The sequence below is a fragment of the Miscanthus floridulus genome, chromosome 7, assembly GCF_019320115.1.
Source record: "Miscanthus floridulus cultivar M001 chromosome 7, ASM1932011v1, whole genome shotgun sequence".
Classification (NCBI taxonomy): Eukaryota; Viridiplantae; Streptophyta; class Magnoliopsida; order Poales; family Poaceae; genus Miscanthus; species Miscanthus floridulus.
Window position 1 is genome coordinate 115,069,724 of NC_089586.1, and position 70,422 is coordinate 115,140,145.

General features: G+C 45.9%; 6 protein-coding genes, 1 non-coding gene and 1 pseudogene across 7 annotated transcripts in view; 5 read left to right on the forward strand and 3 right to left on the reverse strand.

The window, feature by feature from the left end:
* The first annotated feature begins 8,455 nt into the window (after positions 1 to 8,455).
* On the forward strand, positions 8,456 to 17,334 carry LOC136467655 (ABC transporter G family member 39-like). Its single transcript, XM_066466422.1, has 21 exons — positions 8,456 to 8,887; positions 9,002 to 9,122; positions 9,235 to 9,323; positions 9,453 to 9,537; positions 9,661 to 9,820; positions 9,907 to 9,983; positions 10,079 to 10,129; positions 10,203 to 10,293; positions 10,388 to 10,689; positions 10,771 to 11,052; positions 11,132 to 11,609; positions 11,680 to 11,783; positions 11,895 to 12,057; positions 12,143 to 12,262; positions 12,346 to 12,455; positions 12,536 to 12,625; positions 12,914 to 13,111; positions 13,218 to 13,508; positions 13,747 to 13,830; positions 13,933 to 14,066; positions 14,166 to 17,334. Exons 1-21 carry the CDS (start codon positions 8,589 to 8,591, stop codon positions 14,356 to 14,358), a joined length of 3,522 nt encoding a protein of 1,173 aa, XP_066322519.1. The 5' UTR covers positions 8,456 to 8,588; the 3' UTR covers positions 14,359 to 17,334.
* Positions 17,335 to 17,476: 142 nt separating this feature from the next.
* On the reverse strand, positions 17,477 to 18,574 carry LOC136467653 (dof zinc finger protein 4-like). The gene has a single exon (XM_066466421.1). The coding sequence runs from the start codon at positions 18,417 to 18,419 to the stop codon at positions 17,538 to 17,540; it is 882 nt and encodes a 293-aa protein (XP_066322518.1). The 5' UTR covers positions 18,420 to 18,574; the 3' UTR covers positions 17,477 to 17,537.
* An 11,370-nt stretch (positions 18,575 to 29,944) lies between these two features.
* Positions 29,945 to 30,072, forward strand: LOC136468312 (U11 spliceosomal RNA). The gene has a single exon (XR_010761819.1). It is a non-coding gene; the product is annotated as a U11 spliceosomal RNA (small nuclear RNA).
* A 212-nt stretch (positions 30,073 to 30,284) lies between these two features.
* On the reverse strand, positions 30,285 to 33,359 carry LOC136464359 (uncharacterized). The gene is made up of 6 exons (XM_066463318.1): positions 32,862 to 33,359; positions 32,685 to 32,785; positions 31,711 to 31,808; positions 31,056 to 31,255; positions 30,898 to 30,950; positions 30,285 to 30,589 (listed from the first exon to the last, which is right to left on the reverse strand). Exons 1-6 carry the CDS (start codon positions 33,232 to 33,234, stop codon positions 30,527 to 30,529), a joined length of 888 nt encoding a protein of 295 aa, XP_066319415.1. The 5' UTR covers positions 33,235 to 33,359; the 3' UTR covers positions 30,285 to 30,526.
* Positions 33,360 to 36,657: 3,298 nt separating this feature from the next.
* LOC136466108 (uncharacterized) lies at positions 36,658 to 38,349 on the forward strand (annotated as a pseudogene).
* An 11,178-nt stretch (positions 38,350 to 49,527) lies between these two features.
* Positions 49,528 to 53,482, forward strand: LOC136464360 (rhamnogalacturonan I rhamnosyltransferase 1-like). The gene is made up of 8 exons (XM_066463319.1): positions 49,528 to 50,393; positions 51,179 to 51,246; positions 51,348 to 51,436; positions 51,551 to 51,716; positions 51,817 to 52,079; positions 52,204 to 52,408; positions 52,527 to 52,684; positions 52,863 to 53,482. Exons 1-8 carry the CDS (start codon positions 50,099 to 50,101, stop codon positions 53,104 to 53,106), a joined length of 1,488 nt encoding a protein of 495 aa, XP_066319416.1. The 5' UTR covers positions 49,528 to 50,098; the 3' UTR covers positions 53,107 to 53,482.
* Positions 53,483 to 69,122: 15,640 nt separating this feature from the next.
* On the forward strand, positions 69,123 to 70,211 carry LOC136464362 (protein TIC 20-v, chloroplastic-like). Its single transcript, XM_066463321.1, has one exon. The coding sequence runs from the start codon at positions 69,291 to 69,293 to the stop codon at positions 69,939 to 69,941; it is 651 nt and encodes a 216-aa protein (XP_066319418.1). The 5' UTR covers positions 69,123 to 69,290; the 3' UTR covers positions 69,942 to 70,211.
* Positions 70,212 to 70,354: 143 nt separating this feature from the next.
* Positions 70,355 to 70,422, reverse strand: part of LOC136464361 (transcription factor BIM2-like) — a 2,932-nt gene continuing 2,864 nt past the window's right edge. Inside the window, exon 11 of the mRNA XM_066463320.1 lies at positions 70,355 to 70,422. This exon is cut by the window's right edge and continues 64 nt beyond it. The gene's annotated coding sequence lies outside the window, so the exon portion shown is untranslated.

The following is a 70,422-nucleotide window of genomic DNA, read 5'->3' on the forward strand; positions in this document are numbered from 1 at the left end:
GAGGTCCCGCCATGGTGGCGGTGGAAGAACTAGCGATTACGCCCTTACCCAGCCTCAATCGCCTCGGCTGAAAGGTGGAGGTGGTAGAGGAGATCATGGTGAAGCGAGGAGCAAGATGGCCGGTGCATTTTTGCAGTGGCGAGCGTGCAAGGCAACGGCGACGCTCGGTCAGAACTGGAGGAGCTGCGGCGGCTCGGCGCTACGCGCGGTGGAGGCGAAAGAGTGCAAATGGAGCAAGCGAATGCGTCGGGCAGGCGCTGGCCTTCTTCTAGAGCTCGGACACACGACGTGGAGGTGTTGGCAGAGCATGCATGCCACACGGCGAGCAGCTCCTGCGCCGGTCGGCCACGGCGAACTCTGATCGTTTTCTGAAATTTCCGATTCAGAGATCAACGACGACGACTGACAGGCGAACTTAACCGTGATGGATCTCTTAAACCGGGATGATTTAGTGAAAGTAATGTATACAAAAGTTGCAGAGCTATGGTAGGGCTACAACTTTGATTTAGAAATCTATAGCTAATTCACCCTGTATCCTGAGTTGTATCAAGTCAAAGGTGGCTCAATCAAACTGAAACGTAGTTAGGACTTAGAATATTTTTCAGTGTTGAATCCACCATCAACAATGACTTGTGGGCCATGTTTGAGGCTGTTCCACACATTTTCATGAGTTGATCATAAAACAACTTTTGTTCCATGATAAATTAGCTACAACTTTGGTAAAGAGTGCACAGCCATGCAAAGTCTCTAAGTTGGTCTTTTGAATTAGTCAAACAGTGACACTCTAAGGGTCAATTCAAGTCAAACCTTCACTTGAGGGCATTTTTGTCATTTTGATCTACATGAACAATGTTCCAACAATTACCCTAAGTGTAGTTAAGGTGTATTAGACCATAATCAACCACTTTACACAAATGCTATACCCATTTCAAATGATCACATGTGATGAAGCAACAAAACAAGCAATTCACCCAAATGTTGCAATTCAATGTTTCACATGTTTCATGACTTTGTTGTTATTTTATACTTGTCATATTACTACCATGTTGCCATGTTTCAAGGTATGAGAAACTCATGTTGCATTCACATGTTGCACTACTACCATTCATAAGAAATCAAGTATGAAACAAACAGAATTTGCGAATGTTGCATATGTATGTTTCAGTGATAATGGCATGGTGACATGGATGATGCATATGTTCATGAAATGAAATGCACTTTTTGTAGAAGCCAAACACCTAGGGTGTTACAGTCTCTTCTTCTTCCTCTCTCTCTCCAATTTTCTTCTTTCCTCCACCTCTTCTTCTCCATCACCCTCTCCATATTTCCATTGATGCACCAGCTGTAGGGGGGCTGGAGCCTCCCCAGCCCCCCTGTAGATCCGCCCCTGGCCCTAAGTGGTCTAGAGTTATAGCAGAAAGCTAGATCTCCCTAGTCTCTAGGTTCACGCTAAACTATTACTCATGAGCTAAACAACCGACGTAGGGGCAGCGATGCGGCCTAAATTATGCCCTTGCGTCGCCGCTGCTGACTGTGAGATCCTAGTCCACAGGCTGGGAAGAGCTCTCTCAGTGTTGCTACATTGGAAGCGCTTGACCCAACATTGAAGAGCTCCTCATAGGTCCTCTTTGCCGATGTGCTTGGCGTTAAAGCCCCTTGGTCATTCTCACACGCTGCACGATTAGGACTTCACTCATTTGGACGCTAGCACATTGGAAAGGCTCTATGCTGCTAGACGCTTGCTCCGCAATGGGAGCACCGACTGGTTAGTGGCTATCGGTTGCTTGGGAGGTTGTCGTATGAGCGGAGAATCCGTCTTGCAAAGCACTCGCTCGATGGATCTCTTGAGCCGTCGGGCAGCGGAGGAATCGTTGTCCTCTGTCGGGTAGTGTCATCCCTCGGCAACATAGGCAGGTGTGCAAAACTAGTGTCAACTAAGGATGGGGCCTACTCAAAGCTCGGTGGAGAGGGCTCTGGCGAAGTATCCTAGGCCTGGGCATGCCCTAGCTTAGGCGACAGTGGAGACGAGTCTGCTGCCCACCAAACGGGGCATCGGGGGCTACTCGTGGCTATAGTCTTCATCGGGGGAGCATCTGCATGGCAGCCAAGGCTTTCTTGACCAACCGAAGTGATGCGCTGGACTGATACATGTTGCCTCTCTAGAAGAGCGCAGGTGCACTACTGCGGGAGTTGGTGGCAGAGGCCCACTTGCAGGAACTCGAGCGGTCTAGGTGATAGCAAGTGAGGTGACGAGCTCCTCTAGCATCGGGTCATCCATGATGCCTCGCGTTGTAGGAAGAGCCCCAAGCCTCTCTCGATATGGTGTGCGGGCAGAAGGAATCGGCAATGGTGGCAACACTCTTTTGAGCATGACCAATCTTTCCAAGCACGGTGCACCCCTCTCTCTTTCCACCACCACGTGCCACTAAGTCCAGCCCCCATCTCATCTTTCCCCATTTCAATTTCTTAGCTTTGCCCTCAAATCGACGTGCCCCTACTACATAAGATGCATGAGGCACCCATCATATAGGGGACGAACTCTGTGGTGGCATTCTCCTACCTCTCGTCATTCTTTTCCTACATCAACTTCTTAGCATCCTTTTCTTATTTCAGTTTGATATAGGTGCATCAATATCTAGCTTCATAGGGCCTGTTTGGATCCTCTTCTCTAAATTTTTGAGCTCTAAACTTCAGAGCTAAAGTCTTCAAACATATGGTGTAAAGTTAGTTCTAAACTTTAGCCCACCTCATATATGTTGTTATGGTGTCCTATATTATCTATCGTCCCTCACAAAGCCCACCTCATATGGTGTCCTATATTATCTATTGTCCCTCGCATGCTTTGCATTTGTGCTGTTATGCTATGGAAAATACCACCTTTGTGTAATTGTAATCTTGTGGTTTTAGCTTGGGATAGGGAAATCTAGGGATCCCTTTCGTTAAGACTTGAAAAATCCTGAGATCTTCTCATGCTTTTGTAGTATATTAGTCCTAACAAAGACGTACTTGCCTGCTACTAGACTTGCATTATTACTACTTGATCATCAGCTATCTCTGTCTTGATTTGAAGATTATTTTCTCATACTCCTTGTCTTATTTTTTCTTGAGGAAATTAAAATCTCTACACAAGCTGCCATATAAAACACGTACGTATACTCCACGCACCTGCCCGTTGGAGTGTCAAAATCACGAGGAGTAAAATAAGACAAAAATGAAATGAAATGTGCAGACACTAGTCAAAGCACTACGAACAAACAAAGACAAAAAGAAGAAAATGTGCAGCGACACCACCGTCCGTGCGACTACTAAAATAACAGGAAAGAAACAAAAATGCAGGCGCCGGCTTGACACCCAACACCTGAGCTTGAGGGAACTCCAGTTGTAAGCAACTCCTTAAACAAACTCCGGAAGCACCCATCAGCAACTTGCAGAAGACAAAACAGAACCCCATCTAGACTGAAGGCTGCAGTCTTTGATCGAGGCATGGAGTTTTCTCTAGAATTTTTTTGGGCCCCCGATTATACGTCTATGATGACATGTATACCGGAGCATCATAGAATGATTTCTTCTCTAAAATAGGCAAGAGAGAAGAGATATGCGTATCTTTGTATTAATTAAGACAGGAAAGCACTCGCCAAATCGGAGAAGCTGAGAAAGATGACAACGAAAGGCCAAATGTACACACTAGCTCCCTCTAGCTGTAGTGACCAGTGCTTCTAACTTGGTCGCTCACGGCCACTTGAATCTAAAGCTAAGCATCAGACATCTCTGAAAAGGCTGAGATGATAAATGTCGATATTGGCTAAGTCACTATAGGGCGCTATAGTTAGATACATCATCTGTCACTAAATCAATAACGTCACTAAATCATAGAATAAATTTAGGAAAAAAGGGTCCCGTGGGAAACTGATAATTTGAATCCGATGAACATGTTCAAAAAATAATAATCTAGACTACCGCGTTATAAAAATATATAATTACACACGCCGCTGGGAGGCAAACTACAGCCATGCACACGCCGGCGCGCATCCTTTTTTTTACGGAACGTGCGCATCCTTTTACACGCGGAAAGTTATTTTGCACTGTCAAACATCCATATCTACACACACATTTAATCATCATTCGTTATGCTAGATAACTTTTTTTTCATTCGAATACGCAAAATATTTGTATATCATTGTAATTAAGAAGAAGAGTTTAACCATACAAACGACATGCTTCTAATAAACGCCCTAGATGATCTTACAGTTGTGACTGGACCTTCCTACCAAACTGTTTCAAACTTCGATATTACATATATAAATGGTATACAACCAAACTAAGAGCAGCACAGCAACCTACGGAGTTGGACGTCTCTGCTGCTGGTTGCGTGACCATACTCCGTCATTCGAGAAGAGCGCTCTTCTACCAGCCCTGTTGTTGGTCGCTGGGAACAGCTCGTCCAAAGTTGCCACGTGGTTCGGCGTCAAGTTCCCTGCGAATATGGCGTCGTATGTTCCCTTGACGCGGATGAAACTGGAGCTGCAGGCGGCACGATGCCCATCTTCTGCATGAGGAGTACCTCACCCCACTTGGAAATTAGTATGTAGCGGTTGAGCGGCGGTCTGCTTGCTCCTAATTGGCAGTGGTTGTCTTGTGTTTGCCTCCTTCTACCTTGATGGTCTGACAATTAATGGTGATTGTCGCTTGAGTTACACTTCCTCAGTGAACCCTCACACAGCGTGGGCGTCATGTCGCTGCCGGTGGGCGTGCCCGCAGCCCGCCGTGCACTCGTCTGCGACCCCGAGTTGTCCCGTGGTACGCTACACAACTTACCTCCAACAGAACGCTATTTTGTGCATTTATATATTGTCACATTAAGTTCATAACATGCCGCGTTCACGAAAATATATATATTCGACACTGGCACATGCTCATTGCCTCCAAGGCACCAGTGACACAAAACTGGCAAACAACTACTCCTAGTTTGTTTGAGCGTTGAAGCTGACGTTCAACTTGATGTAAAACGTATGGACTTTGGAACATAGAAAGAGGAGAAGGAGGAATTCTAATCCTAGTCCGTTGATGTGTGGACGCTTATCAAACTCTAGAACATATTTGGACTATATATACGGGACATGCTGCACTGTAACTATCGATATCCAGAAAGCAATAAAGAATAGTTCCACGATTATTTTCTTATGTTCACTTCTGTCTGCATTGCTATTAAGAGCGAGAGTCGATCCGACGTCAACAATATGTTTTATATCACGTTATCAGCACGACCGCACTGTATCGACATCGCCAGAGTTGACTAAGCCTGCAACCGTACATCTACGGAGGCTCCTTCAATCGTACATCTATGGAGGCCGGTCTATCAAAGTCACTTCGACGACGCCGAGAACATCGACGTTGTTGACGAACCGATCTGCATCGACTCATTGTCACGCCGGCAGGTCACCACGGTCTAGCCGAACTGTCCTACGCGACAGCCTTCACTTCTCGAACTCAAGAACCCAAGTACAGAAGGGAATTTTCTTTAGTAGATTAGATTGAATGTGTTCTAATCTACTAGATAAGGAAAACTCGTAGCCTCAGTACTAGCCTTGAAGGCCAGATCCGACCATAGTTAGATCTGGAAAGAAGAAGAAAATCCACCGGCATCGAATAACAACGGATTAATAGGGTACATATCGCCAGCACGAAGTCTGATGACCACAAGTCAGCACACAAGCTGATTAGTCAAAATCAAATAAACCCCAATCTGAACAGCAGGAAGACTAACTCATATCTAGATCTGCGAGAAATAGCATCCCTACTTACCACTCTTCACCGCTTCACCGCGAAGTGCTTGCACGCGAGTCGCATACCGCTCGGCCGCCTTGCTGCGTCGCCACCTGCCCTGCCGCTTGCACGCGCGCCGCCATAGACCGCCACTAGACGATGACGCCCGCATGCGTCTCACCTCCCGGCTATTGCTCGTCAGCACGTGAGGCCGCACGCAAGATCCTGCTCGTCCGCACGCGAGTATTAGCAATTGCACGAACAATCGTGGCTCACCACTCACTTGCGCTGCCAGAAGATGCGCAGCCGGAAAATTTTGAAAAATTGACACCCTTGACTACGATGACACTCAAATGGATGATAAATGAGTCCATCCGTGTTTATAAATATAGGTCCAGTGTCAAATCTACGAACAACTAATATTTCGAGTCCTATTTTTACAGACCGCGCAGCCCTGGCCGAACGGAGTGAGAAAGGAAAAGAACAGGAGAAAGATAAGGATTCTACGGTAGAGTTCACAGCCTGGACGGATAGCGTTTAAGCCGTCTGCAAGGATCTTCTAAGCCGAGTAGTACTGCTAGTGCTCTCTCTCCTGTAACTAGAGGTAACTATTAAATCTTTTCTGTAGAAAAGCGTCCTATTCGTTTAGCTTATAAGCCATATTTTTCAGTCAATGAATAGTATTTTTTCTCATAATAAATCAGCTAATAGTACTTTCAGCCATGGCTTATCAGCCAAGCTAACAGGGCTATCATGTAGACATGTCTGACCTCGTGAAGAGAGAGATCACTGAGCTGGCCCCGAATGGCAGCAACCATCTTTCTTAGTCCTTGGATGCTGAGATTGTCTTGGATGGAAAGAATCTTTTGCATGCTATCAAACCCACCAATGACAAGAACGCAACCAGCGCTGAAAGGGCACAATCTCTACACTTTCTCAGGCATCACATAAGCTCATCACTGAAGAATGAGTATATGACTGAACGTGATCCTCAAGTCTTGTGGAATGCGTTGCATGAACGCTTTGAAAAGATGGAGACTATACTTCTTCCTCGGGTGAAACGCGAATGGCAGAATCTTCGCTACCAAGACTACAAGACTGTTGAGGATTACAATGCCAAGCTCTATGGGATTGTCACACGCATGAAGCTATGTGGCATTGATCTGACTGAATCAGACCTAACATGTTGTTGACGTCGGATCGACTCTCGCTCTCAATAGTAACGCAAACACAGAAGTGAACACAAGAAAACAATTGTGGGACTATTCTTTATTGCTTTCTGGATATCGATAATTACAATGAAGGATCTCCCATGTATATATAGTCCGAATATGTCATAGAGTTTGGTAAGCACCCACACGACAAACAGACTAGGATTAGGATTCCTCATTTTTCTCTTTCTATATTTCAAAGTCCGTATGTTTTACAACACTCCCCCTTAGGCGATTACCACGATATTATGCCTCGTTAAAAACTCCATCCGAAAATCCAGTGAGAAAAAATGGTTCATGGAGAAAAGCGTATGTATATACGTATATATTGTCTCGTTAAAACCTTTATGAGAAACTTTAGGAAAACTCATAATAGGGAAAAGAGTACAATAATAATCTTCAAGATTTTATTGAACATTCTTTTAGAATGGTCACTGTATCTCCTAGATATAACAATCAGGATTATTTAATTAAGGAGTCTTCCCCTGATTCTTGAAATACGAGAATAAGGGATAACTCCTTAATTAAATAATCTTGATTGTTATATCTAGGAGACACAGTGACCATTCTAAAAGAATGTTCAATAAAATCTTGAAGATTATTATTGTACTTTTTTTATTATGAGTTTTCGTGAAGTTTCTCATAAAGGTTTTAACGAGGCAATATATGTGCGATTAACAAGAACGGTATATACGTACTCTTTTCTCCATGAACTGTTTTCCCACTAGATTTTTGGATGGAGTTTTTAACGAGGCATAATATCCTGGTAATCGTCCATGAGGGAGTGTTGTAAAACATACGGACTTTAGAATATAGAAAGAGGAGAAGGAAGAATCATAATCCTAGTCCGTTTATCGTGTAGGCGCTTACCAAACTCTAGGACATATTCGGACTATATATACGTGGGAGATCCTCCGTTGTAATTCTCGATATCTAGAAAGCAATAAAGAATAGCCTCATAATTTTTTTTTTGTGTGTTTACTTCTGTGTTTGCGTTACTATTGAGAGCGAGAGTCGATCCGACGTCAACAACGTGTTTTATAACGCAACTAAAGCTAAGCTGCTACGCGTCGGAAACAACAAACTTTAGTACTAGTAGCACATCAAAACAGGGAACCTAGATGGCTAGATAGGCGACGCAGCAAACGAGATTAGCAAGGTCGGTCGTATATTTGGAACTCTGTGGTTGCAAATGGAATTATCAAGACAATTATGGGAAGATGAAGGCTGCCAGTTGGTTCGGTGAATCACGAATTAGGCATTTCCTTTCTGTACCACAACCGTTTGGAATTACCCAGTTCAAAGTCATTTCACCTCCTGTGATGAATTACGACTGACATGCTTATATGTGTATGTGCACGCGGTAAACCTCAATTTCTCCATTTGTCCATAGGGCGTGACCGCCAGTTTCAACAAGCTCTGCCTAGCTAGCATCTTGATGGATTCCAGTAGAAATTAGCTAGCTTCTTCATCACAACAAGGGGCTGCTAGTGCAGATGGTAAAGAAATCAAAGGCTTCGTTAGGAGATCCAAGATCCACAAGATCGATCTTTTACATCATTTCTGAAAGAAAGAAAGAAAAAATCATCTGAGTGACTTACTGTTTCTAATGAAATGATCATGCAGGAGAATCTTCACAGCCACGGGGAGCAAAAGCAAACCCCGAGCGAAGGCGGCGGCCACGGAGGAACGGACAACGAGGCGGCGCTGCTTTGGGCGGCGGTCGAGAGGTCCCCGACGTACAGCCGCATGAGGAAGGGCATACTCGCCGGCGACGATGGCCATGTGCAGCAGGTCGATGTCCAGCGCCTCGGGAGGCAGGAGAAGAAGAACCTCGTCGACCTGCTGCTATGCACCGCTGATGATGAGGATAATAGCAGGTTTCTCCTCAGGATCCGGGAGCGGATGGAGCGGTGAGCACTCGCTCGTCTCGCTCGCTGAAAGTCGTGCTTCAGATTTCTTTAAGTTGTTAGCTGCTTATTGTGATCTCGTTTCATAGAGTTTTTTTTTTAATACTCGTTTCATAGAGTTGGGATGGACAACCCGACGATTGAAGTTCGTTTTGAGAGCTTGAGCGTAGAAGCCGAGGCACCTGTGGGTAGCCAGAGTGTTCTGACATTCCTCAACTTCTTCTCCAACAGAATCATGGTATGGAAACATTACCCAGTGGCCAGTGTCATTCATGCTTCACGGTTAGTGGTAGAAGACAAAGGTTCAGTTACTGTCTTGCAGCTCTGATTCTTGTCGTCTGTTTCGTCAGGCTGTGCTGAACGCTATGCATATCATTCCTACTAAAACAAGGCCCATCTCTATCCTTGGTGACATTAGTGGGATAATTAGGCCCTGCAGGTAAGTTTATATGATAAATAACTTACTTCCATCTGCACGAGATTGCAAATTTTTTTTATCTTCGTGAAAAATGGAACATAGTTGACCATGTCTGGAGTGGAGTCTAATAGCAGGAGTGTATTTCTGCAGAATGACTTTGTTGCTTGGATCTCCTGGATCTGGTAAAACTAGCCTACTCCTAGCTTTGGCAGGGAGACTTGAGTCAACTCTGAAGGTACCACAATCTTCATGACAACAGTTTACCAAAAGAACAGAAAAAGAAAATAATATGTTGCAAGAGGGCCTTTCAGAAAAGAAAAAAAAGAATCTAATCTAATACGGATGAATTTGCCTTCAGGTCACTGGTACTGTAACTTACAATGGGCATGGCATGAATGAGTTTGTCCCTCAGAAGACATCAGCTTACATTGGGCAGGACGATGTTCATATCGGCGAACTGACAGTCAGGGAAATATTGGCCTTCTCTGCAAGGTGTCAAGGAGTTGGAACACGATATGGTATGCAGTAGGAGTACTGAACGAAAAAGAATACTTGTTTACCTTTAAGTAATGGTTAGACCCTACAACTAAAATTACTTGCACAGACATGATTGCAGAACTCTCAAGAAGGGAAAAAGAAGCCAATCTTATACCAGATCCTAATATTGATGTTTACATGAAGGTAAAGTACTGCTTCACTTTCAAAAAGAGTACTCCATTGTTCTAATAGAAGGGCAAAATGGCAATCGATCCTGTACTTCTCTTCTGCCTAAACAGGCTATCTCTGTGGAAGGTCAGGAGCGTGCGATCACAGATTATACCCTAAAAGTGAGTAGTAAAATATATAACTGGAAAAACCATATACAATGTAGCACTGATCATACTTGCAAGTTCAATGCAGATTCTGGGCCTAGAAACCTGTGCAGACACAATGGTGGGAGATACCATGATTAGAGGTATCTCAGGAGGACAAAAGAAGCGTCTCACAATCGGTATGTGGCTTCTCTGCTCTCAAATAGAGAATCATGATACTGAGAGTTACATTGCCACCTTAGCTTAAAAGTTAAAATGAATGGGTTTGTGCAGGAGAGATGCTTGTTGGTCCAGCTAAAGCATTCTTAATGGATGAGATTTCAAATGGTCTCGACAGCTCTACAGCATACCAGATTATAAATACCATTAGGAACTCTATCAAAATCCTTGGTGGCACCGCACTCATTGTGCTGCTTCAACCACCACCTGAGACTTATGAACTCTTCGATGACATTGTTCTTTTATCAGAGGGCCAAATTTTGTATCAGGGTCCACGAGAAAACATTCTTGAGTTCTTCGAAGCTGTAGGCTTCAAATGTCCAGAGAGGAAAGGTGTGGCAGACTTCTTACAAGAAGTGAGTGATCCACCAGAATTTCTTCTTTTGATGTTAGGGTTTAGGGTTCCTCTGATTTTACTAACCTTTATGTTTCAACAGGTCACATCTAGGAAAGATCAGCACCAGTACTGGTGCCAAGGAGAGAAACCACACCAGTACATCTCGGTCAACAATTTTGTAGAGGCATTCAAAGCATTCCATGTTGGGCGTAAGCTGGCGGAAGAGCTTAGTGTGCCCTTTGATCGATCCAGAAGCCATCCAGCTGCGCTCGCAACATCAGAGTACGGCATCAGAAAGATGGAGCTTCTGAAGGCATGCTTCTCTAGGGAGTGGTTGCTGATGAAAAGGAACTTGCTCGTTTACATTCTCAGAGTAGTCAAAGTATGTGTCTTGGTTCTTCACATCATAACTCAGTTTATTATTAGATAGTAAATTTTGATGACTTAAATGTTTCTACCAGGTCATAATCATTGGAACCATTTCAATGACGGTCTTCCTGCGCACAGAAATGCACAGAAGGACTGTCGAAGACGGAGTTATCTTCTTGGGTGCAATATTTCTTAGCATTGTCACTCACTTGTTTAATGGATTTTCTGAGCTTAGCATGAGCATTTCCAGGTTGCCTGTTTTCTATAAGCAAAGGGACATGCTCTTATATCCAGCATGGGCATATGCTTTTCCTACATGGCTAGTCAAGATCCCAACATCGTTCATTGAATATGCCGTATGGATAGGCATGACTTACTATGCCATTGGCTTTGATCCAAATGTTGAAAGGTTCTTCCGCCAATACCTACTGCTGGTACTGATAAGTCAGATGGCATCTGGTCTCTTCCGACTAACTGCGGCACTGGGAAGGGAGATGATTGTTGCAAATACATTTGGGGCATTCGCTCAGCTTTTTATGCTGATTCTTGGAGGCTTCTTGATAGATCGTGGTATGTTTTTTTTCATTCAACAAGTTCGAGGCAGCACCAAGAACACAGTGTTGAATTCTCTTTTCTGCAGACAACATAAAAAACTGGTGGATTTGGGGCTACTGGTCCTCCCCTCTTATGTATGCACAAAATGCCATGGCAGTGAACGAGTTTCTTGGCCATAGCTGGAAGAAGGTAATGCAGCATCTTTTTTTTTTACTGTCGTAATGCAGCATCTTCTCGAGCAGTACAAGCTTTGATCAGCCAACAGCTAGGATACTCAGAAAAATGTCATTTTTTGTGCAGGTTGTTAATATCACTGCAAGCAACAACACACTTGGCATACAAGTTCTGGAAGCACGTGGCATATTTGTTCATCTGAACTGGTACTGGATTGGTGTCTGCGCATTGCTTGGGTACATCGTGCTCTTCAACATCCTCTTTGTTATTTTCCTCGACTGGCTTGACCGTGAGTACCTTGACAACTCAAAAGTCCATTGATACAACACCATTCAAACTTCATAGGTCTAGCACTTACATCTTCGTAACTCCAGCACTTGAAAAAGGCCGCACTGCTGTTTCTGAAGAGGAACAAGAGAAGCATGCAGATAATCATGGAAAAGGCATTCGGTCGCTCTCTGCTGGAAAGGAATTCCAGATTTCACCGATTAGTGGTCAGTCTTTAAGTACAGTGTGGTAAAACATTTGCCGAATAAAAAGCGCTGTTGTTGCTCTTTACGATACGTTACAAATGCAGGATGCAGAGAAATGACTGCACCTGGCAATAAAAAGAGAGGAATGGTACTGCCATTTATCCCCTTGTCGATTACGTTTCTCAATGTTAGATACTCTGTGGATATTCCTCAGGTATGCCTAAATCATAAGCGTTACCCTATTCTAACACACATTGCAAGCAATATACTTAATCTCATGTGAAAAATTAACAGGAAATGAAAGAAAAAGGTAAAATTGAAGGTCTGATAGTGCTACTGAAGGGTGTCAGTGGAGCTGGCAAGACTACTTTGTTGGATGTGTTGGCAGTGTTGGAATATAATTGAATTGACCACCTCTCCCTATCAGCTTAAGTTTTTGGGTTGAATTGGTCGGTACATGCAACTTAATATGGTATCAGAGTCAGAGGTCTTGAGTTAAAATCCTGGTTAGCGCAATTAAATAAAATAATTGTTGCTCGCTCCTATTCCACGTCTGAGGCCTAAGGGAGCCTCCACGTGAGGGGGAGTGTTGGAATATAAGTGAATTTCCCACCTCTCCTCGTCAACTTAAGTTTTTTTTGGTTGAATTGGTCGGTGCATGCAACTTAATAGGCAGGAAAGAAAACTAATGGTTACATTGAAGGAGAGATTTGCATTTCTGGATATCCAAAGAAGCAAGAGACCTTTGCACGGATCTCCGGATACTGTGAGCAAAATGATATCCACTCACCACATGTTACCGTCCATGAATCCCTCATGTACTCAGCATGGCTCCGGTTACCCCTAGAATTTGACCCGAAAACAAGAGAAGTTAGTTGAATGACTTCCTTTTTTCTAATTCGCAACTCCGGAAAATGTATATTTTGTATCGCATCTGATCACCAGAGCCCTGAAATGCTTTTCTTTATGGATGTAGATGTTTGTGGATGAGATCATAGAACTCGTCGAGTTGACACCTTTGAGAGGAGCGCTGGTGGGACTACCAGGAGTGAATGGTTTGTCAACCGAACAGCGGAAGAGACTCACGATTGCTGTAGAGCTTGTTGCCAACCCATCCATTGCATTCATGGACGAACCAACATCAGGATTAGATGCAAGGGCAGCTGCAATAATGATGAGGACCGTTGGGAATATGGTTGACACTGGAAGAACAGTAGTATGCACAATCCACCAGCCCAGCATTGACATCTTTGAGTCTTTTGATGAGGTAAGTTGCTGCAATAAGAATGAAAGTATATAAATTTTACTGCATTTTTCAAACTAAATGAAACAGCACAACAAGGCTCCCAGTTCTACTTGCCATCACGGGAAAAACTATGTCAATTATAGTACCCAAATAAGAGAGAGTTGATGACATAGCAGGGGAAAATAAAACCAGAGAAACACTAAGCCACAGCCCCACACTATATACAGAACACTAACTTGTACTCTCTGAACTTTGACAGCTAATTCTGTTGAAACAAGGAGGGGAAGAGATATATGTTGGCCCCTTAGGACGGCATTCATGCCATCTAATCACATACTTTGAGGTGAGCCTCAGTGCTAACCTATTGAACAAGATTGTATAGCTCAGTTCAACACATGCTATGGTTGTTAACCTTTGCTGACAGTTATGACTTATCCAAATGAAGGGAATACAAGGAGTGAATAAAATAAAAGATGGTTACAATCCTGCCACATGGATGCTAGAAGTGACCACTCCAGCTCAAGAAGATAACCTTGGAATTAACTTTGCCGAACTATACAAGAATTCTGACCTATACTTGTATGGCGAATTCTTGTATCCACATTCACTCATGTTTTTTTATAAGTCATTCTCTCTTATGCTAAACTTCAAAATACTGATTACATCACATTATTGCAGGAGGAACAAAGCTTTGGTCAGTGAACTAAGCAAACCTCCACCTGAATCGAAGGACTTTACTTCCCAATATACTTCCCAATTTCAATCGAAGGACTTTACTTCCCAATATGACTTGTTCTTCACAATATTCCTTCGATTGAAATGGAAGGACTGCGATACAGGTGAAATCGAAGGACTTTACTTCCCAATATGACTTGTTCTTCACAATATGGAGAATCTAGAGAGATGCTGAAAGAAGGTGAAATGGTAAAAGATTATGTCAACAGGCTTTTTGGATACAGGCATGATCACTTGCCTTGTGCACCTGGTGCAGTAATTGGATTCACTATCCTTTTTGCTTCCAGCTTTGCCTTCTCCATCAAGGTCTTCAATTTCCAAAGAAGATAATAAGAGAAGTCGTTTCAAAGAAGTCAGCTTTTCTTCAACTTTGCTACTGATGCCAATAGATGTAATTTCTCTGAAAGAAATGGTGAACAACTGAAAATGCATGCATGAACCCCGTGACAAAGGTGTTTGAATGGAACATCTCCATTGGCCTTGTGCATTTTGTAAACCTAATTTTGTTTTAACATACTTAGATTATGTGAGCATAACTTGTCTAAGAACTAGCTGAAAAACAAGCGTTGAGTAGAAAAAGACATGCTAAAACTGACAAGAAGAATGCCTATTCTGATTCTTTGGAGACACCAGTGATTTGGATCCTACAGGGCAGCCTGTTCCATCTTCCATAGTTCTGATCCTAATGCTGAGACTTGCCGCCAATCTTAGTTCCTATATGAGGCACAAAAGTAGAAGGATCGGTAATCGGCATACAGATTCATAATCTTGGCACTTGATTCGTGCTTGTAAAAACTTTGGTTTTCAACCGCAGATCTGTAGGAACTTGTTCATCTTCTTTTTGGACAGAATTATCATTTGTATCTTGTGGCATAACTGCAGTATCTTTGTTCTTCAATTCACTTCCAAAAACTGAACATTTTGGTATCTCCCATCCAACCAACACACTGGTATTGAAGCCGATGAATACAGACTACAGAGTCGCCAACTATTGCTGCCAAGGAGGGACAGAGCGAGCAGGTTTTCCAGGATCATAGTAACTTTCCGAACCCTGTCGGCAGCCAGCAGCAGCAATGGCCTTCTGTTCTGCTGCAGCCGTCCTTCCGCGCAGTGAATGCCACTGGGCACTTGGATGCGGATGTGGTTGCGTTGGCTCAGTCGTCCCCTGTGCCAGGCTGCCGGCGGCAGCAGCTGCGCAGGCATAAATTCCATGCCAGGATAAGCGTATCTGCGAGCCGTAGCATTGTTCCCAGAGGCGCACAAGCAAATTCCTGCCCCGCCTTACTGTTCTGAACTCTGAAGCGCCTTAATTTCGTAGCAGCGGCGTGCCAGGACATCAATTGAGACGTCAGAGTGTCCATGGGACGGCCTTCTGAATTCTGTGAGCTGAATCTTTCAAGCATCGCACTAGTACGCTGCATGAATAAAGATCAGACAGCTGTAATTTCCTGGAGAGAGTCGATGGATCCCTTCCTTCCTCGTGTGCGATGCGACCGCGCCTCTGATCCTCGCTTGCAACCGCTGCTCCAACGGCGATACAGGGGGCTTCTGGATCAATAAACATCGACAGCGAAGGAAACAGAAAGACACACATGGAGTCAGACTGCCTCAACCCGGGATGCAATGGAACATGAGGGAACGAACGAAACACAAACACGCACGCGGAGCCTGACGAACGAACCGGAGACGGAGACGGAGCAGTCGCCGGAAAGATTCCGTGCCTGACGCGACCGGCGATTGACAGGGACGTCGATCCTGTGGGCACACAAATACTGTGGTCGCCGCTGCTGTTTGTTTGTCCATCTCGTAGGCCCATAGCCTCTTGGAGTACGTCTTGGACAAGGAAGTCTCGCATTATCTTTTATATCTTGGAAAAAAGAGAACAATCTCGCATATATATCTTTATAACCTGAAGCAATCATCGACGCCGAGTAGGGTCGCGGAGACCGGCATTAGTCAATCTGAAACGACCCCGGCACAAGTTCGGCATCGCGTTCGGTTCTCCGTTTTGTGACAGATTGATCGCGTCTGTGATGCAACCAACGACGGACAGGCTAAGATTAGGAGTAGTACCAGTAGACTAGCTAGGCTAGGCAGCGCGTGGGGCGGTGGGAGTCTCCGTCTGGGAGACGCCGCGAGGGTCGTCGTGCGTTCGGTATACTGATGCATCTTTGCCGTGCCAAGGGTGACGTACGCGGTCATTAGGTACTAGGGCCCAAGCATGCCTCAATGTACGGTACGCCACCAGGTTGTCAGAGAGTGTGTAGCAGCAGCCACTATCGGACAGTTTCCTGGGCAGCCACGGTTCCGGCCGGTTTCAGTTGCCCGTCAACATCGCGCTCGCAAGCCCGTGCTTGAATTTCCTGAGAGATCGGCGCGGTGCAACGCAATGACTTGGTCGTCACTCCAACTGAACATGACGATCCAAGCCAAGCCTGTGCGTGTGCCGGATGAGCACTCGCTCGCCGGTCAATTGACGACGACTTTCTTAGGCACGGTTACTAACCCTTCAGCTTAAAATCAGCACAGGAAAACGACGCCGCGCGACTTCTACTGTCACCTCTGCCCGGCACGCCTTCACCCACGCACCTCCACGGACCAGCAGTGTCCAGCGACACACTGGAATCCTCATCTCGGCTCCGTTAACCACAGCGCCGCCCGCACCAGACGACGCGGGGTCTGACCGAGCTCGCGTGAGCAGGCACGCGACACGGCGCAGCGTTGGCGATGCACGGAAGCATGTTATGTCAGGAGGCCATGCTGCTGGGCCAACCAACAGGCGTATAGGCGTACAGAGAAGCGATGTACGTAGGCCAGCCAGCCAGCTAGCAAGTGGCGTCGCCATCAGCACAAACTCCCCGGAGAGCGAGAGGCACGTACTGGCGGGGCACCACCACCCGAAATTAACAAACCAACCGCTAACCAAGAGGACACGGCACCATTGATCGATCATCCCTTGCCGATAGCCCTGACGACCATCGGCTTTGACCGTTCAGCTGGATCGTCGTCGTGTTGCTTCCCCCAACCATGCATGAATTCATCCAGCTAGCTAAGAGATCGACCTGATGATGTCCCTTACAAAGTTATTACAAAGAGTTAAAAAAACAATAATAATGGGATTACTTAATAATTCCATCGCAGCGCGGCCGTGATCCGCCGCCGCACTCGCAGAGTGCATACACGACACACAGGGAGCAGAGAACGTGGACATGGAGGAGTAGCTAGTAGTAGGGAGACGTAGCTCGTGGTCGTCGTTAAGAAGCACTTAACCACGGCTTAATGTAGTGATCGCGATAGATAACTAAACCAAACGAGCTAGGGTAGGTACATGCTGGGATCCTGGACGACGTCCGTCCAGCAGCTCCCGGCATTCCAGTACGCCGCGGCTGACGCGGCGTCGCCGAGCTCGAATATCCCAGCGGCTTCCAGGGACGCGAACGGCGCCATGTCCTCGGAGACTACCGAGGAGGAGGACGGCGCCGGCTGCAGCTCCGAGGGGGTGGTGGGCGCTTCCACCTTCGGCTGCGCCGCGAAGGTGAACACCGGGAGCTGCGGCGGCGGGGGAGGTGCGAAGAGGGACGCCAGCGCCGCCGCCTGATCGGCGAATATCGGCGCCGGTGGCGCCACCACGTCGATCGTGGAGAAGGGGTTCGAGTGGTGGTGGTGGCTGCTCGTCGTGAAGGCGGCGACGCTGTTCGACGACGACGGCGTGGCGGGGGTGGTCGGGGTCGGGGCCGGCGTCGTCGTCGTCGTCGTCGCGGCGCCGGCCGTGGGGCTCGCGCTGCCGCTGTTGGTGGAGCGGGGCGAGGACGCCGAGGCGCGGCGCGGGTTCTTGTTGGCCACCGCGTCGCCCGACGTGGGCGTGGACGGCACCGACGACGTGGCGGACGACGACGCGCGCTTCGTCTTGCGGCAGCCCCCGCCCACGGGGACGTTGCGCAGAACGCCGCCCTTGGTCCAGTACCGGCGGCAGCTCTTGCAGAAGTGCCGCGGCTGCGACAGGTTGTAGTTGTTGTAGTAGCAGAACTTGGTGTTGGTGGACTCGCACCGCGGGCACTTCACCGCCTCTGGCGGCGCTGCGGGCGAGACGCCGCCGCACCGAGCCCCGGGGCCCTGCTGCGCGCGACGGAGGTCGGCGGCCCCGGCCCCGCCGAACAGCCGCCCGGCCAGGCCCGGGATGGACTGGAACTCCTGCATGATGGCGTCTAGCAGCGTCGTCGTCTACAACTACAACGTGCTACGATATGCTGGCCTCGGCGCTCGGCGGGCGTTAGCTTAGCTGGTGTCGTGTGTTTGCCGGGAAGGCGGGAGCGTGGCAAGAGCTCCACCCGCTCGGCATCGCCTCTGCATCACACACCGATGGCGGGTAAATATCTACACTTCTCGCTCTCATCACGCTCGTCCTGTCTGCCGTCCTGAATTAGCAAAGTTACGAAATTGCCCTTCGGTTTGTGTGTTATTGACCCAATTGGCCCCCACTGTTCCTTATCGTGTTGTAGTACGCGTAGGCGCGTGTGCCCGATCGACCTCGACGGCTACTCGAGTAGATGGAGCTCTCCTCTCCTGCATTGATCGGCGATGTCGCTGGATTCGTGCTCAGATCACTAGTATCGTGCATTCTGATTCTCGTCTAATTAAGTTTTTAGAGCTACGAAAACTTTAGATCACTTTAGCATAGTTTTGAGATGTGAGCGGATCCGAACATACCCTTAATCTGCTCTTATTAGGGACGATGCAGGGTGATTCTGATCAGCAGAATCTGCGCGTGGAGATCTTCGGAAGATAATAAGGCCACGAGAGTTTGCAGCTATTGGGTCGACATGCACGCTGGCCCGTAGAGGTAAGGCGCGCCGTGGACGAACCTGCGCCGCTTGTTTCGGTCGACGTTTCGGGGCTTCCTTTCGAGATGGGCACGTAGAACCAACCACTTCGCCTTCCGTTTCTGAACGCCGGCTCGGCTGTCACCATACGCTGGCAAACATTCTTAACGAACGAATCTGATCGACCTGCTCATAGGATCGTTGTGCCATACTGCAGATATTTGTGGCCTCGTGCATGCAATGCGCGCGGCCACAAGGCCTTGGCCACTCGAGTTACTCAACTGGTGCCGGCATGGGGGCATCGGCGCACCGCAGCTTGCTATATACGAACCAGATTCCGCTTGCAAGAAGAAGCAAAGAAGTGGCGTCCGGTTACAGGCGGCGCCGGGACAAGCTAAGGTGGAGCCGATCGAATCGCTGCCAGGGTCGCAAAGACGTCGACCCGAAGGGACGATTTCGCGTCCGCCCGCCCACGGCCCCTTCTGCTGCCCTCCAGGGCCGATCGGCTCGCGATCAAGCGCGACGCCGACGCGGGCAAGCCGCGGTCACCCGCTCAGTAAAGGCATCCCACCACCCGCCGCCGGTTGGGTAGGTTGCTGCGTCCGGCACGTCGCGCTCGCTGGGCTGGCACGCACGCGGCCGTGATGATACTGCCAAGGCCGGATAGGACCGAGAACGCCTTGCCCGGATTTGTAAATTGTGGCGTTGCCGAATCGATCGAGCGGTCTCAGCAAGGAGCGAGCCCATCACGCTCTCGCGCGTGATGACGGCCGCCCGGCGGGGTAGCTGTGCGCTTTCCATGCGGCACGGGGCTCGATCATCGCATGGGCGGACACGTTACGGCCGGTTTTGCTTGCTCAGATTGGCCACCGGTGTCATGGCGTGCTCTTCTTCGAACATCGACGGTGGTTCCAGCGGGCCGGAGACGTGACCGGAGCCCGGAAGTGGGAGCCACGGCGTCGAGTACTCGTACTTCCGCTGCTCGCTTTGCTGTCCATCTGCACACGTACGCCCGCCCGTCGCGTCGCGCATTTCATGGCGCGCGTCGGCGGCAGGCGGGGTGCCGAGTGCGATCGTTTTCGCCCGTCTAACCCGTACCCCGTCGACCTGGCCGTCCCCACACCGGCTTCAGCCTTCAGGGCTCACATGCACCGTCCGATCGTCGCACGTACATTTGCGGTCGTCGTCTGTGCTTGCCGGGTAGATAGGGTAGGAGTATCAGATCAAAGTACGTACGTGTGCCGTTGTCTAGGGGCATGTACCTGTACTTCCTTTGGTTGTGCTTGTGCCCTGCATGGCATTCGTACCTGATGATGTATGTGTGTCTGTCTCGTCGTATGTGTGTACGTTGTTGATCCGGCAGGTTACCGAAACAATCGTGCGTCTGGCGGCGAGTAGAAACTGTTGCAGCTCCCTGCCGGTCGGGCCCGTGCACTGCAGAGACGAACCCGCGCACAGAGACGTGCAGGACTGTCCGGTCGGGACGGGGGGGCCCTTGCCGGCCACCACTGGCGGTGCTCTCTGCTCCCATCAGGCGCCTGCCAACTGCGCACGGCCGCGCTCGACGTTCGTGCCGCAGCCGCTCACGCTGCACCGCCGGGCCACCGGCGTACTCCCGCCAATGCCCTTCACTATTTGCCGTCCTCCCTCCAATGCAACTGTTGCAAAGGCCGAAGCAATTGCAGTGCAACAGTGCGCAGGGACGTCTCCTCGCCGTGCATATGGCCCGTCTGACATGCGTCCAGGACATGGCTCTGCAGGGTTGCAGGACTGCATCTGGTCTCGCTTGATCGTACGCACAAAGTGCGTGTACCCTCTCCTGTGCGCCGGGCCCGTGCGGCATCGGCGTCACGTCGCCGGACATGGACAGTGCCCGCCGTGGCGCCATGCCGGGGACCTACCGCGCGCGGCCGTGGACGTACGCGTGCCCCTCAGCGGCCTCACGCCCCCACCGCACGAATCGTGACATACTCCCTCGGTCCAAAAGAACGTACTTTCAGTATATATAAAGATAAAGATTCATATTTTTAAAACATTCATAATGCCAAATACTCTCTTAGTCATAAAATAACTGCACATCTTGTATCTTAAGTCTTACTAAATATATAGAAAATTGTATCAATATTTATATTTCAAATAAGTTTATTATATAAATATATTTCATGATCTGATATTTATTATGCATCTAAATAATAGTATTTTTTATTAAACATAAAAAAGTTTGGCATCTTGAGAAATGAGATGTACAATTATTTTGGAAGTACGATTCTCTCGTGACTGGATCTAGAAGCCTGGATACCTGCCCGGCCATCGCAAGATCAAAATCCAGCAAGCCGAAAAGATGTAGATGGGAACTCGATTATCCCCCGCGCTGCATTGACCCCGCAAAAACATAAAAGCTACCGGATTGGATACCTAAAGGGGCATTCAAATCAGATATCTATATAATAATAAAGATCAGGTGAACAATTAACAAAGACAATGCTACTCAATAGTCCATAGAACAGGTTTAATTTAAATCTAATCTCAAACCTAAATAAAAACTATAAAACTTAAACGGCCGAGGGAGGTCATCCCTCCTCCTTACAACAAGGGCTGTAAAGGAGGAGCACGACCATGGTGATCGTAAGGGGGCGGCAGCAACAATGGCGTCTAGGAGACTGTGGCTTTTTTTGTGACTCAGCGTAATTATTAAAATATACAGCAGCGTCTAGAGACTGTGCCTCTTTTTTTACGACTCGGCATAATTATTAAAATATTTAATTTAATTTAAATTAGTTTGATTTAGACAAATCCAGGATATACGGATCATCGTCAGCCTGTTTGTTTGGCTGTGGCTTGTCGTAAACGATCGTAAATTTTCAGCCGGAACAGTATTTTTCTCTCACACAAACCAGCCAGCAGTACTTTTTTACGAACCAGCAACGATACGAACCAGCCAACCGAACAGGCTGCGTGCCCTTGCCTTGTCCAGGGGACACTGTAAGCAACTTGGCAGACAAGGATGTCGATCAGGCTGAGGCTTTGCGTCCGGTTTATGGCCCCTTCGCTGGTCTGAAACTTGGCTGAAACTGACTGAAAAATACTATTCCGACTGAATTGTTGTGAGAAAAAAACACTGTTCCAGCTGAAAAAAAAAGTCGAACAAATCTATATGGGATAAGCCGAACACTGTTAACATGTAGCTTTGGGAGTCCGTCCGGTCCGGCGTTCGTGCTCGTGTAGCTAAGCACTAGCAGTGGCAGGACCCCGGACGCCACGACGTGCCCGGTTGTCGACGGGTCTCGGTCGCGTTTACTCCTCGAAGTCTCATGTTTGGCTCCGATCCGACTAAACGTCATGGGCAACCACAGGCCGGCTAGCTAGGTCCGTAGCAATTCAGATCGAGTGATCGATGCAGCGAGTCTTCTTGCTCTAGCAGGAAGCATACTCGAAACGCAAGCTGAAAAACACACTACTACAATACACGATCGATTACGTGAGGCTAGCTATAGGACGATACATAAATGAATGCGGTGTTTGTATCGTCGTTTGGTCAAATTGAACAGTTAGCTACCGCCGGCCGGTACCTGTCCATCGATCGATCAGTCGTGGCAGATCGAGATCGGTCCATGTATCGAGTACTGTTTAAGCAACGAGTCCGTCTATATATATCTAGCTAGATGACTAGAAGAAGTAGGCTTAATGACTGTTGGATGAAACCGTGTGATTGGGGCCTGCATGATGGATGGATGGCCAGGCCAGGCAGGCCAGTTGATCGATGAACCAGCGCAGCAGTGCCACGCCTAACAATCTAGTACTACGCCGAGAGTGAGGAAGCGATCGAGGACCAAGTCTTTTTGTTGTTGTTGTGACAAGATCGAGGACCAAAAGTCGCGCCACACAGCTTACCTATTTCTTCTGAGTTCTTCTGATGCATGCCGACTTGAATCGGTCCAGTCTCTCAAGTCGCTACTAGACTGTATCATCGATCCAGATCGATCCAGACCGTTGCTCTGGCTGCGACCTGACTAGTGAGAGATAGAGGAGCGGGATGCTGCAGCGCGCTCTGCCGTACGGCGTCCGCCTCGAGCTTATTGCGAGCTAGCAACGGCGAGGGGTAGTAGGAGAGGGTAGTGTGCTAGCTAGGGCGGGCGACGGAGCGAGACAGCATGACAAGGTGACAGCGGCCGCGCGCGGCACGGCAGGGCGCGGCGAGGATCCCACCATCCCCAGCCGTTGCTTTCGGTGATCCCCGCGGACATGGATTGCTGTGGCCCTCTGGCCTGTGGGATAGCCGAAAGCGACGCCACACGGCGGGGAGCGCAGCAGCCCGCAGCGCGCGGCCGGCCGGCCGTCTGCGTCCCTCCGATCCCTCGTCACTGGACTGGACGCGTCAGCACGTACCACGGTCGCAAACACGTACCTACTGACCTACAGTTCTTCCACCCGGCCTTTTGCATGTGGCCTCAGTTATCCAACGGTGATCTCTCAGGCATCCAAGCAGATCCATGTTTTTTTTACATTACACTCCACAACGCACGCACACTCACTTTACGAGAGCACGTTCGAAGAACTGAGCCAGTAGATCTAGAGATTCATAAAGTCACCACTAGTGCCTCGCTGTTGATGGGGACGTCGCCTACCACTAAAAGCATAGCGCCGTTAAATCCTGAAATAAATCCATTAAAATGCCAGCACCCGTGCCAAGCCGAGGACTTAAATCCGTGTGGGCATGTTCCACCACAAAAAACCCAACTAACTGATATATGATCAATTCGCGATCCATGTCTTCTCGGTATATTGTTTGTTTTTTTTCCAAAACATGGAACCATGGAAACTTGCATTATACGTAGTTAGGATCAGTTTGATAGGGCTCTGGCTAAGTCAAAATAACGTCAATTATGTCTTCTTAATTTGATAAAGCAACAACTCATTTTGGCTTTAGCTTCTCTAGTTATAAAGATATTTATTAAACACCTTTGCATGGTTGTTGAAAATGATAAAATATCTATAATACTCCTTTTTTCTCTTTTTTTTTTCCTCCTTATTACTCCTTTTTTCACGTTTTTCCTCCTTATTACTCTTCTCTCTCCGCTTTATCCACACAGCACCTCCCCACGTTGGCCTCCTTGCTCTTCTCCACGCCACCCCTTCTCGCGCAGCTTTCGCAATGGTGGCCAGGATTGGGCGTATTTGATCTCTTATTGGGCCTCCTCCTTTCTTCCCCCTTCCTTCTTCCTCCTTTATTAGCTTGGTGGACTGCTCTAGCTGCTCATGGAACAAGAACATGGAACAAGAGAGGGGGGGGGGGGGGGGGGGGGGAGAGGGAGAGGCGAGGAGAGGGATATGGAGAGTGGGTGAGCGAGGGGGCTCCTAGGTGTTTTTGGTGGACATAGAGCTCACCGCCTTGGCTTGAGTACTGAGGAGTAGGCTCAAGCCGAGGGAGAGCTGGACAACTTAAATCCTTCAGCCTGTTTACTTGTTGTTTCAGTCAGGGCTTATCAGCCAGCCAACAGTGTTTTCTTCTAACAACAAACCAGCATCAGTCAGACTTATCAGCCCAGAAACCAATCAGCGAACAGGCCGCTTGCATAGGCATGATCGGCATACTGTCCGTTGTGATTTGACCGATTATCCATCGGTGCAATGACTAAATCAACCCAGCCAAGTGCTGGCGGACTGCATGGTGAGACTAGACGGACCATCCAACAGGGCACAACAGAGCCAGAAAAAGTGCAACTATAACTTGCTAATTTTCTAAAATAGGAGTTTTGATGATGCTTATGCTCGTGATTCTAACGATAACCAATGATACAAAGCCTGGTCGTGACAAAAAGGTTTTATCAAGCGAGATTATGACAAAATTATAAAAATTGTATCGAGTTTTGATATCTTATTACAAAAGTTGATCCATCAATTCACAATACACATGTGCGAGAATTTAGCAAACAACACAATCAAGGGCGAAGCTTCCTTAGGGCCAACCCCTACTCATTGGTCGTATTCATTTGGTTTTTGGTGTTTGGCCCCTGCTGATTATGCTCCCAAGCTCCGCCACTAAACACAATGCACATTGTTCATCTTTAATTTTTACCTTTGCGAGAAACTGGTAGCAGGTGGAAACAAATATGGACATCACGGCATGACCCACAGTAACATGGTAGAGTGGCTTGATATGGACACCGAGCTTGATATTAGCAGCTCGCTGATGTTACTGATGGTTCCACTTTTTATTTGGGGAGGCTTGAAACATCGTTTTTTTAACGAAAAACAGGAGGGGTTTGCACCCCTACTGCAAACTTTACTATTAAGTTGCAAAGTTAAAATTACAAGAGAGAGTTCCCAGGCTGGGCACTAAAAAAACAGGAGGGGCTTGAAGCATCGTTGACGCAATGAGGCGTTGACCAATGGTTAACCAATAGTGGTTGCAGCAGACATGGCAGCATTTTGACGAATCTAGCTTTGTTTTAGGGCAAAAAGGACGATCACCACGTATCCGCAAGAGAAGATGTTCACAGGAGCGAGGATGAAATGAACACTCAATGAGAGATTTGGACAGTGGTTATATTGAAGAATGGAGCTGACCAAAATCAAAATTAAATTCTACTAGGATTTGGCCTCGACAAAAATTGAGCCGTGGACCACATGATAGGAATGGAAGAAAGGGAAATGGAAACGAAGTCGATAATAGTTTTAAGCCAAGAAATTGATTGGTAATAGTTATTTAGAGTCTAGGCTAATAATGGATATAGTATGTGTGCATGGAGAGATGACAGTTATAATCAAACAAAATCAAACAGCTAAACAAAACTATTTGCAAAGGACTATTTTTTTTGTCAATGTTTATAATGCAAAGATCAAATGTCTATAATGAAAAAACTAAAGCTAGCTACACGCTCAATTTGCATTTGCCAAGTTGCTAGATCCTTTTTTGTCAAAAAAAAAAAAAGATTCACCTAGAGATCTCGAAATGATTTTTTTTCGAACCACGGTATTTGAAATTTAAGAAGTTATCATAGGTATCTCAATGACAACGAGTATGTTACATACCACTAATAAAAGAACCATGCATACCGTTGAATTTAAAAAAATAAATTGAAAATACAAGTATCCGTATTAAGTTGAGAACTTCAACTCGTCGTGTTTCACCAACTCAAGATGATATAATATGAAAGTAAGTTGTATTGCTCTCCGCACGTTCTTGCCTCCCGATAACAAGACATATCACTCTTATTGGAACTGTTTTCAAGACCTAGAACAGGTTCATTAGTACGGGCTATTATCCGTAACTTATTAACTATAGAAGAAGAGTTGGCACGTCGACGTACGACGACATGGGTTCTCTATGCTCCTGCACGAGGCGAGGGACGGGTCGATCGGAGGAGAGCGACAGGGGGCGCGGCGGTGCTCAAATTATGAACGGCAACGGGCGCGGCGCGCCCATGTGCCGTCGGAGCTGTCTCTCCGCCAAACGAACTCCTATTCCGGGGTGGGCAGGGCTGGATATCGAGCCAACTACAGTTTTTTTTGAGCTTTTTTAGAAATTGGCATAATGTTATTTATCATAGTCTCCTGAATTGTTTGAGATCCAACTTCATGCTGAACTTAACGAGCCGAGCCTAACGAGCCAAGCCGATGGGCGGCCCTACAGTTGTGCCCGGGTATTCCCGGGCATACCCAACATTTTTGAAAAAAATTTTAGTAGTTCTTAGAGGTATATACATGTACAATATAGTTAAGGTTTCAAAATTGCGACTCTTCACTATTTTCTGCCTATAATTCGCATCTAACTGAAAAATAGCCCACAGGCCACACCTAAGCGGATGGCCCAATGGCCCATTTGGCCTTTCCACTCCCTAATCTCCAATTCCCCACTCCTCAAACCCATCAGGAGGCTGCCGTAGGGGTAGGGCAGCCAGCAGCTTGGAACGTTCGAGTTTGACGGACGCGGAATCGCGACGCGTCGCCGCCAGGCCACCCGCCCGCGCGGCCGCTCGCGGCGCCGACGCCCCCCGTCCCCCCCCCCCCCCCCCTGCCGCCCTGCTCCCCCCGGCAGCTGCGGAGCCAGAGCTGCTCGCTCGGCACGACCTGAGCCGCAGGAGCCGGCGAGCCCGACTGCTCCAGTACCTCGATTTGATTTTTTCGTTCAGAGGTAATAAAAATTCAAATCCCTTTGGCCTTTGCTATGTTCAGAGGTAATCAAAATTCAAATGTCTTTGCTCTTGTGAACTTTTTATGTTGTTCATCTAAATATTTTCTTACCATGGCCATACCCTACTCTAAAATCCTAGGTCCGCCACTGGTCGAAAGTCATTCTCAGTCAACTCATTTTCGTTTTAAAAGAAAAACGAGTCCAATCATAACACTTTTGTACCGAGCCACCTCAACGAGTTTTTTGTCCAGCGACTGGGATTGCCCATCCTCGACGACGGCTCGACGCGGTGACAGTGTTTCCTCCCGCTCCGGTCCCTCTCGCGCCACCCTGGTTGGATGCTCAAAGATACCTGCCCATTTAAACTCGCATTGACCTCGCACACACTTCATTCACTGTATGTAAATCGTCCCTTTTTATCCCCCGTACGGTTGGAGTACATACTACGATACGATATTAGCCCAGCTTAGCTATAAACTGTGTGTTTGTGGGTGTCATCTTGCAGGTGTATCACGCACGTACGATGGCAAGTCATTGGCGATTGGCGAGGCCCCAAGGGCAGCGAAGAGCTAGTGGGATAGCGACGAGAGAAAGACAAGCGTGACGAAGGCCTTTAGGAATTCAATGGCTACTACTCATGCGGCCACCACTCTCCATCATACCTCATGTTCGCTTCCGCGCACTCTCCATACCTCGAGCTCGTGCACGAGCACCCTTGTGGTCCTGCACAGTCCACAGCTGCAGCTAGCAGTCGAAGTCTGCGTGTGTAACGGGACCGTGCTGGAGGGGATGATGGAGCAGGTTGGCCAGGCGGGTTACGGTCTCACATGTACGGCATAGTGATCGATCAAGGGCTGAATTACGCCCGCCGCGACAGGGCAGTGATCAGATAGAGTGATAGCCTGATACGTGACCGGCCTGCAGATTGGAAGATGACGAGGATAAGCAGTAGAGCTAGCTAGCTACCTGCCCCTGGGCAGGCTTGCGTTTCGTCGCTGCTGCGCAAGCCACCGGGTGGGTGGGCAGTGGGCACATCCCTGGGGCCAAGGGATTTGTCTGTCGCCGCTCCCTCTCCCGCGAGTGTACTCTGTCAAGTGCCGATGAAATGACTGGCCGGCGACTGTAGCTAGTAATTGGCGGTAGGCGCCGCCGCCTGTCGTCGCTAGGCTAACGAGTACTCCTAGAGGCTAGAGATCATGAAGATCTCGCCGGTCATGCCGTGATCCAAAGCCAAAACAGCGCCCTGGCTAGTGCAAGAGTGCGTGCACTCGCGCGTACGTGCGTGCGGAAACACAACTTCCACATTTGATGAATCGCCGCATGACGGAACGCACGCACGGGCGCACAAGAGAGGGGCCATTTTACCGTGGATTTTAGCCTTTCAACGATGCTTGGCCCTTGTTTAGTTGGAACCCAAATTCTAAAAAGTTGCTACAGTACCTGTCGCATCGAATATTTGTGGCCTGTGCATGGAGCATTAAATGTAGACGAAAAGAAAAACTAATTGCACAGTTTGGTGAAAAATTGCGAGACGAACGTTTTGAGCCTAATTAGTCTATGTTTGAACACTATTTACCAAATAAAAACGAACGTGCTACAGTAGCCCCAAAATCCAAATTCCTACTACTAAACAAGGGCTTGATTCCCGACCCGACCCGCCGCGTCTCTTTGCGGTATTCATGGGTGCATTTGCAGGCTTCTGTCAGAGGCAGATCGTGCTAATCTTACCTTTCGGCTTTAGTGCCTTAGTGGATAGTCGTCGTCTCTGTCTCGAATTGATGGGCAAGGCTTCCAAATGTGGCCAATCTGAAAAGCCACCATGGCGGGCGGAGGTGCAGTCGCAAGCGCCGATTCTACGACTACGAGGCTCTGAATCCGCGCAGAAAATTTTCAAAAGCGCAGAAGTCTGGAACAAGGCCGGCTGTCGGGTTCAATTCCAGTTTGCTGTACAGCCCACATACATTCTCAGCCCGTACAAAATGCCCAAGAAGAAGAGAAGCAGGCGGCCCCGGCCGACGTGTGGTGCACGGAAGGGCCCATTTAACGCACGGTTCAGCGTTGCGAGCGCCGAGCGGACCTGCTGCAGTACACTACATGGGTTCTCGCGTCCACAGTTCCACACACTGAGATCTGCAAGGACAAAAAAATCGCGGCCACAAAAGCCCATACATACATTTCACGAATTGACCACCCCTTCGGCCCTTCCGGCCTTCCTGACTTCCTCCACAACAAAAATTTACAACCCCTTCCAGTGCCACGAGACGGCTCCGAATTTTTTATAATTTGATCTTTTTTAAAAATAAATTTAAGTTTTGTGGCGTGAACCGATAATGATAATTATTATATTAAAAAATCATAACTTTTTCAGATTTGATTAAAATAAACTTTATATCAAAGTTTAAAGAGATCTATTTTTTTTTTGTTGACAACTTTTTGTACGTACTACTCCTAGCTAGGATCGGAGGAGGCGTCGCGTCGCTATTGCAGCAGCACAGCCGTACTACTGTACGCGTGAGCCGTCGTAGCATCGATGGATCTGCTGCCTACTAGCTAGCTAGAGGTGGGGGATAGCAGAGCAGAGCTGAGCAGAGCACGCAGGTGTGGTGGTGCTGTGTGCAAACAGGAGGCCGAGAGCTCGCGCAGCCGGCACCGGCAGTCCGGAACCGGGTACTGGAAAGCAGCTTGGATTAATCCCACATCGGGGAGGCAGCAACGAGCAACGCGAGCGGGTGCTTTCAAATAGCAGTGGGTCTGCTCCGTTGCAAATCAAAAAGGGCCGGTTGGCTATGTATGCCACATCCATCCTTGATTGATGGGTGCTGTATGGCCATCAAGACATATGGCCGGCGTAATTTGTGGACACTAATAGGGTTGGCTCGCTGCGGCCGACCCTCCATCGAAATATTTAAAAAACGTTCTAGATGTAAGTGTTCAAATGTACATTCTAGCTGTAAGTGTTCAAATGTACATCAGGATTAAAAAGGGCGGCACAATATCAAATGTACAAACACTCAGGATTTAAAAAGGCACACTATCAAATGCGTTCTTTGCACACTGGTACATCATGTGAAATTTAGTCTCGGGCAGTAGGGCTAAAATTCAATTCCATAGAGTAGAAAGTATGCAGAACACTTTTAATAAAAAAGGAAAAAGAGTCCCATCGATGTAGAAGTCTGAGTTTAGTCAAAAAAATCGAAAGTGCAATAACCTTAAGTGCGTAACATTCCTTGATTGGGAGATAACAAATGAATAGATGGCATGCGATCAAGTAATATACAATATCATCTTGGAACTCTAAAGTTCGCTATCATTGTCATCATCTCTCGCGTCGTGAAAACCATAGACAACAACTACTTCGCATCTTCTGCCTTCCCTGTTGCTGGTTTTTTGTCATCGTCATCACTTTCCAAACCCTGCATCAACGCGAGGCAGTCAGGCAGTGCTGTCAGCACAAATTAAATAACAGCAGAGAAAACCAGCTGTCTCACTTCTTCTAAACATTTAAAGCTTTTTAGCCAGGCTAACCATAGCATGACAAAGAACACGTACAGATTCCATGGAATAACAATGACACTACATTCTGATAGCTATACAACACATCACACTCCAACTCCACATTCTATATGGTATGACTGTGTTTTGTTAGATGCAGTACGCAGCTAAATCGTGGTAATAGGTAGTGGATATAGTAATTCTTTCCTAACAGAACATGTGTACTTACCGAGGTTGCATCAATCTTATCAAAGTCATCATCTAGCCCATCATCACCATCAACTGAAAGCAATCAATCGTACAAAAAAAGTCATATATAAGAACTGGAGAAGTCGAGCCGAGATAGAAACTTAGGCTGGTTGAGGTCCAGGGATGTGAATAGCATACCAGGTCCCTCATCGTCGCTACCCAGATCCCCCAACAGAAATACATCCAGATCATGTTCTGGATTTGTTGAAGAGGTCATGCTTGGCGCTTTTGTGTCTTTCGGTTCTGCAGTTGTAGATGCCTGGGATGCTTCCTTCTGGGAATCCTTTTTCTCTTCCTCTGCTTTCACTTTCAGCTCCTCGAAGTATTTCTTCTCAAACCTATTCGGATTATATTGAAGTCGGCAAACATGTTAAATGCACAAAAATTATGCCATAAAACTAACATCACGATATAATAAGCAGTGGTTCGAAATCAACTATTTATGTGAAATTTGAAGAAATCAAATGTGATAATAAATATATTCAAGGTAAGCTCCATTGCATCTATCATGGAGGCACAACTAGATAGGACATCATAGATTATGCCATCAACAATAATTGCAGTTAATGGATAAAATCGGCGTACTTCAATGCCACAAATAAAAGTAATGACTACACCGATTCAAATAAAATTCTATAAAGTCCTTTGACAGGTGTGACATCAAGAATAAATGATAAAGCCATCAACATTCTAGTAAAAGATTGTACATCACGAACAGGATTGACAAAAAATAGCAAAAAAACACATCAAGAGTGTACATCATGAGCAGACAAGGCGTGAAAAGAAAACTTACGGGGCTGTATAGCTGTTTACTAGCAAAAAATACACCCGCCAGAACTTGCGCTCTTTCATGTATCTTGGGCATAGTTCATATCTGAACTTTGATATTTCCTGAACAAAAGATAGCACCATTTAATAGAAATATAACATTAGGTGGTCGGAAAATAGAGATCTTTGCTGGTCGGCGTTGCAAATTAAATGAAAAAATAACTCATACACAGGAAGAATATTAATAGGAAGAAGGTGCAGAACAGAGAGTGATGAGATTATGGATGGCCATAGTTAAAAGAAAAATCCTTTCAGACGTCTTAGGATCTTATTAGATTCGAACTAAGAGCCACCTCAATTCAGTATCAAAATGGTAACTGCCACAATTTTAAACAGCATACTTCAATCACTAGTCACTACTTGACCCAGTCTCTACCCAAATTGCAACTCCCTGCAAATTCTACACACAAGCACAATTGGAATGCCTAGAGTTTCTTGGTAACATATTGTCCTTTGATCAGTTTACCACAAACATGCAAAAGTATGACATATCTAAATGTCTAAGTTTTACATATTATGATATTACCATTTTCCATTTGCTAATATATCTAGCAATGCTTCATCTTCATTGCTTAATCTAAAGAAATAAAATGGAAACATAAATGTCATATGTGACTCCCACTAGTCGAAATCGACATTATTTAAGAATCACAGTGCTGATGAATCAATGTTTTATTGTCACAAATGACATGTCCAGTTCCTTCACTCAGCACGTCCAAATGCTATAAGCTCAGCTTTCTACAACTTTGCCGTCTCAACTCTCAATAGTCAATGCGCGCATACTTAATCATATTTGCAAATCTATACTGTATGCCCTTTCATACTTGGATTCATCACCATTCAACAAACTATCAACCGGAGCACAGACTAATCCGCAATGACACAAACAAATGCATCAAACGATGTTCAGTGAATGGAGATATTTGATGATGAGAAAACCTTGACTGCCGAGAGGACAAGTGTGGCGTGCCTGGCCTGCCACTCGTTCAGATCCTGACGCACATTCGACACCGTTGGCACATCAGACACCTCAGGCTCATCTACAGAACCAAAAGTCCAGTCAGAGGAGGATTGCAAGCCTGGAATTCCCTAAACCCAACCACCAAAACACCGCACCTTGCAGTGGGAAGTCGCGGAAGGTACTTATGGTCATGCCCTTGACGAACTCGCGGAGGTCGTCGGTGATGCCGTAGCGCTCAAGTTCGGGCGCGTCGGGCTCCGACGAGGCGGCGGCGGCGATAGGCGGGATCGAGGGCACGGGGAGGTCGGAGGCGAGGTGCTTGATCTGGCCGGCGAGGAGGTCGGCCTGCTTGGTGGCCTCGGCGGCGATCTCCCGCGACTTAGAGGCGGTCTCGGAGAAGATCTCCTTGGACTTCTTCGCCGTCTCCGAGACCAGCGCCGACGAGCGCTTGGCCGCCTCCGCGGAGAGCTCCTGCGACCGCTTCGCCGCCTCGCCGGCGAAGGCCCGGGCCCTCTCCCAGAGATCCATTGCGGCCGGAGAAAAATCTAGAAGGTTTTGGGGTCTTCTCACCGCCGCCGGTGACACGTCTCCGTTGACGTCGGTGCGGGACGGCCTGACTGGAAGAGGGGGTGTTTTAGCGCTAGAGTTGCGGGATGTTGCTTGCAAAACGTGGAGATAGATACTAGTTTTGTTTTTTCAAGACCACCCTTGTTTATCGACATAATTATGCGAAACCATTAGAAATATGTTAGTACTAATATTTGAAACAAGTCGTTAACCTTTTTTATGAAATATTAAATGTTTTTTTATTGGATGAAATATTAAACAGAATGATGACAAGGAATGGTTGCTTCTTTACGGCCTCGACATGACATGACAGCTTGTGGATTGGTTGGGTTCAAGGTTAAGCCAAAGCGATTCCATCAGCCTATAGAGTTCAACTCAAATGTATGATAGCTTAGGATTAAATGGCTTGTTTTGGAGGCTAGGCTCCGTGAGACGATCCCATATGTTAACGGAGTCAGCTGACTCCATCAGCAAAAGCAGCTTTTTCTAAAGATAAATAGTCGATCAAAGGCTAGATGGCTAATTAAACGATGAAACAACTGTATAAACAGAATAAACGATAAATTATATGAAAAAAATGCTGGACAATCATGTAGCAGGCTGAATGACCGTACAAGAAAACAATGCGTATAAGATAAGTAATAGTATTTCGGCACGTGCCACTCTGTTCATTCTAAAAAAATACAAATATCACTTCTTGAGAAGCTATACAAATTTAAGTTTGATCGAATTCATAAAGATACTAATATTCATGTTGCCTAAGAAGTATCATTAATTAATTATGATATATAATTTTATTGTAAATCTATTTAGAAATATAAATATTATTTTCTATTAATTTAGCTCAAACCTATAGTTACGTTTTTTGGGGACGATCGAAGGGACTATGCGCTGTCCCTGAAAACACTCTCAGAATACACAGATCAGAAAGTTATTGTGATGCCAAATTGGAATACGCCTTCGCACAGCGATCGGACCAAGGTAAAGGTACCAGGCGTCCAGCGTCAGCCGTCAGGCGACTGGGCGAGGAGCCGAGGACCAGCCGGCTTCTCAATTTTTTATAATTTGATTCTTTTTTTAAAAAAATTACGTTTGCCCCTTCGAGAGACGTAAACTCATCTTTGTACCCTGAAGGTCGACGCCAGGACTCATGGCGCCGAGGTAACACGTCTCGATGTCACAGATCTTGACTCCAAAATACCTAGCCGTGTACAACAGGACATTCTAGGTGATGTTGACGTAATCGGTACCTCGACGTCAGAATATATGATGTCGAGCTCGACGTCATATATCTTGGCGTCGAGCTCGACGCCACACACCTGCCTGCCTCCTCTCCTCTGCAGACGCCCGCGTCAGCTGTTGATCGGAGAAGAGGAGAGGAGGCATAGGGATGGAGGAAGCTGCCCCGAAGGTTCCTTCCTTGCCCATGCATGCACACTAAGGCGGGGTAAAAATAACCGAGAATAAAAAAACCGAACCGAAAGAACCGGAACCGAAAATTTTGGTTAGCTGTTTGGTTCTCAGTTCTTAGAAACCGAATTAACTGATCAAATTTCGGTTCCTAGGCTCGTTTAACCGAAATAACCGAAGGAACCGAAATTCACAAGCAAGCCCAATAAACCTTACAACCTAGGCCTAATACCAACTTAACCCTAGATATAAAGGTGGATGACACCCCCTCACAGCCTCACACCCTCACGTTTTTTAAAATCTCGGCATCGTGCTTTTTTAAAAATCTTTTTTTCCTATTTTTTCTATTCTTTTTTTTTTGCTGCTTGTGTAAATCCTCGGTTAGTTCGGTCGGAACCGGAACCGAACCGAACTAAGCGAAACCGATTTTGCTCGGTTCCAAAATTTACGAAGAATTGATCGGTTCCTATTTATAGAAAACCGAATTTGTGTCGTAAATCGATCGTTTCGGTTAATCGAACGCCCAGGCCTATGGGCCTCTATAGCCCGCTTCGCTGCTGAGGAGAACGGCCCATGATTAAAACAGTCTGGTGTGTCCCTATCACGTGCCTCGGGGATCCTGAAGCAGTTGGATCTTCTCGAGCTATATGATGCCACCGGGTTACACGAGGCTTCAGCGTACTCTCCCTACTGGAACTCCAGCTGGGCGCAGATGCGGACAGCTCGTGAGCTTGGCCCCCTCCCTCTCCCCGCAACTGCAACCGTGTTGTTTGTTTGCTTCCTGCGTTATTATCATTTCACTAGGTTTAAGCCCGTACGTTGCCCAGGAAAAAAAAAACAGATAAGATCATAGTAATTAAATGTTTCACATGTACTTGTCTGGACAAAAAAAACAATATGTTGCACGCATCTTGACGTCTTGTAGCCCTCTTCGCTGAGTTCTCACGTCCAGCATGATGGTGTGCAACGCACCAGCTACAACGATTTAATATTAAACCATTAGCGAACATGTTGCTATCTATCAAGTTAAATAATTTGTAAGGATAGAAGTATCAATTTTAGTATATTATAGTCATCGATGGTGACGAAAAAGGGACATCTAATTATTTGCCACTCTTACGGAGGCCACCTCTCTGATTGCCAACTTTATGGTGGCAACTACAAAAATGTCCCAAAAAATATTAACCTGTCTAATATTTTGCCATTTTTGCTGACGTGGCATGCCAGATCAGCCAGCCAGCTTGGGAACGGGCCGTTGACGCTCGAAGACCGAAGGTAAAAGACCATTCTGCCCCCACCGTGTATTGCTTAACAAGCGTCGTCTCCTCCCATCTGCTCAGTCCACTCGCTATTTCCCCGTCCCTCCCATTTCATTCCCCGTGGCGGCGCGAGCTCGAGGCGGGCAGGCGGGAGCTCGACGACGGCGCCAAGTCGCAGGACGGCACGACGCCTGCAAGGTTAGATCTACTTCCTTCTTCTACCTACGCGCGGCATCTGTGAATGGGGGATTCCCGATGCTAGGGTTTCCTAATTTTCGTGTGTTGATGTAGAATTCGGATGTAGAGCAAACCATTAGCCATGATGGTGTTGTCTCCGTGCCCCCCGTGGTATGTTTCATTGTTATGGCATGTATGTGAGGGGATCCCGTATGTGAGGGATGTCCTAACTCACAATTTGTTTGTTTTGCTTGTCACTGTCAGGATTGATCCTGGCAATGCTTTTAGAATCCATGTTAGCATTGATAAATACACTTTGGTTAACGACTATGGAGTGGTTGACCTAGATGCTCAAGAACATGACTTGTGGTTTGACAGTAGCAATGTGTACACACTGAATGGCTTTGTAGATGATATGGCCAGCAAGATCATTTGGGGCCATAGTCAGCAACTGCTTATTTGGGGTGTTGACATTGACAGTGGAACAGAGTGGAAGGTTACTAGCAGTGATTAGTTTGAGGAGATGATAATGTCTAGGATGGATGAGAAGGTAATGCATGTTAGCTGTGATGTTGTTGAGAAAGATGCAGTTGGTCTAAATGATGTTGTTAGCAGAGCAAACAAAGGTGGGTCTTCTACTACTGCTGCCCAATCTGGTGTGACAAATGCAGGACATGCAGAGAATGCAGAAGGCTTAGGTGACACTTGTAGTACTCCTGAAGAAGGTAGAGCTGAAGAAAATGTGGTTGATTGGAACACATTGACTATATTGGCTGATGAGAACTGTGATGGTGAAGCTAATGCTGTGGTAGATGAGGATCAAATCTATGAGGCTTTTGGATTCAAGGCAGCAGATGAGGCTCCTACAGATGAGGTTCCTATTCCTAACATACCTGCTGATGTGGAGGATGAAATGAATGAGGCAGCAATCCCTGTTAATGATGACCTATGAGATGAGCCAATGTTTGGTTGGGATAGAGACAACCCTGACATGAGTGTTGGGACACTGTATCCTTGCATGGATGATTTTAGGATGGCAATTAGGCAGCATGCTATTGTGAATGAGTTTCAATTGGGGACAGAGAAGTCTGACAAGGAGAGGTTTAGGGGCTACTGCAGTTCCAAGGGCTGCCCATGGAAAATTAGAGCTAGGACACAGAAGGATGGCAGTGTCAGGGTACCAATACTAACACTTTTTTTGTCCTTTTGATGTAACCTTATTTCTGATATTTGCATGTTGTATATGAATTTATCTTAACTATTTCTGATATTTCTTCATGTATGTGCAGATCCAAATCAATAAGGGTACCCACAAGTGTCCTTCAAAGAGTAGAGTTCTTGGGAGGATGGCATCCCAGAAGTGGATTGCTGAGAGGGCTATACCACTATTGAAGGATAATCCTGAGATGGGTCCCAAAGCTATGAAGGAAGAGTTAGAGAAGAAGTACAACATAAAGATTCCATATCAGACTGTATTTTATGGGAGACAGAGGGCTGCAGATAAATTATTTAGTAAGTGGGATGATTGTTTTGATTATTTGTTTAGATTCAAGGCTGAGATTGAGCTTAGGTCTCCTAGTAGTGTAGTTGAGATAGATACAGTCACTGTGGAATGCAAGGTACACTTCAATAGATTTTTTGTGCCTTCAAAGTAAGTATAGATGGATTTAGAGATGGCTGCAGACCCTATATTAGTGTAGATTCAACTACTCTTAATGGTGAGTGGAATGACCACATGCCTGCAGCCAATGCAATAGATGGCCACAATTGGTTGTACCCAATTGCTTTTGGCTTCTTTGATTCAGAGACCAAGGATAATTGGACTTGGTTCATGGAACAGTTAGGGAAAGCTTTAGGGCCAATGAACCACTTGGCTATATGCACTGATGCCTGCAAAGGGCTAGAAGCAGCTGTGAAAAAGGTTTTCCCTGGAGCAGAGCAGAGAGAGTATTTTAGACATCTCATGGAAAATATGAAGAAAAAGTTTACAGGAAATGCCTATGCCAAGTACATGTGGCCAGCAGCAAGGGCATGCACAGTAAAGAAGTTCAATAAATTGATGGACAAAGTTATTGAAGTCTATCTAGGAGTTGTTCCATGGTTGAAGGAACATCACAGTTTACTGTGGGCTAGGAGTGGATTCAAGGAAGAGATCAAGTGTGACTTCATAAATAACAATTTAGCTGAATCTTGGATGCATGGATCCAAGCACACAAAGATCTACCATTAGACATTCTAGCTGATGCTATCAGGCACAAGATAATGGCACTTTTTGAGAAGAGAAGGAAGATATCCAAGACCCTAAAAGGATTCATACTACCAGCAATAATTCATCAGCTAAATGCAGCCTCAAAGGGACTGAACCATCTGAATGCAACTAAGGGTGGACCCAACCAAGTAGAGGCGATAGTCATGTACAATGATGAAGTTGTCAAGAGGCATGTTGTCTACCTAGACCAACACGAGTGTACATGCAGAGAGTGGCAAGTGAGTGGCAAGCCCTATCCCCATGCACTGGCAGTCATAACAGCTGAAAGACAGTCAAATATAGAGCAATATGTGGATGTGGCCTACTCAGTGCACAAGTTCCAAGCAACATATGCAAGAATGATTCCTGTCATCACTGATAAGAGCCAGTGGCCGGTAGTTGAGAAGGGATTCAAGCTTCTTCCGCCAATTGGGAAGAAAAGAGGACTTAGGAGGCAAAGAAAGAAGAGGGTTAAGGGATGCCTGGAGAGAAGTGGCAAATCCACAAGGCAGGTTACTTGCAAGGGCTGTGGTGAATTAGGCCATAGAAGAACCAGTTGGAGGTGCCCACTAAGTGGCACAAAAAAAGGTAACTTACTAACCTACCTTTGCTGAAATCCTTTCACCATTGTTAACTAACTTAATGAAATTATAGGAAGAGGACAAGAAAGACAAAGACCAAAAAGGGGCCAAAGAAGGGTGCTAACAAGGAGTATGAACCTGCTCCAGCTAGTGAAACTACAGTAGTACCACCTGAGCCTTCACCAGCCCCACCACCACCAGCAGCACCTGAGCCTTCACCAGCTCCACCAGCAGTAGCAGCACCATCGCTAAGGACTCCAAGAACAAGGGCAATAGTAGCAAGGGAAAGAGAGGCAGAGGAAGCAGCAGCAGCAGTAAGGTAAAATCTGAACCTAAATTGTGACTCAGGAACTTGCCATCTCAACAACAGCTCACTAAATCACTTTCAAATGCAGGAGGTTGAACTTGGAAGCTCCATAACCCCTTGAAATGATCATTCCAGAGGCTGAATCTCTGTCAAATCCTACACCAGCCAAGAAGATGACCCCTAGGAGGAAGCAGCTAGCCACAAAGGTGAAGATTTCTTCTACCAAGGGGAACTGATGAAGCAATGAATCCTCGTGATCCATATTTTGGGAACTTTGTTATGTCATTGAAAGATGCATGAACAACTTGTTATGGTATTGTAAGTTGAATGGACAACTTGTGATGACTTTGCTAGGGTTGTGTCATGTATGCAGACTGAACTTGCTATGTTTGTGTCATGTATGCAGACTGAACTTGCTATGGTTGTCAAGAGCATATCAGTGGTCTTGCAGTGATGATTTTTGGATATCATGTACAAGTGGAATAACAGAAACAATATTTCATTAACCATTCAACATTTTCACACATATATGCCCACTGATTGATCAGACTCATACTGAAACACAGAGCTCATTACTCAACTAAGATACAGCTTGAAGTAGTTCAACTAACAAACAAGAGAACTAACAACTAGTGAAACATACATAGCTCCAACCACTACACCAGCACCCATGACCAAGCTCAAAGCCTTCACTGCACCAACCAAAGCATCCAGCTTCACCTCCATTGAGTTCTTCTACACATGCACCAGTGCCCTTGAATCAGCTTCTTCCTCTACTGCGCCATGTTGTTCTAGATTCATCACAATCTTCCCCTGGTCTACCAATATGGCCAGGTACTCTCGCTGCCACTCAAAAAACCTATAAGATCCTAGAACCTAAACACATGGAAACATATTTGATGTGACAATCGATTCAAAACCCTAACAAATCGGAACCCAAAGAATGTGGCTTACCCCTTGCATGTTCCTAGGACATTTGAAGAAGACACGACCCATGTTGCCTTTCTCATCTGTCTAGGCCACGAGCTCGAGCACCCTATGCAGCCCACACTCCTCGCACATGATGAGGGGGAGCCCTGTCTGCCTCCCGAGTGGATACTAATGAGGACATCGCCACGCTGGACACACTGACGGCGTCGTTGTCCCCTTTTCAACGCATCCAAGAACGGCCCGTTTCGATGTCGTATGAGAAAGTTATGACTAAAACAGTGACGACGTGTCTGTTGAATCCGAGGGCGACGTGGCAGCTGAGTTGGACATGAATTGCAACTTGGGGAAGACCATGGCGTCAGTGTGTCCAGCATAGCGATGTCCTCATCATCCTCCCCTTCTCGAATTGGAGTCGTCCTCGACTCCATCTTGGCGATGTCCTCATCAGATACTCCCCTATCCTATCCGGCAGCTGCGGACACCTATTGCGTGTTGATGAGCTCGCTCGACAGGACATGGCGGCTAGGGTTGGGGAGGGCAATGGAGGGGCGACGGCGACCAAGGACGAGGAGACGAAGGAAGAAGAAGAAGTGCGGAGAGAACCGTTGGGACTGAGCAGATGGGAGGAGACGGCGCTTGTTAAGCAATACACGACGGGGGCAGAATGGTCTTTTGCCTTCGGTCTTCGAGCGTCAACAGCCCGTTCCCAAGCTGGCTGGCTGATCTGGCATGCCATGTCAGCAAAAATGATAAAATATTAGACGAGTTACTATTTTTAGGACATTTTTATAGTTGCCACCACAAAGTTGGCAATCAGAGAGGCGGCCTCCGTAAGAATGGCAAATAATTAGATGTTCCGACGAAAAACACATAAATCTCAAGTACGTATATCAAGTATGTAACAAAGGGAAGCAAAATTGTACTGTATTTTCTCTTAAAAATATAGCCACACGAATTGGTATTTCCTTAGTATCTCTCAAACACCATGCATACTGGGCCTCTTTGGCAGGGCTTCGGCTTCCGCCCGTCGGCCGCCCACGGGTCGACAGGGGGCTACCGTTCACCGGAGCCGTTTTTTCTCTCTCATTCTTTCCTCTCTCACAGACACAGCCGGAGCCAGAGAAGCTCGTTTTTTGGGCTCCGCGGCTCCGGCTCCCCCTAGCACCTATCGGCCCGTGGGCAGCCGATAGAGGCGGGAGCCGAAGCCGCCGGAGCCCTGCCAAAGAGGCCCATATGTGGCTCTCTAGGTATTTCCATTTGTTTCTCCTAAAATATTGTAGCTTGGTCACTATCATCATTATAGGCAATATGGCCCCGTTCGTGTGCCCTTAAATCCGGTTTGATCCGTTTTTTTATTCGGAACAATATTTTTCTCTCAAAAATTCCTCCAGAACAGCGAGCAAGCCTATGCAAGGGTGAAATTGGGTGGTACAACTGTACATACTATGGCCTTTTTTTGTCCCGTTCGTTTATCTTATAATTCGTACTTTTCAGCTTATTTTTTAAACCGAAATAATGTTTTTCTCTCACAACAAATCAGCCCAAACAATGTTTCGGTTTGTTTTTTCAGCGAAGTGAACGGGGCCTTTATTATAGAGCACAGTTTAGCACCACCCTGTTCAGCCATACTTATCAGTCATGATACAGTATTTTTCTCTTACAACAAAATAGCACCAGCTAGCTTAGAAGCCATAAAAACGATCAAGCCAACAGGGTGGTGCTAAACTGTGCTTACCATGCTATTGCTGCTGGCGTGCCACTCCGGACGTGCATATGCACATGGGCCATAGGCCCACATTTTTCTGGACTCCAACACATGGCCCTGTTTGGTTGACAGAATTTTAGCTGAAACTGACTAAAAACACTGTTTCAGCTGAATTGTTGTAAAAGAAACACTGTTCCAGTTGAAAAAAAAGAAGTCGAACAAACCGAATATGGGGTAAGCCAAACGGGCCCGACAGCAGCAACACCAAGCAACACCTGTATAGCTCTGTAAATGCAGCAGCACCAACCAACTCCACCCATTCTCTCTTTGTGCTCTCCCCAATCTTCTTATATGAATCCTACGCCTAAACTACGGGCAACCGCTAGTGCCACGTCACGTGCGTTTCCCGGTCGTTCGATCAGGCGCGCGGACGGTCCAGATTAGGCGAGCCGCGGTCTTTTTACAAATAAAATCTCAAACTTTAGTCGAATCAACCCACAGTCTAAGTCTCCGCTCATTTTTTTTTTAAAAAAAAGCCTTCAAACTTTTCCGAAAACAAGCCTCAATCCAGGCCGGCCTGCCTTCCGCTCGGGCCTGACTTCGATCCGGCCTTCCGTGCCGTGCTCCCCCATTCCCGAATTCCGGCGCTCCTCCTCCCGTAGCCCCATGCCGCGCCGCCGCAGCTCCCGTCCCTGCCGAGGGCTGCCCCCGTCCTAGCCTCCACTCAGGCCGCGCTGCCGAGCGCCGCCTTAACGGGAGGCCCGACGCTCCTCTTCCCACAGGCCCGCGCCGCGCTTCCGCGGCGGCCACCACTCCCGCCCTCGCCCCCGTCGCAACCCCCACCCAGGCCGCGCTGCCGACTGCCACTCCCTCCCCTTCCTCTCTCTCTCTCCCCTTCCCTCCTGATGCGGCGGCGGGTGCCAGGCGACGGCGCCCCTGCGGCCGCTGCGCCGGCGCGAGTGGGGCCATCCACGCCCACCTGCTCCCGTCCTCCCCGGATCCTTCCAGGAGGTTCCTCGCCCATCCATCCCCGCACCGGCCATCCAGCCTCTGCCGCTGCACCCCCGCCTGGCCAGCGAGCTGCACGACGGCGACGACGCCACGCACGCCCGCCCACTCCGCTTCTCCCTGGCTCTCTTCCAAGTGCTCGAGCTCACAGCCACGGACGCTGAGACGAGTGTCTCCGTCTCCAGGCACCCGCGAGCAGCGGCCACGCGCCCTCCCCGCGGGACACCGTTTCCGATGTCGATGAGACCCCACACCAGTGCTGAGACAGCGGCGACGGCAAGAGCTAGGCTCTGTGCAGACGGGTGGCCAACTCAGGAAGCTGGATAATACCTGCCCAGTCTCTCTCAACTCTGCCTGTCTTGCCTCTCCCGCCTCCTAGCTGTTCGATGAAATGCCCCTGTGCTGTGTGCTTGTATGTCGATGGAAGTAATACTTACTGCATTTTTTTAACCGGTATTTACTGCAGATTCTTGCACAGCAAGTCAAACTACTTCATCATTGGTGTACGGTTGTATCCTAACTGAAGCTGTGAAAGTATTTTTTTTGGCTAGAAAATCAAATCTAATTAAGGAACCTTATTCTACTGGACAATTGATAATTTGAAATTGTAGATACTATGATGTTTTAGCTTATCCATAGTCTTAATTGTTGTGGAAGAGATATTTCATTCCGCTGCTCCTACATTTGATCCATTGTTACAAGTTCTATAAGAAGGGAACAGGTTGGTGATTAAACAACTTTTTCGAGAACTTCTCACAATATGTGGTAATCACTTGATCTTTTGTCATGATTAAAACTCCATTGCTACTGCCCATTGATTGATTCCTTGTTTTTAGATGGTAATGGAAATTTCTCTGACACTTTACTTTTCTGATCTTGTATAGAGGAAACGCACTGAATATTTGAACTGTCATTATGCGGTGCATTAGCTCTCTAAAACAGAGAATAAGTATTTGAGATTTGTCAAATAACCCATATTGTAGCAAGATCAGTTTCAAGTGGTACAAGAGTCTCGCTGGTACATCAACCTCAATGTTATTCCTGAATCAAAGCATTTCAAAAATAGGCAAACTTTTTTTTTCTCAATGCCATTTCTGAATTGAGTATCCCGAGCTGCATGCCTACCATGTTGTAATTGTTCCACAGTTCTAATCTCAAGATCAACCTATTTTTTTGCATGTTTTAGATTTTATTTGTACTATAAGATTGTAATAGTTCACTGCATGAAAAAACTACAAGAGTTCTCTGGTAAAGCAAAATGTAACTTTTCTATGACTTTGAGCAGTGCATTCATTTGTGGCACAATGTTGTATTTTTCTCGATTATATAAAAAATACTGAACACTATTGTTGTTGCATCTTTATATTTGAAACAAGTTTAGAGCCCTAGACGCAGTGGTCTGCTGTTGTCCAGAAAGATCCAATTACAAATGAGTTTGCTGCTTTGGTGGAGCACTTGCTAACACTGACCAAATTTCTGTACCTCCGATAATTTTTCTTACATATTTGGCTTTGTTCATGTACATCTAAAATGTTTTTTTGGCACTGTAGTGAGGTTTACGTCAGGGGCTGATAGTATTGGAGTTTCTATTTCAGCTCATGAGCATGTATGTTCTATCATATATTTTTGCACCTATTGTGTATGTTTATCTGAATGTTTGATTTTGCAGGCAAGAGCTGACGACCAGGCCATCTACATAATCAAGCCTAGCCAGATTTTTGCTCCAGATCTACCCAATCATTGCTAATCTAGATGATCTTATATTTGTTCTCTTATCCCCTGTACTTTAGTTAGACATTCTCTGGATGTGGTAACGGATAAGGCTATGCCTTTTCACGCAAAAGATCTTATATTTTCTGTGAATGATATAATAATTCAAATGTATGCTCTATATAGTACTCTCTCTGATATACTCGTTTCTCATATACAGATTATTGCAGACATAGAAAAAATCATGGCGACCGGGAAAGAGCCAAGCGATGAGTTCGATGTCATTGACATCCATCATCGATCTAATGTCCCTTTTTCCAACAATGTCATATTTATTAGGGCGTATTGGCCACATGACATCAAAAATGACCTCTCTTAGCTGGCGGACACTTAAAATAATCAGATTTGTTGAAAGATACTTTGTTTTTTGCAAAATTTGCTGGTGGACACTGCGCCTATTAAAATATTCATTTCTAACTTTGGATGAGAGAGAAGAGCGGCTAAATGTCGTTTTTGCCCCTGCCTTCTTCTTCCCTCTTCCTTTTCTTCTCTCCCCCGCACAGGTAGCACGCCAGCAGCCGCTCCAGTTCTTCCAGCCTTGGTGGCGCATCGGGCAGGAGCATCCCGCAACGGCTGCTCGCCGGTCCTCGGCTAGGGTAGTGCTCCGACGAGTGGGGCGCGCGGGCGGAGGACGAGCGCGAGACGTGCGGGCGGAGGCCAGGGCGGCGTGTGGACGCGAGGGCGAAGGCCAGGGCGCGGGCATGGCGGACGGCGGAGGCCAGGGCGGCGCGCGGACGCGGTGGACGGCGGAGGCCAGGGCGACGCGCGGGTGCGACCTTGCCGGGGGCGCGGCCATGGCGGCCGCCCGCCCCTGCTGGCACTGGGCGCTGCCCAGGTCGTCGTCGGCAACCAGCCCCCTACTAGCCTGCTTGACCGACCAGCGAACGACCAGAGGTCGAAGAAGACAATGGCAGTTTAGACATTTCCCCCACCTTCTCTCTCCTTTAAACAAAAAAATGAATAAAATAATCGGTGCGGTGTCTTCCGGCAAAGAACCACGAATTTGTAATGTCTACCAGCAAATTTTGAATTTGGCGGTGTTCACTAGCCAATTACGTGTTTCTCCTGTGTCCCACAACCAATTTAACCCTATTTATTATCTGCACATACTAACTGGTTCAGCTAAACATCATTCTTTGTTTTTTCAAAATCACCATCATTCTTCGGTCTTCTGCAATTATCAAGCTCTACGACATTGTTGCATCAGACCTACTATATTCTATTAAGCATTGATCACAGCTGTTCACAGTCACAGCCACTCCATATCCCACCTAAAGCATAGATGTTGGAGAACATGTCTTAAGATCATTGCAATGCTCAGACTCGATCAATATGAGCAATTTCCCTACACGCCTTCCTCCAAACAATTACGGAAGTGTTGCCAGGCGACGGCGCCCCTGCGGGCGCTGCGCCGGCGCGAGTGGCGCCCGGCGGCCCTTCTACCTCTCCCCCATCCTCCTCGACGTCGAGCCTCACGAATCTTCTCTATGCGTCGTCCCGTCCGCGCAGTCGGCGTCGATGAGCAGGGCGGCAGCGCGGCTACGCGAGTAACCATCGAGGGCCACCGGTGCGGGCATGGTCGACTGGAGAGGCGGCGAGCTCACTAGCGCAGCGGCGCACGTGAGCCGAATGGCCATTTTGCCTGTCCGACTGAGCCGCGCTGTAGCCTTCGATCCTCCGCCCGCACCTGCGCCAGATAAACGCCTTGTCCCCATGTTCAGCCGCCCTTGCCCGTACCAAGGGAGAAGGGCCGCAGACGGCTCATGGCACGGCGGCGCATGGGCCGACGCGCCGTTGCATTTGCACCTGGGCGCCGCAGATGATTCCCGCCGGCGGCCATCGACACAGAAGTTCCACGGTCTCCACTTACAAAATAAAATTTCCCTTCCTCTCAACGTTTAGACCTAAATCTCCTATGTTATGTAGTATAATAAAATTTCTTATTGTACTGAAAATTAATTTATACAAATCACTGTCACACCTAGAACTACAGCAATCGAAAGAGTACCGGTTCTAACATTAGCGACTCAAGGGACGAATGCAAAATTCAAAGGTCTCAACGCTTTCTATGACCCCATATCAACACCATAAGCATCATCGGTAAGTTTAAATTATGTACTGGCCCCCGATAGAGGGCGGGGCAAAGCCACGCCCGTCTTTTAGTCATATTCTAGAAGTTGTGAGCTCCGCCCAGCGACGGCGAGCTCCATGCAGGCCGCGCCGACGAGCTCCGCCCAGTCTGCAATGGCGAGCTACGCACAGGCCGCGCCGGCGAGCTCCAATCCACACACGCGATGGGCCCGTAGCATCCGTGCAGTCTGCGCCGACGAGCTCATCCTCTCCCTCCCCACACGCCGCGCCCGCTCATCCTCTCGACCTCTCCTCCGCCCTCTCTCTCTGCTTGGACGGCGGATCTCGTAGGGAGGAGCCGCATCTCGCGTTGGAGCAGTTGCACGTGCCCGCCATGGAAGTTGACAGTGGAGCAGCAGCACACATCCATCGTGGGGCCCGCTTGGACGCCGCCGCCGCTGCCGGGCACGTCTTCGGTGGCAATGGCGGCGGTTTCTACTACTAGAGAACATACTTTAGAACGATGTCCCAATTTGGCATTAGCCTCGACATTTTTTGCCCCCGGGACTAGAGAGGCCTTTAGTCCCGGTTGGTGTCTCCAACCGGGACTAAAGGTCCCTGCCCAACGGCTACTGCGCTCGGCACAGTGGCAGGGGACCTTTAGTCCCGGTTGGAGACACCAACCGGGACTAAAGGTGGACCTTTACTCCCGGTTGGAGCCACCAACCGGGACTAAAAGTCCTCCAACCTTTAGTCCCGGTTGGTAATACCAACCCAGACTAAAGGTAGACCCTTTAGTCCCGGTTGACACCAATCGGGACTAAAGGTCCCCCGATGGGTTAGTTCAAAAGGAAAGCATCCCATTCATTGTTAGATGTGTTGTGTAGGTGGGATGGTAAGCTACGCGCGAGGCAGTGCATGAGGTCTTGGGTTCGAATCTCACGAGGCAGTGCATGAGGTCTTGGGTTCGAATCTCACGGGGCGCAGCGGTGGGAGGCATTATTTTTTTTAAAGCTAGGAGGATCTTTAGTCCCGGTTGTGGCAAACCGGGACTAAAGAACAACACCTTTAGTCCCGGATTGCTAGTCCCGGTTGGGAAACCGGGAGTAGAGCTAGTTCCCAACCGGGACTAGATCTCATTTCTGTATTAGCGGCAGCGGGCACATCCGCTTCATCGAGGTAGAGTCCAGCGTCGAGGTGGCTGCCGGCGCGGATGCTTGCCACGGCGTCCCGGCTTCGTCCGCCTTCCTCGCGCGTGGGGCAGATGTGCGGCACGAGGCACAGACCTCGATACCCATGGAAGGATGTGTTTTGCTCTGGTCGGTCGTCCGCCCGCCCGGCTGCCCAACAGCAGCACAAGCGGTGGGCCCGTTCTCCCTCCCTAGAGGTAGAGGTAGAGGTAGAGGTAGAGGTAGAGAAATGGACTAGTATCGCTGCAGTCCCGGCTGCTGAAGTCTGAGCTAGCACAGGTAAGGCCTCATTTAGTTCCAAAAAAATTTTCACCCTAAACTATCACATCGAATCTTGCGGCATATGCATAGAGTATTAAATATATATGAAAAAAAATTAATTGCACAGTTTGGTTGGAAATCGCGAGATGAATGTTTTAAGACTAATTAGTCCATAATTAACCAAAAATGCTACAGTACTAACATACGCTAATGATGGATTAATTAGGCTTAATAAATTCGTCTCGCAGTTTCCAAACGAGCTATGTAATTAGTTTTTTTATTAGCATCCGAAAAACTTTTCCGACATCCCAAAACATACGTCAAAAATTTTCATTTCACGAACTAAACAGCCTAAGGCAACTGAACTGAACGCATCCGGGCACACGCCGTCAGTTCCATTGCTGTTTGATTGACTTGAGAGTCAAGAGGCACGGAGAGACTCGAGCACACCACGACGCCCTTCTGCCATTTTGCTCGGTTCCTCTACGCTTTACACGTGCCTTAAATTCCTGCGTGATCCAGCCGAAAAGCGATGGCAGTTTTAATCCAGAAAGGATTAAGGCCGTCACAGCTGGGCAGTTGTCTGTGCAAAGCACAACGTCAATGTGATCTGTCAGTTACCTTACACCTGTCCCTTTAAAGCAGCGGACGCCATGCATGTGAAAAAGTGAAACCTCTTAACAAGGGCGCGGGGTGAAGGTGCCCACCTGTATTGCCTCCGACTCCGAGCAAGGTAATTAGCCATGAAATAAGTGTTATACCTGTACGAAAAAAAGATATTATGTTTACGTCGTACTAGATGCTTTGCGATGCCGATCTTTTATTTCGTAGAAGTGAAGGAGACACAAAAAGGTGAAACGGGTCATAGATCAGAATAATAGCATCAGAACTTGACAAGTGTCGTCTTGTTCCATTACCTTTCGCCTCTTACTTGTCCACACCACACGACGTCGGGCGACCGGTATCTATCTCGGTTACTCGCTAACTTATCCACACGACACGTGTTCGTTCAATCCCCCGGTTCTCTCCCCAACGCCTGTCCGGTGGGCCCGGGACAAGATCCAACGGCGTACCCCGCCACCAGTGTCACCACTCACGTGGACTATCGCCGGCACACGGCGCTCCGCTCCGCTCCGCTCCCCGGCCCGGCCGCGTTAACTCTCACGCGCACCACCATCTCGGCCGTGCCAGACGCCTCGACTGCCGCTCCTCGCGATCTCGGCCGTCCACGCGTACCACACGCCCCGGGCAGGTTAATCGGACACGTCCGCCGGGTAATAACAGCGCCACCGACGCGGCGGCGGAGGTCCAAAAATAACTTCACTTCCCCACGCGAATCGCTCCGCCTCCTGCCTCCACACGCACGCACGCCCACTCCTCCCCTGCTTGGCTTCCGAGGACCCCGGGATCCGCCCGCTCCCCGCCGACGCCCCGCAGCAGCCATTTTCCCCTGCTTGCGGCTGCTCGCCACCTCTCCTGCTATCGGCGCGGCGTGAGACGAAGGCAGCGTCGTTTGGTGCCGTGTCGGGGTTCACCAACCGGAGAGGCGGAGAATTGGCTGCAAAAGGAAGGTGATAAGGCGGGTCGCCCCAGAATTGGCAATAACTGCTGGATTGCTGCTGGAGGCGCTCAATTCCGCGTCCGGTTGGGATTTGCCTGATTTCGTGTCGATGCGGGGCTCTCATTGCCTCATTGGGCGCTCGAGCGCGCGTTTATATAGCGCATTGGCGGTGGCTTCTCGCCGTCCGTGGTTGTGGGTGGAGCACCGAGCACCTGTCGCCGTGCTCATGATGCATTGAGTGGAGGCGAGGCGATCCCAGCTGATGTTCCAGGTGGTTGTTTTACGTGCGCTGGTGAAGATGCCTCGCGGGGAGGCTCTGGCTCTTTGATCGCGCGGGAGCCTCGCTCGATGGTGTGCAAGGCGGCAATGGGGATCAAGGCGCTGGAGAAGCTCAAGTGCCCGTCTTCGGTGGCCGCCGCGGCGCGGTCCAGCTTGAAGCTGTGGATGCTGCGGGCCACCACGACGGTGTTGCTCTGGACCTGCGTCGTGCAGTTCACGGCGGTAGGGAACTCCTGGACCTGGGGACCTCGCGTGCTCAAGGGATGGCCGTCGTGCCGGACGGCGCGGGAGGCGGCCGCTGTCACCACCACGCGGCTTGCGATGCCGGAGCCCGTTGTGGAGAAGGCTCCGCTGCCACCGAAGAGTGAGCACTGCGGCTCTTCCTTTCATCGATTTCGTACGTTTCGGAATGTAAGCGCGAATTGTGTGCCTACGAAAATGCGTTTTTATGTTGAGCACTTTCTATTCAGATTTTGTGCATTGGCGGTTGCCACTCATTTGGTGGAACGGGATAACCTTACTGCCTTTTACTCTGTTAGGATTAGGATTCATGGTTTGAGAAAAAATGTGTACCAGGTTTTACATGTGAAGTTTTTTGATAGAAATTCTGGCTGCTGTTCGAAATCCTATGATGGTAATATGTTAATTAATTATTTCGAGAAAGGTGGGAAAGTAACAGTACCGACCTGTGATGGTAATATGTTAATTAATTATTTCCAGAAAGGTGGGAAAGTAACAGTGACAACCTTTGTTAGCTTGTACACTGAATTTATGGCTTATACTTTTCCTTTTTGGTACCAATCATGCATTTGAGTATTTAGTGTCGTTTCACCTTTCTCTTTCACCATGGTATCTAGGTATATGAACCACAAGGTGATGATGGCCTTAATTTGCACCAATGAGATACAATCATCATTTTTACTGTTTGATACATTTTCCATGAATATCTTTCACTTTATCGTAGTTTTTAATATAAATTGAGTTGACTATATGACTACCATTGTCAGTGAGCTGTGAGCCTCAACTATACCACAATATTGGCAGTATTATACTATTATGTTTATGATAATCTGGCTTGATGTGCATCAGAGCATGTGTTTCATTTCCTTGTTGAATTTCCTAATCTCGATGTTTTTAATGTTATGTTAGGAATTTATCGAAACAATGGTTATTTGATGGTTTCATGCAATGGTGGGCTTAATCAAATGCGAGCTGCTGTAAGAAACTTTTAGACTCTTCATGTAATCATTTGCTAAAGAAAGACAATTCTTTTTAGGACCTAACATCTAGCATCCTTGCCTTTGCCCTGTCGAATCAGATATGTGATATGGTTGTCATTGCAAGATCTTTGAATGTGACTTTAATAGTTCCTGAGTTGGATAAAACATCGTTTTGGAATGATCCAAGGTGTGTTTACTGTTGGCATTAAAGTTTCCTTGTCCCAGTTTCTTTCTTGAGTCATTGCTGGATGGATTTTATGCATATTCTTTGTGATAATATGCTTATGCATTTTGCCTCCAGTGAATTTCAGGATATATTTGATGTTGAACATTTGATAACCTCTCTTAGAGATGAGGTTCGCATACTTAGAGAATTGCCACCGAGGATAAAGCTAAGAGTGGGGCTAGGAAAGTTTCACTCAATGCCTCCTATTAGTTGGTCAGATATCTCATATTACCATAAGCAGGTTAGAGATGTCTTATGTCACGTGTCCTTATCCAATCCATAGAATGTTTACCATCTGGTAAAATGCTGATACATTTCTACCTCTGATTCGGAAATACAAGGTACTCCATCTTAATAAAACTGATGCTAGGCTTGCTAATAATGGTCTGCCTCTGGAGATCCAGAGACTGCATTGCCGGGTGAATTATTCTGCACTTAAATTTACATCCCAAATTGAAGAGTTAGGGAGGAGAGTAATTAGAATGCTTCGCCAAAATGGCCCCTTCTTAGTTCTTCATTTACGATATGAGATGGATATGCTTGCCTTCTCTGGCTGTACTCAAGGTTGCACTCCTAAAGAAACCGAGGAGCTTACTAGGATGAGGTAAAATTCTTCTGCTTTGCCATATATTCCAGTCTCTTGGTTCATATCACCTTTTGATGTCTTGTTAATGCATACATAATGTCTGGTCTTTCTCATACTGACACTGCAGTTACTCACACTTCAGGTATGCTTACCCATGGTGGAAAGAGAAAGTAATAAACTCTTTTGTGAAAAGAAAAGATGGCCTTTGCCCTTTGACGCCAGAGGAGGTTGCTCTTGTTCTTAAAGCATTGGATATTGACAAAAGTATGCAAATCTATATTGCAGCTGGGGAAATATATGGTGGAAAACGCAGAATGGCTTCTCTTACCTCGGCTTACCCTAACGTGGTATGGACCAAACGACTAAATTCACTTGTGACACCTCTGCTGTATTGTGCTGTCATCTATCAGTGTGGCTCTTTCCTGTTTTCACTGATGTTTTTTTTTTTCTGACAATGATGTGTAGGTGAGAAAGGAGACACTTCTGGAACCTTCTGATCTCATGTTCTTTCAGAACCATTCATCGCAAATGGCTGCACTGGATTACTTGGTATCACTGGAAAGTGATATATTTGTTCCCACATATGATGGCAACATGGCTAAAGTTGTCGAAGGACACCGGAGGTATCTATTATCTCAACTTAATCTGTTCTTGAACGAACTGGATATTAGAGTTCATCCATGTCAGTCCATAATATTTATGCTGAAGATTTGCACTATGTTTTTCATCGAGTAATTTCTGCATCAGAAGTACTCACCTGTAGAAAAACTGTAACATGTCGAGTGCTATTTGTTGGTACAGGTACATGGGCTTCAAGAAAACAATCCTGTTGGATAGAAAACTTATAGTTGAGCTGGTAGATCAGTATACCAGTGGATCTTTGCGGTGGGATGAGTTTGCTTCATTGATCAAGGCTGTCCATTCCAACCGTATGGGATCAGCAGCCACCAGGCCAGCGATCCCTGACAGGCCCAAGGAAGAGGACTACTTCTATGCCAACCCTCAAGAATGCTTGCAAGATCCCAATATGTTGCAAACATTGTGAGCTTGTCACTTGTCAGCGCTCTTGCCATTCTTTTTGCAACTTGGCATGGGCTGAACCTAAGAAGATTCATCATATCTTCTGAACCTGGCAAATGAATGGCATGCTTTTGTTAGCCGTCCAGAGCCATGGAGAAGGGCTGTGTCACCTGTGAACGGGTTCTGAAACAAGAAAGGTGGATGTTTGACTTGAATGTAGTTGGTACATAGGTGATAGGCAATGATTGAATGAAGGCAAATTATTCTGTGGGTTAAACCAGCAAAAAAAGAGAGAGCTGATGCTCATGTACGAGACAGTAGTATAGATGGTGCAGCAAGTCCCAAAAGTCATCTTTGTAAGGAAGGAAATTGCTATTGTGTTCAGAAAAGCATATATATGTGCCAACATTTCGATACGTAACTCTGTCAACTTTCCTCCTCCAGTCCTTAAGAACTGTCAGTTCAGTTAAAATTTTACGCTCTTCGAGCAGATCCGTTTGCTAAATTAAAGGCGCATCTCGCTTTCAGTGATGATTAGGATACAATTGGCCTTGATGCGCGATCAGTTCTGGGGGCGTGGGAGAGGTTAACTGGACGTGCCACGCCTCGCCATTGTCTTGTCGCAGGACACCGTCAGCAGTGGTGAATATCCAGCCGCCCGCGTCGCTCGTGAGATCCGACCTGGGGTTGCTAAGATTAACCAAGCCTAAGAAACAATATATACAGTCTCCTACAACTAAAAAAATGGATATTTTTTTATGCGACATTTATTTTGGTTCGTCCGTCTGCCCACGCCTGCGATCCCACGACATCTTCCGCATGCTGTGTCCTTTGGTGTGAAGAAAACACGAAAAGTCTTGACCTTGATTTGCATGCGCTACAAATACGGAAAGTCTTCACCCTGATTTGCATGCGCTATAAACACAGAAAGTCTTGACCCTAATTGCCTTAAACAAGGAAAATGATCACCCACGTCTCATGCTCGATCATACCGCCCTCGTACCATAAATATGAAATTCTTGACCCTGATTTGCATGCGCTACAAACACGGAAGACCATCGTCGCTCGTCGATGCACGATCAAACGCGTCTTCTTGGTAGGACTCAAGCGCGTCACTGGTCGCTGCACGGAGACGATCGTCGTGCGCCCCATTCCTCAAGCCCTTGCACGATCGAGCCACCCCTACTTCTTTCTCGTCGTGTAGTGGAGAAGCAACAACAATGGATCATCCACCATCTGCCTACCAGTGGATGCACCTGTGGCTACATCATCGATCGCCGCAAGGTCGCCGCAAGATCACCTCCCCGTGCGATCTCCCCTCCACGACCTGCTCCATCGTCTGGTCTGTGCACCCGCGCCGTCATCCTTCCTGTGCGCCACGTACACTGCCGCCTCCACGACGTCGCGCCGTCGTCCTCGCCGTTCGCCCGCATCGTGCACCTAGAAACACCGCCGCCTCCACGACGTCCGCGCCGTAGTCCTTGTCGTTCGCCCACGCCATGCACCCGGGCCGTCGTCCTCGGCTACCGCACCGCTACCTCGACACCACCTGAGTCGTGCACCTGAGCCGTCGTCTTCGCATATGTAGACCGATTGACGTCACCCGTCCTCCACACAACCATAGTTTATGATACAGCAGACATTCTTGTTATATCTCCTACAACTAAAAAGAACAAAGTGTGGACACCGTTTTGGTGCGACAATTGCCTTGGTTTGTCCGTCTGCCACCCCATGCGATCGATCCCACCTCCCACGTTGTCCAACGGGCGAGCGAGAAAAGAAAAGACGCGATAGAAAAAGAAACTGTCATCCCTACGATCCCCGCCTGTTTTGAAGGAAACAAATCGATCACTTGAGGCCACATGTATGAAAGAAAACAATAATCATGCATGGAAGAAAATAATAATCATGCATGAAAGAAAACAATAATCATGCATGGAAGAAACATCAGTGGTGCAAAATAAAAAATATGCAGGTTATACATGGTGAGACTGGTGAACCTTCTGCAATTTTCTAAACGAATATTCCCACCATTAGTATATAGGTCCATTCTCCTGCGTTTCTTCGTACTCCCATTAGCATATAATATGAAAGTATTGTTGTGTTCATCACCACTTCCAGTTGACTACTCCCATTAACATATACTTCATCTACCCCAAAATATAAGTCGTTATGGGATGCATGCAGGTCAAACTTTCTCAACTTTGACTAGGTTTGTAAAAAATACATGCAACATTTATATCTCTAAATAAGTTTATTATGTAAATATATTCAATGTTCTATGTAATGATACTAATTATGTATTATAAATATTAATATTCTTTTATATATAATTGATCGAAGTTAAAAAAAAATAACTTCTCGGGAAGCGAGAATGAATTCTATTTTAGGATATGGGGAGTATATGAAAGCAGTGTTGAAAATATTTTAATAATCAAGTTCGTCTCTGTCTGATTGGTAAGCTTAGATATCATAATGGCATCAAAAAATTCGACTCTCATGGACACCCTCATGGATCAGTGCAAAGCATCCCAATCCTACAACATACACAAATGACAACCTTAAAGTTATGATATTTTCAAAGGGTGGACAATAAATACCATCTTAGACGTTATGGCATTAGAGTATATACGTGCAGACACATAGGCATCGTGGTACAAGTGAGCAGCCAGCAGGAGTCAAGAGTCAGGGGTGTTTGGATCCTAGGACTAAACTTTAGTCCCTGTCATATTGAATTTTTTAGATATCAATTAGGAGGACTAAATATGAGCTAATTATAAAACTAATTACATAAGTTGTGGCTAATTCGCTTGCTAGCGTCGTGTACAGTATGGTATGGAGATGTGGTGGAACTTATTCGTGGATTTATTGGCGCACGAAAGAAATGGATATCGAAAATCTCTTCCTACCGGTATAAAAAATGATCTTAGCCACATCACAGAAAGATCTACACAGTAGAGTTTATGAGCCACGACGCCATGCTCTCTGTGACCGTTGAAAGATCCTAATGGCTAGAGCGGGAGGGGAATGAATAGCCTAATAAAAATTTCTACAACAACACTTAACCAAATGGTTAGATAATTATGAGGCGAAGCAAGTGTTGCGCTAGCCTACTCAAAATACAAGCCACCTACCACAATTCTAGTTTAGATAGTGTCAATTCACATAAGAGCAATGACACTACCCTATGTTAGGGTGCTCTCAAAGGCTAACTAAAGAGCCACACCAATCAAGCATGCAAGCTCTCACAACTAGCTACACTAAAGAGCTAGTCAACTAGTTTACAGTAAAGTAAAGAGAGTGATCAAGAGGGTTATACCACCGTGTAGATGAATAAACCAATCAATCACAAAGATAAATAATAATGATGACCAATCACCTCGGAATCAATGATGAACACAATGATTTTTACCGAGGTTCACTTGCTTGCCGACAAGCTAGTCCTCTTTGTGGCGATTCACTCACTTGGAGGTTCACGCACTAATTGGCTTCACACGCCAAACCCTCAATAGGGTGCCGCACAACCAACACAAGATGAGGATCACACAAGCCACGAGCAATCCACTAGAGTATCTTTTGGCGCTCCGCTGGGGAAAGGTCAAGAACCCCTCACAATCACCACGATCGGAGTCGGAGACAATCACCACTCTCCGCTCAACGATCCTCACTGCTCTAAGCCGTCTAGGTGGCGGCAACCACCAAGAGTAACAACTGAAATCCGTAGTGAAACAGAAACACCAAGTGCCTCTAGAAGCAATCACTCAAGCAATGCACTTGGATCACTCCCAATCTCACTAAGATGATGAATCAATGATGGAAATGAGTGGGAGGGCTTTGGCTATGCTCACAAGGTTGCTATGTCAATGAAAATGGCCAAAGATGTGAGCCATAGCTGAACATGGGGCTTAAATAGAAGCCCCCACGAAATAGAGCCGTTGTACTCCTTCACTGGGCACACTGCGCTCTGACCGGACGCTCCGGTCTTACTGACCGGACGCTGCTCCTCAGCGTCCGGTCGCTCGATGGCGGCCACGTGTCCTGACTTCAACGGTCATCTGCCTTGACCGGACACTACGCCTGAGTTGACTGGACGCTAGAGCCTCAGAGTCCGGTCGTTTCCAGTAAGCTCCCCAAGGCATATTTCTTCAACCGGACGCGTCCGGTCCACCTTGACCGGACACAGTCCAACGTCTAGTGATTAACCCTAGGTACTGTACCCCCAGTCAACGTGACCGGACACAGCCAGTCAGCGTCCGATGCTTTTGGATCCAGCATCCGGTCAGTTGATCGACGCCAGCATCTCCTCTATTTTCACTTCTAACTTCTTCACCCTTGCTTCAATGTGCCAACCATCAAGTGTATCACCTTGTGCACATGTGTTAGCATATTTTCACAAATATTATCAAGGGTGTTAGCACTCCACTAGATCCTAAATGCATAAAAAATGAGTTAGAGCATCTAGTGGCACTTTGATAAACGCATTCGGATACGAGTTTCACCCCTCTTAATAGTATAGCTATCAAACCTAAATGTGATCACACCCTCTAAGTGTCTTGATCACCAAAACAAAATAGCTCCTACAAATTATACCTTTGCCTTGAGCTTTTTGTTTTTCTCTTTCTTCTTTTCAAGTTTAAGCCCTTGATCATCGCCATGTCATCACCATTGTCATGTTATGATCTTCATTGGCTTCTCCACTTGAAGTGTGCTACCTATCACATGATCACTTGATAAACTAGGTTAGCACTTAGGGTTTCATCAATTCACCAAAACCAAACTAGAGCTTTCAATCTCCCCCTTTTTGGTAATTGATGACAACACTTACACAAAGATATGAATTGAAATTCAATTGAATTCATGTTGCTTACCCAAGCATATTTACCATGTGTAAAAGAATATGGACAAGTTTTATGAACCCCAAATGGTAGCAATTGCTCTCCCTACATATGTGCTAAGAGTTTGGATTATAGCTTGCACATATGCTTAGATAGGAAATGTAGGAGTCAATGTCTACCATATGATGCTAAGGTATAAAAGATGGACCTTTGAAGCGTGATACCAATCAGAGTGTACCAATATACCATCCTTAGCACCATGGTTAGTTCTATATCACTTGGAAACTTACTTTAGAAAGATACCACTTGTAAAGACTTACTTAGAAATGAAAGTTATTTAGTGATTTTATTTCATCATTCAATCTTATAACTAACATTCATCACACAAGCATAGATGTGTAAATTTAATACTTATGCCATGCAAGCAAACATATGAAATGCACATTCAAATGCACTATATAAGTTCATGAGCTTGCTCCCCCTACTTGTGTGCTCAAAATTTTATTTGATCCCTTTCCTTTTTCATATCTCTCCCTTATCTTTCATATCTCTCCCTTATCTTTGTTTCTTTCTCTCCCCCTTGTTTCTCTTTCTCCCTTATCTTTGTTTCTCTCCCCCTTTGTCATCAATGACCACAAAGGTTCTAAATGTAGATAGTATTACTTGTAGGGTCGAGATTATCAATGTCAATCAATGGGGTGAGGATCATTTTCCCAAATTTGGTTCAAACTAGATTATTTACCAAAGATATTTAACTCGGTTTGATCCAAGGACAAGCTTCTTCACACCTCCAAATAAGGGTTATCTTGTATCATATTGAGTTAAACACTTATAGTTTATTTTCTAGATTAAACACTAGGTTTACAAGCCCACAAATATGTCATATGCTATCACTAGATCATGTCAAGCATAGAAGCAATAGTGATACCATATAAATATTAAATTAATTTGATTTTCATGAATGAGCCTAATAAAATAGAACCACTTGAAAGGTCCTAATAAGATTGAAAATATGACTAGATGCACTAAACATGTCCTTAGCAAGGATGTATGCCATGTCAATCAACTTTTACCTTAGATTGCTTGAAGGAGAGGCATGTTATGTAAATGGAGGGGTGCATCAACACATATTTGAGAAATTCAATATGTTCAACTCATTCCTTATCTTGTAAAACATTTTCTCATCCAATGGCTTGGTGAATATATCGGCAAGTTGATCTTCGGTGCCTACACTCTCAATGCAAATGTCCCCTTTTTGTTGGTGATCTCTTATGAAATGGTGGTGGACATCAATGTGCTTTGTTCTTACATGTTGAACCGGATTGTTGGTTAGCTTGATTGCACTCTCATTATCACATAGCAATGGCACTTTCTTGAACTTGATTCCAAAATCACTCAAAGTGGCCTTCATCCAAAGTATTTGTGCACAATAACTACCGACGGATATGTATTCGGCTTTGGCGGTTGATAATGCAATACTATTTTGCTTCTTTGATGACCATAAAACAAGTGATCTTCCCAACAATTGACATGTGCCCGAGGTGCTCTTCCTTTCAATCTTGCATCCCGCATAATCCGAGTTGGAGTAACCAACTAGCTCAAACTTTGCTCCTTTGGGATACTACAAACCAATATTTGGTGTATGCTTCAAGTACATCAATATCCTCTTTGTAGCCTTCAAATGACTTTCTCTTGGTGAGGCTTGAAATCTTGCACACGTGCATACACTAAACATTACATCCGGCCTTGATGCGGTCACATAGAGTAGGCTTTCAATCATAGACCGATACAACTTTTGATCCACCATGTTTCCACTTGCATCACAATCCAAGTTGCCATTGGTTCCCATTGGTGTGCTAATGACTTTGCTATCAATCATGCCAAATTTCTTGATCATGTCCTTGATGTACTTGCCTTGACTCATAAAAGTACCATTCTTCAATTGCTTGATTTGAAGACCAAGGAAGTAACTCAATTCTCCAATCATGGACATCTCAAACTCATTAGCCATCATCTTTCCAAACTCATCACAAAATTCTTGATTGGTTGATCCAAATATGATGTCATCTACATAGATTTGCAATACAAATAGATCTTTTCCAATCTTCTTGATGAAAAGAGTGGTGTCAACCTTGCCCATTGTGAACCCTTTATAGAGTAGAAAATCCCTCAATCTTTCATACCATGCTCTAGGTGCTTGCTTTAAGCCATACAATGCTTTCTTTAACTTGTACATATGGTTGGGCTTCTTGTCATCTTCAAAACCGAGAGGTTGCTCAATATATACTTCTTTATTGATATAACCGTTGAGAAATGCACTCTTAACATCCATTTGATAGAGCTTGATGTTGTGAGCACAAGCATAGGCTAGCAAGATTGTTATTGCTTCCAATCTAGCAACTAGGGCATATGTTTCTTCAAAGTCAAGACCTTCAATTTATGTATAGCCTTGTGCTACCAATCTTGCTTTGTTCCTTACAACTATCCCATCTTAATCTTGTTTGTTTCTAAAGACCCATTTGGTTCCAATCACATTGTATCCCTTTGGTCTTTCTACCAACTCACATACTTGATTTCTTGTGAAGTTGTTCAATTCTTCATGCATAGCATTCACCCAATCAACATCCCTCAAAGCTTCATCTATCTTCTTCGGTTCAATGGATGACATAAATAAGAAGTGTTCACAAAATGATGCCAATCTTGATCTTATTTGTACACCTCTTGAAATATCACCAATGATAGTGTCTAATGGATGATCTCTTGCAATACTTGTTGGTTGGAGCAATGGAACTTGATTGCTTGCACTTGCTAGATCATTGGGTTGAGATGATGTACTAGCCACTTGATCTTGATCAATGTCATGAGAGTCACTTGCACTAGCTTGATTTGTATCATCTTGCTCATTTAAGTTAGAGAGTACTTACACTTGATCATCTTCATCATCAATCACTTGCCTAGGCCTCAATTTACCAATATCCATATTCTTCATGGCATTTGAAAGTTGAATGTCTCTAACATCTTCCAAGTTCTCATTCTCTTCTTGTGAACCCTTGGTTTCATCAAATTCAACATCATAAACTTCCTCAAGAGTACCACTATCCAAATTCCAAACTCTATATGCTTTGCTTGTAGTGGAATAACCAAGTAGGAATCATTCATCATATTTCTTATCAAACTTGCCCAATCTTGTGCCTTTCTTCAAGATATAACATTTGCAACCAAAGACCCGAAAATATACAATGTTGGACTTTCTACCATTCAAGAGCTCATATGGTGTCTTTTCTTTCAATCGGTGACAATAAAGGCGGTTGCTACAATAGCAAGCCGTGTTGATAGCTTTGGCCCAAAAAGATTGACTCACATTGTACTCACTAAGCATAGACATTGCCATATCAATGAGTGTTCTATTCTTTCTCTCAACAAGGCCATTAGATTGAGGTGTGTACTTGGTCAAGAATTGATGTCTAATTCTAAATTCATCACACAACTCATCAATTCTAGTGTTCTTGAACTCACTACTATTGTCACTTCTAACTCTCTTAATGATTGTTTCAAACTCATTGTGAATGCCTTTGACAAATAATTTGAATATTGCAAATACATCACTTTTGTCCACTAGAAAGAATACCCATATGTATTTAGTGTAGTCATCCACTATCACAAATCCATATTTATTACCACCGATACTAGTGTATTGTGTTGGCCCAAACAAATTCATGTGCAATAACTCAAATGCTTTACTAGTGCTCATCATGCTTTTCTTAGGATGGGTGTTTCCAACTTGTTTGTCGGCTTGACAAGAGCTACAAAGCTTATCCTTTTCAAACACAACATCTTTCAAGTCTTTAACTAAGTCATGCTTAACCAATCTATTCAATTGTTTCATTCCAACATGACCAAGCCTTCTATGCCATAACCAACCCATGCCAGACTTAGTGAACAAGAATGTAGATAATCTAGCTTTACTAGTATTGAAATCAACCAAGTATAGATTCTCATATCTAAAGTCTTTGAAGATCAAGTTAGAGCCATCTACACTTATGATTTCTATATCATCTACCCCAAATATGCATTTGAATCCAAGATCACACAATTGAGCCACAGATAGCAAATTGAAGTTCAAGCTCTCTACTAGCAACTCATTGGATATGCTCATGTCATTGGATATTGCAATCTTACCAAGCCCCTTGACCTTGCCTTTGCCATTGTCACCAAATGTGATACTATCATAACCATCATTGCCATTGGTGTTGATTGAGTTGAACATTCTTGCATCACCGGTCATATGTTGAGTGCACCCACTATCAAGAACCCAATGCCTTCCTGCGGCTTTGTAATTAACCTACAAAATAAGATCAATTCTTTTTAGGTACCCAAATTTGCTTGGGTCCTTGAAGGTTAGTAACCAAGCTCTTTGGCACGCAAATGACTTTCTTCTTTAAGCCCATCCATGGTTTGCCAATGAACTTAGCCTTTATACTATTTGTACCCTTAACAAGCATATAGGAAGAATTAAGCTTAATAGAGGATACATTAGCATTTTTGCTTTTGTTGGTGCATTCATGCTCTCTATGACCAACTTACTTGCAACTAGTGCAAAACCGACCATTGTTCTTCACAAAACTTGTCTTGTGAGGAGCAAAGACCGCCTTACCTTTCTTGAGGGTATAGCCCAATTCCTCTTTGTAGAGAGAAGCTCTTTGGCTACCCAAGGCCATAAGCAAGCGGTTCTCACCACCATAAGCCTTAGCCAAGGTGTGAGTGAGCTTAGTTACCTCCTTCTTGAGGTTTTCATTCTCAACCACTAGTGAGGTATCACAAGTGAGACCATCACTACTAGATGAGGTGGAAGTGGAAGTGCTACAAGAAGGGTTAGTAGGAGTAATAATGATAGGCATAGATAGTGATGTATCAATTAGATCACAAGTTAAACCTACATTACAAGTTTCGACATGCTTCTTTTTATTTTGCTCATCGAGTAGAGAGGAATGAGCCTTTTCAAGCTTTTTGTGAGCCTTGCAAATATTCTCATGGGCATCCTTTTGCCTCTCATGAGATGCATTGAGCTCATCAAATGCTTACTTAAGGGCTTTTAGTTTCTTTCGTAAGCTTTTGCATTCCCTTCTTGAGATGTCAAAGTGTTCTCTAGCATTTTCTAGCATGTCAATTAATTCATCTTTAGTAGATTCATCATCATCATTATCACTATCACTATCATGTTCATTTTCACTTCCATCATCACAAGTTTGTACCTTAGTGGCCTTAGCCATGAAGCATGATGGATAGTCGAAGAGAGAAGGCTTCTCATTAATTGCTATACTTGCAAGAACCTTCTTCTTGGTGGTCTTGTGATCATCACTATCATCATCATCATCACTTGAGGAAGCATCACTATCCCAAGTGACCACATATGATCCACCCTTCTTCTTGAAGAATGTCTTGCCCTTCTTCTCCTTCATTTCTTTCTTGTCATTCTTCTTGTTCTTCTTGTCATCATCATTGTCGCTATTATATGGGCATTGAGCAACAAGATGATCTTTGCTTCCACACTTGAAGCATCTTCTTGACTCATCTTTGTTTTTAGATAAAGACTTCTTTATTCTTGCACGGTAGCCTTTCTTCACCATGAACTTGCCAAACCTCTTGACAAAGAGAGCCATCTTCTCATCATCACTATCATCCCATGAATCATCATCCTCACTTGATGTTTCTTGCTTTGCTTTGCCCTTGGATGATGTGGCCTTGAATGCCACACTCTTCTTCTTGTCTTCCTTCTTCTCATCTTTCTTATCTCTCTTTTTTTTCTTTTCATCATTATCTCTATAGGCATCATCGGTCATGATATCTCCCAAGATTTGGTTTTGTGTCATTGTGTTCAAACCGGTCCTCACTAGTAAGGTGACCAACATGCCGAATCTTGCGGGCAAGCATCTCAAGAACTTATTGGAGAAGTCCTTGTCCTCTATCTTCTCACCAAGTGCTTTGAGATCATTGACAATCACTTCCATCCGATGGAACATGTCCGGCACACTCTCATCTTCCTTCATCTTGAAGCTTGCAAACTTCTCTTTGAGAATATATGCCTTTGCACCCTTCACGGCTTGAGTGCCCTCAAATGATTCTTCTAATTTCTTCCAAGCTTCATGAGCCATCTCAATATTTTTGATTTTCTCAAATATTCTTACATCAATTGCATCATGAATGGCACTTAGAGCAATGTCATTGTTTTGGAGAAGCACTTCTTCGGCGGCAGTAGGATTTTCTGGATCACCAATCTCAATTTTGGTTTCTACCACATTCCACACCTTTCTATTGATTGACTTGATATGTGTGGTCATGTTTGACTTCTAATAAGAATAATTTGAGCCATCAAATTGGGGTGGCTTCTTGGTGTTGTTGATTTGAGCCATTTTAACACCGAAGGTTGTTAAGCCTTAAATAACGGTGACCTCGGCTCCGATACCACTTGAAAGGTCCTAATGGCTAGAGGGGGGGTGAATAGCCTAATAAAAATTTCTACAACAACACTTAACCAAATGGTTAGACAATTATGAGGCGAAGCAAGTGTTGCGCTAGCCTACTCAAAATGTAAGCCACCTACCACAATTCTAATTTAGATAGTGTTAATTCACACCAGAGCAATGACACTACCCTATGTTAGTGTGCTCTCAAAGGCTAACTAAAGAGCCACACCAACCAAGCATGCAAGCTCTCATAACTAGCTACACTAAAGAGCTTGTCAACTAGTTTACAGTAAAGTAAAGAGAGTGATCAAGAGGGTTATACCGCCGTATAGATGAATGAACCAATCAATCACGAAGATGAATAACAATGATGACCAATCACCTCGGAATCAATGATGAACACAATGATTTTTACCGAGGTTCACTTGCTTGCCGGCAAGCTAGTCCTCGTTGTGGCGATTCACTCACTTGGAGGTTCATGCGCTAATTGGCTTCACACGCTAAACCCTCAATAGGGTGCCACACAACCAACACAAGATGAGGATCATACAAGCCACGAGCAATCCACTAGAGTACCTTTTGGCGCTCCGCCGGAGAAAGGTCAAGAACCCCTCACAATCACCACGATCGGAGCCGAAGACAATCACCACTCTCCGCTCAATGATCCTCGCTACTCTAAGCCGTCTAGGTGGCGGCAACCACCAAGAGTAACAAGCGAAATTCGCAGCGAAACACGAACACCAAGTGCCTCTAGATGTAATCACTCAAGCAATGCACATGGATCACTCCCAATCTCACTAAGATGATGAATCAATGATAGAAATGAGTGGGAGGGCTTTGGCTATGCTCACAAGGTTGCTATGTCAATGAAAATGGTCAAAGATGTGAGCCACAGCCGGCCATGGGGCTTAAATAGAAGTCCCCACGAAATAGAGCCGTTGTACCCCTTTACTGGACACACTGCGCTCTGACCGGACGCTCCGGTCTTACTGACCGGACGCTGCTCCTCAGCGTCCGGTCGCCCGATGGCGGCCACATGTTCCGACTTCAACGGTCATCTGCCTTGACCGGACACTACGCCTGAGTTGATCGGACGCTAGAGCCTCAGAGTCCGGTCGTTTCTAGTAAGCTCCCCGAGGCGTATTTCTTCGACCAGACGCGTCCGATCCACCTTGACCGGACACAGTCCAGCGTCCGATGATTAATCCTAGGTACTGTACCCCAGTCAACGCGACCGGACGCAGCTAGTCAGCGTCCGGTGCTTTTGGATCCAGCGTCCGGTCAGTTGACCAACGCCAGCATCTCCTCTGTTTTCACTTCTAACTTCTTTACCCTTGCTCTAATGTGCCAACCACCAAGTGTATCATCTTGTGCACATGTGTTAGCATATTTTTACAAATATTATCAAGGGTGTTAGCACTCTACTAGATCCTAAATGCATATGAAATGAGTTAGAGCATCTAGTGGCACTTTGATAACCGCATTCTGATACGAGTTTCACCCCTCTTAATAGTACGGCTATTAAACCTAAATGTGATCACACCCTCTAAGTGTCTTGATCACAAAAACAAAATAGCTCCTACAAATTATACCTTTGCCTTGAGCTTTTTGTTTTTCTCTTTCTTCTTTTCAAGTTTAAGCCCTTGATGTCATCACCATTGTCATGTTATGATCTTCATTGGCTTCTCCACTTGAAGTGTGCTACCTATCTCATGATCACTTGATAAACTAGGTTAGCACTTAGGGTTTCATCAATTCATCAAAACCAAACTAGAGCTTTCAACCGTGTAAATTTCACGAACTTAGCTTTTTGGATTAAATGTAACTTTAACGTCGGTCATATACTTTTACAGTATTGTTATCTTATTGTACGATCCGTGCGTTTTTAGTACAAAAGTTTAGCTGTCCCGTAGCAACGCATGGACACGAACCTATTTGCATATATACTCGAACATGTGTGTACATGATTATATGAAGATGCAGCGAAACTTATTCATGGATTTATTGACGCATGAAAGAAATGGATATCGTAGAATTTTTTTTGCCGATATAAAATATTATCTTAGTCGTATCACGAAAAAGTCTATACAGTAAAGTTTGTGAGTCTGCGACGTCGCGCTTTCCGTGACTGTGTTAATTTCATGAACTTTGTTTTTTGAATTAAATGTCACTTTGATGTCGGTATTTAATTTAACAGTATTATTATTTTATCGTATGATTCATGTATTTTTAGTACAAAAATTTTTAGTTATGCTATAGCAATGAACGGGAACGCTAGCTAGTAATAAAGAAAAATGTAGTCCCCGTTTTGTCGGATCCGATGCGGCCTGGCTGGAACCACTTTCTAATCGATATGCGGCTATGCTAATGCCCATGAGGGCACGAGGCCATGAATCTAGAAAAAAACTTTGCTCTGGATTTCATGGATGCACTCGCTTAAATGGTCTTCCACACGCTGCACTTCAGGGCTTCAGGGGATGCGTATTCTCTATTCTGTACGATCGCCGTCGCGCGCTGTGATCATCAATGCGCCTCCGATCCCTAGATGCATTGAAGCTTGCGAGTTCGTGTTCCTTGTTTTCAGTGATGATTGATGTGGTAGGATAAAGAGGGTGTTTGGTGTCCATTCTAAATTTTAGTAGCTGTCCGATTGGATATTTAGACATATATACGAAGTATTAAATATAGACTAATTACGAAACTAATTGTATAGTTTGCGACTAATTTACGAGCCGAATCTTTTAAGCCTAATTAGTCTATGATTTGACAATGTTTTGCTACAGTAAACATATACTAATGACAGATTAATTAGACTTAAAAAAATCATCTCGTGAAGTACCGACGGATTATATAATTTATTTTTTATTAGTATTCGAACACCCTATGTAACATGCTCCCGACACACCTCCTAAATTTTAGTAGTTAGATCAAACAGCCCCTAAGTTTGACGCTACCTAAGAGCAACGAGTATAGTGCATGACTAGTAGTTGGGTCAGTGTGACGTGTGTTAGCGGTAGCCGGTAGGACTAAGCTTGAAGACAAACTTTGTATTAAAATTTATAGAGCTCGATGATCTACAATGCGTAGTTGATAAATTTTTTATTTTATAAATTATCAAGTACCAAAAATTAATTTTAAGTCCTCAAATCTTGAAGTTCAAAAATTTAAAAATTTCGAATGACCTTAGATGTTGACATTGGTCTATATAAAACCTGTAATTATTAAAGCAATCTATAATTTTATAGTTGATATTTTTTACCATTTAGAGTCCTAAATATTTATTAAATTTTCTAAGCTTTTAAAATTCAAAATTAGAATTTTCAAACTACTTAGGCCCTGTTCGGCTTACCCCATATTCGGTTTGTTCGACTTGTTTTTTTCAGCCGGAACAGTATTTTTCTCTCACAACAATTCAGCCAGAACAGTGTTTTTCAGCCAGTTTCAGCCAAGATTCAGCAAGCCGAACGGGGCCAAAGGTGTTAACATTCAAAGTTATAAATGTTAACATTCAAAGTTGTTTGAAAATTCAAATGTTTGAATTTTGGAATTTAAGAAAATAAAATAAATATTAGAACTCTAAATGACTAAATAAAAAAATATCAACTACAAACTTACAAAGTTATAAATCACATTAATATCTACAAACTTTTGTGTAAACCATGTCAACATCCAGGTTGTTCAAAAATTCTAGCTTTTGAGTTTAAAAAATGAGAATTCAAAAGAGTCTTTGGTGCTCTAAACAATTTTAGTTATAAATTTGTCAACTATAAAGTTGTAGATCTTATTAAAATCCATACTTTTGATATAAAATTCATCTTCAGCCAACTTCATATGTCAAAGTTATGATTTTTTATAACTATTAAAGGTTGGGTAGAATAGCTAGGGGCATAATAGACACTTTTGATTTCTCTTCCCCTTCCACTCTATTATTTCAATAGCTAAGCATCTACAAGAGTTTCAAAACACACACACGATCTTAATTTGTTGATAAGATTAAAAAAACTTGCTCTCCCTATCTCAACTCTCAATGTTTTCCGCACTTGGAAAAATCGACTCAATAGTGCGGAAATATACACGCGTGTATCGATAAGCCAATCTGGAGGTAGAAGGGCATTGGGGGGGGGGGGGGGGGGGGATAAAGAGCAGGATAGGGTTTTCAATGTAAATATACAAGAGGGAAAGAAAGTATACAGATGATTAGGATGATTTGAAAATAGTCCAAGATTACCGGTGCAAAATTGTCTTCTATATTTTAGGAGCGAGATTTTAGAAATGCCAAAGGAAGCCAACAAATGTGCTTCCAACTTTTTTTAGCCACTTGGAAAACTTATGGATTTAGCTATTGTTTCCGAAAAACTATTGAAGATGCTTAATTTCCATAATTGAAAAAAATTCTAGAAAAAGAAACAACGTTGTGCAGTGTGCCAATTTTCACCCAATCTTATTCACCCGAACACTGTTGGTCGGGCTCGGCCTCCCTTCTGGCCCATTACCATTAGTAATCTCCACCCCCGGGAGATTGGGCCTAACACAACGATTTTGTCTCCCGTATTGGAAAGGAAGGAAACGACCCGGCTTCCTGGACCTTCATCGCACAGACAGGCCCATATGGAGGTAGAGTGTAATCCATCTCGATCCGCACGACAGCGGGCCACGCTGCAAGACGCGAGCGTATGGCCGGCCGGCAAGGCGGCCCACGTGACACTCATCGCGCGTCGCCCACCCGCCCGTCCTTCCATCCCCCGGAGCTCCACAAAAATCTCCCCTCCCACCCGCGCGGAGGGGTCAGCAGCCAGCAGCCGCAGCCGCGCGGCGCCACTGCCCTCACCCAAACGCCTCGCCTTGGCCGCCCCCCCTCGCCGCACCCCACACGGCCACTCCCCGACCGCGCCGAGCAGAGAGAGGATCACATGGCATCCGCCGTTTCGCTTCTCCTCCTGTCGCCCCCGCGCCAGCTCCACCGCGACGGCACATCCCGCCTCCTCAGCACCCCGCACCGGCGGGTCCTCCTCGCCGCCCCCACCAACGCCACCCCTCGTCGGCTCCTCGCCGCCGCGCCGCGCGCCTCCAACAACAACGACAACAGCGGGGCCATGAAGGCGCCCGACCGCCTCGTGGCCGCGGTCGCCTACCTCTACCCGTTCCTCGACGGCACGCACCACGGCCGCTTCCTCCTCGCGCAGTTCCCTTTCTTCAGAGCGGTGCTCCGCCCGCTGGCCCCCGCGGCTCGGATCTTCCACTCATCGCCGCTCACGCCTTTCCTCCTCTTCCTCACGCTCTACTTCGCCGTCGTGCGGAACCAGCAGTCCTTCTCCCGCTTCGTCCGCTTCAATGCGATGCAGGCCGTCGTGCTCGACGTGCTGCTCATCTTCCCCGACCTGCTCGCGCAGTCGTTCGCGCCGCCCTCCGGTGGGGTTGGGTTCGAGGTCTTCCAGAGCATGGAGAGCACGGTCTTCCTCTTCCTGCTCGTCTCCTTGGTCTACGGCGGGGGCGCCTGCCTGCTGGGGAAGACGCCACGGCTGCCCATTGTCGCAGATGCAGCGGAGCGCCAGGTGATGTGATGTGACTACAATTCCTTTCCTTCGAATCATGCTGATGGAAAGGGAAAGGGGATCTGATGATATGCAGAAACATCGAATGGTTCCTTGGTGCTTGCAGCAAATCACAAGCTTAGTATAGTTTACAATTGCCTTGCTGTTTATATAGGTCTAGTTATCAATTGAATGGATGAACTGTGGGAGGTTGATACAATGACGTTGCAACCTAGTGTACTACCATATTTGTTGAATTGACAAATTTTGTGGGAGCAATACATGTACACTGTTTTACAATCTGAATTGCATTTACAAATGAGGAGGAATGTCTGAATCGGGGAGCTTTGTGACTACCCCTTCCCTCCCAAGCAGCTTCCTTTGTATCCAAATGGAAGCTTAGGTCAGTAACTGTGATTGCAATATAAATAAAAGAATTGCATCAATTGTGAATTTCATCGGCAAAGTCCTGGTCTATTGTCTCCATAGTTTGAATTTCAGTTTGAGGTAG

Excerpts from the sequence above, each read along its gene's own strand:
- LOC136464362 (XM_066463321.1), top strand. The coding sequence starts at position 69,291 with ATGGCATCCGCCGTTTCGCTTCTCCTCCTGTCGCCCCCGCGCCAGCTC.
- LOC136467655 (XM_066466422.1), top strand. The coding sequence starts at position 8,589 with ATGATCATGCAGGAGAATCTTCACAGCCACGGGGAGCAAAAGCAAACC. Across the intron at positions 11,610-11,679 it reads AGGCTTCTTGATAGATCGTG|ACAACATAAAAAACTGGTGG; the intron begins GTATGTTTTTTT and ends TCTTTTCTGCAG. Across the intron at positions 12,456-12,535 it reads ACTCTGTGGATATTCCTCAG|GAAATGAAAGAAAAAGGTAA; the intron begins GTATGCCTAAAT and ends AAAAATTAACAG.
- LOC136464359 (XM_066463318.1), bottom strand. The coding sequence starts at position 33,234 with ATGGATCTCTGGGAGAGGGCCCGGGCCTTCGCCGGCGAGGCGGCGAAG. Across the intron at positions 32,786-32,861 it reads CCGCGACTTCCCACTGCAAG|ATGAGCCTGAGGTGTCTGAT; the intron begins GTGCGGTGTTTT and ends TTGGTTCTGTAG. Across the intron at positions 30,590-30,897 it reads ATAAGATTGATGCAACCTCG|GGTTTGGAAAGTGATGACGA; the intron begins GTAAGTACACAT and ends GCGTTGATGCAG.
- LOC136467653 (XM_066466421.1), bottom strand. The coding sequence starts at position 18,419 with ATGCAGGAGTTCCAGTCCATCCCGGGCCTGGCCGGGCGGCTGTTCGGC.
- LOC136464360 (XM_066463319.1), top strand. The coding sequence starts at position 50,099 with ATGGTGTGCAAGGCGGCAATGGGGATCAAGGCGCTGGAGAAGCTCAAG. Across the intron at positions 51,717-51,816 it reads TCTCATATTACCATAAGCAG|GTACTCCATCTTAATAAAAC; the intron begins GTTAGAGATGTC and ends CGGAAATACAAG. Across the intron at positions 52,685-52,862 it reads GTTGTCGAAGGACACCGGAG|GTACATGGGCTTCAAGAAAA; the intron begins GTATCTATTATC and ends TTGTTGGTACAG.